The following is a 72,089-nucleotide window of genomic DNA, read 5'->3' as shown; positions in this document are numbered from 1 at the left end:
GTGAGTCTCATGCACCTGCCTTGTAGCACTTCCAGATGTCCCAAACTGTTGGTTGTTCATTGCTCTCTTCTCCAAAAGATCTTTTGCCATGACATTGCTCTTGTCCAAGAACGATCCACCAGCAGCTGAATCAAGGAACTCCCTTTCCATTTGTAGAAGGCCTTCATAAAAGTATTGAAGAAGTAGACCTTCCCTAATGCCATGGGCTGGACATGATGCTATAAGAGACCTGAATCTCTCATAGTAGTTGTAAAACGACTCATCCGGGCCTTGCTTGATACCGGTGATCTGCTTCCTTATATGAGTAACTCTTGAAGATGGGAAATACTTGGACAAGAATTCGTTCACCATGGTAGTCCAAGAAGTGATCCTACCAGCTGGCACCTCAAATAACCATTTCTGAGCACGGTCCTCCAATGAGTAAGGAAATGCTCGCATCTTCACAATCTGAATGTCTGCTCCTCTTGGGCACATAGTCTCACAGTTGAATTGGAACAAGGTGAGATGTTGATTAGGATCCTCACCAGAAAGACCATGAAACTTGGGCAAATGGTGTAGAAACCCACTCTTCAAAACGAAATCACTAGTCTTGCCCTCCTGTGGAACATGATATGCAATGTTAGAGGGCGCTGTCCCACCAACTGCTCCTTCAACTTGACCATTTTGTTCTCTAATTGATGCCATTACTTCTTCTTGATTTTCAAGTTTTGGATCGGGTAGATCGAAATTCAACTGGGCTAATGGAAATGGGCTTGTCAACAATTCTAACTCCGGATCCTCAAAGAACAAAGGATTGAGCCCACTACAACTTGTTGCACTTGGAAATGGCGAAATGGACCCAAACTCTTTCTCTTCGTGAAATGAATCTGATTCAATGGATACGTTATCAAACTGAGATGGAGGCTGAATTCTTTTCAGGCGTGCACTAATCTCTTCGGACCAACCAGTAATCTTGGACATTCATTAGCCTGAAAAGAACACATATATATTAGTATCTCTACAACATATGAAATACAAGTATAAGTAAATATAAACTTCTTCCTTCTTTTAATTACAAAAACGTAACTCTTCTTTAAATCTATGTTAAATTTCGTTTTCTTTGTTTCTTTTCTTCTATATTTCGAAAATTACATGTGTAGGAGTATAACTAAGTCTAATTGATTTTATTCACACACAATCCTAACTTTTAAGGTACGTGGAGCAGAGGAGCTAACTGTGCAATGGACTGAAACAGCCCAAGGTAAGGGTCTTGCTTTATCCGATATACCTTAAAAATTAGAATATCATTTTCTTTTGAAACTATATACATCTATTTATACAAAGTTATCTTCTAAGTTATAAAGTGAGGTGGACGTGCGGCCTAAGTACGTCGTCTAGACACAAACTCATTCCTTTGTTTCAGAAGGCTTGATAGCTAGAATCAGAGATAGTCACAAGGCAGGACTCATTTGTTGGACACCACGGGGGCCACAACCTCGAAAGGATGCTTTCCCAATCGACTCCATCACCGAGATGTATGTCAGTCTATGGGCCTCTGAGATCCAATTTTGTAAACCTTGAACCAGGGTAATGAAAATAGCATAGCCCCTTACTCAGCTCGGAACAACTTTGTGTGTTAGACTGGCCCCAAAGTGTTAATAAAAGCCGCCCTCAACCCCAAGTGACATTTGCAAGGTACAAATGGAGGGTTAAGGCTAGTATTAACAAAATGGACTTTACCTATTCCGTTCACCTTATAACTTACAATAAACCTCGCATAAATAAACATTTAGCTTCCCTAAAAAATAAAAAAAAATTAAAAAAAATTTCACTATGTGTAACAAGTTTCCTATAGGCATACTAATACAACAATATAACAAAAAACAACTTTCCACACAAACAAAATTTTTTTTTTTTTTCCGAATCCTTCGAATTACTGTTCACAGGAACCAAATTTCCGATCACTATTCACAGAAACATATAAACCAATATACACTTATACAATTCACAATATAACATAAAATTAACACTTCAAAGCATTGAGAACTAATCAATTCCCCGGCAACGGCGCCAAAATGATAGAGCGTTCGGTTAGAACGTCTGTAAAATACCCTGAAAAACATCATCGTTAGTATAGAATAAGCAGGGATCGTTCAGTCCGGGGAATCAAAAGGGCCTCAACACTTATCAGGTTATTGGGGGATTTGATTTGGATTCTAAATCTACAACTTAAAATAAATCCTAAATTACTTATATACAATTGATCAACCATTCATCACATAACCAAAACACGAATTTCACTCAAGAAACATGTATGACATGCATAGAACAACATATAGGCAGCAAGTATTTTCGATTCTTCTAAGTCCATTTCAATTCTAATTCTAATTAGAGTCCGAAGCGGTTCATCTAATCGTTAAGACTTCTTAATTATTTAGAATCAACAAAGCGTTCAATCCTAAACATATGCTAAAAATAGTTCAACATAACGAAGCGTTCTAGTTAAACAACAAAGTAGCACATAAGCACAATAAGTCGAATTAGAGACATGTAAGCAAGCATGGCGTCACTCATCTTGATTAAGCATGCAAATTCCTAGAACTATCACAACCCTAAACAAGTATCAATAATTGAAACACGAAGCGCATATTCAATCAATGAACACTTTGGTGAATTAAATCGCAACCCTAGGAGAACCATGGCCTTGGCTTCCTCAAGCATTGATTTAGATGCACAAGTTCAAGGAATAAATCAAAATAAAACCTAAAACCAATTCGAAAACCTACTGCCCCTATTCATTATACACAGCAAACATACAAATCTCATGAATTCATACAATCAAAACATAAAACCAAAGAAGTCTGAATTTATGTTCTTCATATATAAAACCGAAAATCACATCCAAGAATTCATACAATGAAATCGAAAATTGCAGAAAACCAAAAGAAAAATTACAAGACATGGATGAATCACACTTTAGAAACCTTCTAGGAATCGGCAAGAATGGATTCGATTTGGGAGAGGAGGAAGATGAGCACGGTTTTGTGGTGATGGATGAAGATTTTTGTGGCTAGAATTTTCTGGATGTATTTGGGCAGCAATTCGGCTAGCTTTTGTGGGAGAATGGAGATGGATTTTCTGAAGGGAGGCCGAGCTATATATAGAGGAAGGAGAAAAAGAGGCTGCTAGGGTTTTGGGCTGATCCATGGAGGATGCACGGCTGTGATGTTGCTGCCATGATGAGATCGAATGGCTCTCCTTTTTCCTTGGATTAATTCAGCTCTTATCCCCTTGTTTCTCTAGGGTTACACACGGCTGGACTCCTTTTTATTTGCTGAATTGATAAGGCACGACATCTCCTAGTTATTCTCTTAAAGCTTCACACGAATTGGACTTCTTCTCCTTAATGAATATGGACGGCATGAAAGCTTCCTTGTTGCACACAACCTCCTTGTTTTCCTCAAGCCGTGAGTTTTATCTTCAGCTGATTGTATATGCACGACATGGCCTCTCCTATTATCTTGTGTAACTCGGATTTGAACTCCTTCTTTATTTCTTTGAATTATCTCTTCAATCTGAAAATAAGAAAAGAAAATCAATAGTAAGAGATAATGTATTTCGAAAATCATGTTCTAATCTAGACATTAGTTGTCTTAAAAAGACATATGTAATAGATGAGATCAACTAGATTAGGAAAGTTTCTAATTTGCAAAAAGGAAACTTACTAGAATAAGTAAGTTACTAGAACATGAAAGTTCATTTAGGAAAGTTTCGTAATAAGAGTTCGAGTTCAAGTAGGATTTTCCAAAATGGTACGTTTCCTAGTCTAACAAGGATTCCTAATGCAAACATGACTCTCAAGATATCGCCAATGCGACCAAAACGTAGAAAGATGAAGACTCCTAATTCAACTAGGTTTCCTAGTCCTATAAGAATTCCTACTCAAACTAGGACTCTAGACCAATTCTTCGTTTTAAACTCGTTTAAGCACAAAAACACATCCATAACCATCCAAGACTCCTATTGTGACTCAATGACTCGATATTACAACAATAAAGGTTAAGCAAAGTACAATGGAGGTAAAAACATATTAAGAACGTAGCACAAAGTGCTCCTATCAGCAAGCGGTGGCATGCTAAGGAAAATGAGCAATTGACAATTAAACTAGGTGGTGGAAGCATAAAATATAATCAATGTTAGGCTGCATATCAAGATAAGTGAGAGGACCATAAGATTAATTTGGTGTGTGTGTTTGTCAAACGGTGGGATATTCAGACAAAAGAAATATACTAAATGGTGTGAATCTGAAAGCTAAAGCTTGATTGGGAGTTAGAAAGTTTCAAGCAGTGAGTTGGCTGTCAAGATAAGATGAGGACAACATATACCTAATGGGAAGACCGACTCAAATTGATACTCCTACACATGAAAGGCAGAAGAGTGAATCAAGCAATGGCCATGAGACAACAAGTTCCACAATGAAAGTTGTGATGTTCGCCAAAAGCCCCTCTCCCCCACAGTAGCACAGTCTAATTCTCAGCAAAATGGTAAAAGGCTTGAGTCGGCAAAATCTGATAAATGAAATAACAGAGAATTTGTCAGACAAGCAAGTATCAAATTGGAATCAAATGGACTTAGTTGAAGCTTCAGTACCTAGAAATCGAATAATTTGGAAATAATTGGGAACACACCTCCATTTATATGGGCAAAGAGCTTGAGGACTCCTTTTTTTAATCAAAGTCATGCACTGAGTTTCCATCTGCAAAGCCTAATCCTATTCGGGTTCGAGCTTATCAAATCAAGAGATCACGTCTCTTATTCTCATAGGCTTTCGGAAATTGTGGTGAAGAAGAAGAAAGCATTGGAGGAAGTACAGTGGCCTCAAAATAATTAATGTTTTTTTTTGGGCTTCATTAAGACTATGCCTGGTCCATTCTAAAAGCTGGGTCTGCTACAAACTTGGGTGCCCAAATTAATCCAGCAGGACACTCTATGATATCAGGGTCTTCACAGCAAAAATCATTATTCGATGGGTTCATGATATTTACCCCTGTCGGATAAAAATTGGTACAAAACCAAGAATACAATGAATTACGGTCGGTTTGATCCCGCAAAGGGTACGTAGGCAATCCACCAGTCAAATTCGCCCCCAAATCCAAACAGACTTTAATGAACTACGGTCGGTTTGATCCCGCAAAGGGTACGTAGGCAATCTAGCGGCCCACTAGATGCAACCACATGTCTAAATAGAATCATTGACTACCAGTCAAATTCGTCCTCGAATCCAAATAGAATCCCTAATACCACCAAAAAAATTCGCCAAACTTGAATCCCTAGTCCATCAAATTCATCCAAACAGAATTGCCCAAACACTACTCCATTCCAAAAAAAGCCTAAGCCTTCCAATATGTCATTCACGTATTGGAACTCTAGAACTACGAGTGGCTTGATTCCTCTCACAGGGTACGTAGGCAACCCATTTATTTTTGGGTGCAGCCACAAAAACAAACAAACACACACATTCTTCATTTGTTATTTTCGTCATATTCGGAATCAAAGGGTTTACTTCTTTAAATAAGGAGTTGTAATTAAAAGACATAGTTTTCTTGAATGGATCGAACACAACATAATAAAAAGTTTTATTTCCAAATAATGAAATAGAACGAAATTATGTTGGGTATATTCTCTACACATTTTTTTTGCCCAACAAAGATAAAATCCATTCTTGAAATATTATTGCTGAACCGGACCACATTAGACCAAGAAACGAGAGGCTTGCAAAGGCGAACATTTTGCCAAGAAGCTGCGGAGAATAAACCATTTCGTTTAGGAAGCCAATTAACAAAAGCTCTTGAAGTCATTGGGAATAGTGGAACCCATAAATAATTATATACCAAGACTAGCCTCCGAGGTAGAATTAGGCCAAACCCAATGATTGTCATTAACCAAGCAACTCACCTTACTGGTTGAACAGATTCCAGCCTGGATGAGGCTATAGGGGTCCCGAATGTAGGCTAAAGGACCCAAAGGATGGCAGAAATCATGCCAAATGAAAGTATTAGCACCATTGTCAATAGAATGACGAATAAGAGGCCGCACAGTGTCTCTAACCTGCAATAATTTTCTCTAATTCCAAGAACAAGATTGGGAGGGAGCAACTGTCCATAAACCATCATTTTAAAGGTGAAAAGCATTCACCCACTTAACCCAGATATTATCCTCAACTTTGAAGAGGAGCCAAATATGTATAGTCATGAACGCGATTGTTCCACTCGTACAAGCACCTTATCCCTATGCCACTTTCATTTTTTGGAACACAAATTTCCTCCTACGAAACCTTTGCAGTTTAGTGACTAGTCACTTGGCCAGCCCAAAGAAAGGCCCTTAGAGCATCTGCACAGACGAGCAGATCATCCCGTGGTGCTCGAGCAAGATGTAGGACTGTTGGGTTTGCTCGAGCAAATCCATATTCGAGCTCGCACCGGCGACAATAGTGCTCGCCCAGTCATCCCAGGTGGTTTGCTCGCCCGCTTGACGGAGCCCACGGAACGTGGGTAACGTCAGACACGTTCCTTTTTTTTTCTTGCTAAGCGCGTACAATGCAATGTGAATAAAAGAGTTTTTAAAAAGAAAAAAGAACCTATGAATGGGTGACACATAGCTTAACGGCTGGGCAATCAAACTCCAACGGTTTAATAAATCTGAGTCTTCCATTTGAATCAGAAATTCTATCAAACAGTCAAGATTCATAGGCAACGGCTACTATGTGATCAGAACGAAAATAAACCAAAAAAATAGTAAACAAATCCCAAAAATTTCCCACCTCTCCAAAAAAGTTTCCTATAAATACTACTTCAATTGTTGATCAACTCACACCAATTTGTGCACAACAAATTTCACATCTTCATCATTTTTCTCCCTCATTTTGTTTAGCATTTTTTTTCTAAAACAATGGGCTCCTATTGGCTTCCTTCCGAAGATTTACAAATGTGCATCTCTTTTGTCCATCGTAGCGTTGATGAATACGACAGTAACAAACAAAAGAAAGACAAATTGTGGGAGACAATTTTTGCCGGTTATATGCAAAATTGGGTGCTAGCACCGGCTGAGAAACCTCCGAATGAGCCGAGGACCCGAATCGCGCTCGCTTCTCACTACAACAAGTTCAAGCTACTCTTGCAAAAATAGGGCGAATGTTTGGCGGCAGCACAACAACGTGTAGTGACATTTCGTTAATGGATGAAGTAAGTTTACATTATTTTACCATTTTATTCGATTATATATATAATTAAATTATGTAATTTATATATCTAATTTGTTTAAATATATAGTATTGTTTACATTATTTTTTTAATATATCTAATTTAATTACATTATTTGTTTAATAGTATTGTACATAATATAAGTTTTTCATTAGGAATGACAAGCTCAATCATGTTATTATAATGCCAAGAAGAAAAAGTTTACACACTTTGAATGTTGGGAAGTGGTTAAGGATCATCCATCTTTTGTTGCAGTGCTACCTACTACTCCATCTCCATATGCAAGTAGTTATGATGCTACTCCTTCCGCAACCGAATCATCTCCAACCATCGATTTGGATGACGACCAAGTGAATGAGACACCTCAAAGAAACACGGTAGCTTCCTTGAGTCCGCCTAGACCAATGGGAACTAAGGCAGTAAAGGAAGCTAGGTGCCAAAAGAAACATGGTAAGATTCCTATTGAGCAATGAGTTGAGGTTTTGCATACTATTGCAAGTAACCAAGCATCATGACACACCAAAAAGCTAGCGCATAATGAAAATGAGCTTAATTATTATGCAGAGTACATAGACATTCAAAAGCGGAAGGAAACAAGGGCGGAAGAAGAGTTACGATTGAAGAAACAAGAGAATGACACAAGGATCATGACAATGGATTTGAAGGCTATGACCCCAATCCCAAAAATGTATTTACCAAGAGGAAACTAGATATCCTTAATGAAGGAGAAGCTACTCAAGATCAACCTACCGATGAAACATATTCGGATTGTTATCACCCAAATCGCGTCTTATTTCCATGATAGTTATAGTAATGTATTAAATTTAAATTTTATGTAATTAAAAATTTTGAGAAATAAAAATGTAATTTATTTATTAAGATGAAATTGAAATACACAAAAAATTAAAACACATACTTAAGTTACACACAAACTTAATAATTAAATAGAAACGGAATGCAAATACATAATAAAAACATATTTAGAGTATTTCACTATTTTCCACCTTCCAAATGTGTTTCACCAAGTCTCTATGCAGTTCTCTATGGATGTCAACGGATTCTAGATCAGCTACACGGTCGTGAAACCGTTGTATATTGGCTCCATCTCTACTGATTGGCTCAAAATGAATTCGATTCCCTTGTACATCCACCGACCCATCATAAACCCGAAAAGCCCTCGATGAGTTTTGCAAGTTTTATTCTTCCTCATCCTCCACGTACTCTTCCTCAACAATCGTCTTATGCAATATAATGCAAGCTAACATGATGGTAGTCATTACATATTTGTGGTGCATTGTACAACTATGACATATAATTGCCCATCGAGATTGCAAGATGTCAAAGGCCTTTTCCACATCTTTCTGGTATGCCTCTTGTTTCTTTGCAACGAGCTTATCTTGCGGTGTCTAGGCATTGAGAATTGTTTTGACAAATGTAGAGTACCTTGGATATATTCCGTCAGCCAGATAATAAGTTGTCGAGTACCTATGTCCGTGGACTTCGTAGACAGCAGTTGGGCCTCTTCCGACAAGGATCTGTAAGAACATATTCGATAGGTGGAGCACGTTAATGTCATTTTAGCTCCAGGACATCCAAAGAAACTATGCCATATCCATGTATCATAGGAGGCCATAACCTCTAGGATAACCATTGGGCGACCCTTTCGACCCGAGTATACCCCTTGATAGGCGGTTGGGCAGTTTTTCCACTCCCAGTGCATGTAGTCGATGTTTCCAATCATACCTGGAAAGCCTAGGCGTTCGCCTTTAGCTAGTAGTCGCGTGAGGATGTCGGTGTTGGACTACGAAGGTATCTTGAACCATAGAGGTGAACTACTTGGCTGCAAAACTCCTTCATACGATGCAGGGTAGTCGATTCCCCCATCCTTGTAATTTTAGTACATTGATCCGCGGCTGACCCATACGCAAGCATTCGTAGAGCCTCGGTTATCTTTTGTTGGGGAAGTAGCCCTAATAAACCAGTGACGTCTTCTCTTTGGTGCCAAGATTGGTCGTGGTTGCAGAGGTACGTCATGATAATGTTGAATCGGTCTCTGCTCATCATGTACCTCCGGTGAAAGTCTTGCGCGTCAAAGATTGGATGTTTGATGAAGTAATCTTCCATGAGATTGTGTCCCCTAGATAGCCTTTGACGTGGCTTATTCGATTTTTTACCGCGACATGAACCGCTTGGCCGTGTTGGTTCATCGTCGTGTGCTTCCGTCATGACCACCTGATTGACGAATGATTGCTCCATATAGTCATCCTCTTCTTTTTGACGTTGTCTCCACCTAAAAAAATTGTGGAAGCTGAAATGATTCATTGTTTCATGAACAAGGAAATGCTGCTAAGTGTTTAGATAGAAGGATCCTAAATCTACTTTGATTCTTCACAATGATGTGAGTATAGAATGAGTGATATTAGACAATTTTTAGCCAATTGGTCAAAAATCTCATCGGAAATCTGGTCCAATTATTTTGCCGACAATGACATGTGGCAGTGACACGTGTCAATTCTCTAGTAGTCGAAAATCTATCAAAAATCTTGTATAATATCGAGTCGATAACGATACGTGGCATATTATTATTGGTTGTAAGTATATCCGGTAAAAGTTTTTTAATCATTTCACAATAAGACAAAATTGAATTGCTAAAGCAAATTTTAAATTGGTGTGTGAAAAAATCGATTTTCTTGAGCAAAGTTTTTACTTCCGGACCCAACATTTGCTTGAGCAAACCCATTTTATGGGTGTGGATGCTCTTAATCTTTGATGAAGCCTTCCCTTTCAGCCCAAAGAAAGTCCCTCTCATTATTGACCGAGAGCGTCTACTATGTCACCAAGTCACCAACCACTAACTCACCAAAGAGGATATAAAGGTACACAAAACTAGAGAGAGTACTATGTCACCAACCACCAACTCACCAAAGAGGATATAAAGGTACACAAAGCTAGAGAGAGTACTACGTCACCAATCACCAACTCACGAAAGAGGATATAAAGGTACACAAAGCTAGAGAGAGTACTATGTCACCGACCACCAACTCACCAAAAAGGATATAAAGGTACCCAAAGCTTTAGAGAGAGAGAGAGAGAGGAGATGACGGAGCAACTAAGGTTGTGTGTGTAACACAAGCCTCCTGTCACGAGCTTACTCCTTCGATATGCTACTCGTGCGGACTTTGCTTGCCTTTATCCTTGAATCTTGCCGAGTAACTCTCACGGCAGGGCTCCTCTTTGCGTTGGCTTTTGTCTCCCCCACCTTTGGCATAGTTGCTCTTCTTCTCCTTGGGCTTGGTGGACTCTCTTGGAATTGAGAAATCAACTAAGCCTTCGGCCACGGCTATGGCGGTAGCAAGGTCTTGCACTCCTCGTCGCCTTAGCTCCGTCTTGGCCCATGATTGGAGACCATCCATGAAATTGAAGAGAGAATCCTTGTCGGATAGGTCGGGAATCTCAAGCACCAAGTTAGTGAAATCTCTAATGTAATCACGAATACACCCCATGTGCTTGAGCCTTCGCAAGCGAGCTCTTGCCTCATCCTCGGCATTCTCGGGATAAAATTGCTTCTTGAGCTCTTTAACAAAGTCATCAAAGGTAGAGATGGTGCACGTACCTCTTTCGACATCTCCTCGCCTTCTCCTCCACCATAACATGGCGGTGTCGGTGAGATATAGAGCCGAGGTCTTGATCTTGGCATCTTCCTCCATGATGCCTACGGCCCCAAAGTATTGATCTAGCCCCATAAGAAGTTGTCTACTTCTCGAGCGTTGCGTATCCCTCTGAAGCTCTTTGGCTTTGGCACCTCGATCCGCTTGGCCTTTACGCCGCTGCTGGTGCTAGCCCCAGCGGCTAGTGCACACTTGCATAGAGCAAGATCTGCCTGCATTGCCTCCATGCGTGGAGAATCTGCCTGCATCTCTTGCATGCATGCAAACATGCTATTATGCTCTATTTCTTGTACTTCACGCATCCGGGTGAGTTCTCCCATGAACTCCTCGCGAATCTTGTCTATCTCGCCCCGCAAGGACTCCTCTAGCTTGAGCATCATGCCCTTGATCGCAGTGTGGATTGCGGCGTCCTCCGCCTCCAAGTCTTCCACCTGGGCCCCCATGCCACTCATGCTCTCTTCCACTTGACTTAGTCGTGAGCCGATTGTAGCTAACATGTCCTTGAGCCGTTCATTCTTTGGAACCGTCAGGTTGACAAGTTCTTTATGACCATTCTCTTGCGTGTCGTCGGAAATATTACCAGCAAGATTTCCATTCTTTGCCATTGTGTCGAGCTAGCCTCTTGATCGAACATGTCTATGATATCACCTGTCACAAGCTTACTCCTTCGTTATGCTACTCATGCGACCTTAGCAACTCCCTTATGCTAAGTTAGCCTTACTCTCGCAATCGCCCTGCCAGAACAATTGAAAGGCAAAGAGAAAATCTCTTAAGAGAACTTGTATTGAACAAGGAAAGAAAGCTTACAAGTATGCTTGATGGCTTCTTGCTTGATGATCCAAATGTGAGGGGTGTCTTGCTATTTATAGGCCTCCTCATCCTACCTCTATAGTTCTAGAGAATTCTAGGACTATGTACAGTGTAGATGACTCTAGAGAATTCTATACAAGTCTACACAAGCCTAAGATGCACCATGAGTATGCTAGAAAATTCTGGAGTGGTCTTGTTCCCTTAGCCTGTCCATGGTTATAGAGAAATCCAGAGATGTCCCAAGGCTTCCCATTCTTCCGGAGACTTACAACACCTTCTAGGACCTTCTATGAGTTTCCAAAGAGTTCCGCCATATTCCGGATTCGCCTAGAATGCTGAAGTGTCTTCCATAACCTTCCTTGAGCCATGCTTGCTTTAAAAATGCTTAAGGTAAAATTTGGCTATGTTTGGTTGGATGTGACACTCCGGTTAAATAGCATCATGGCTGGTGAGTGGTGAAGCTCTTATTACAACGAGGTTATACCGTCAAAGCCACCGTTCATGACCCAAGTCAGTACTACAATCTCTACCAGCCGTTCAACTTTCATCAGTATCTTTGTCCTTTCATTGTCATGTATTTTTTGTTAACAAATTAAAGTTTAGGAACTAAGTCCGGATTCTTCCTTCACTTTGTCCAGTGGTATACGGTGTTGTTTACGATGGTTAGCCATACATGTTGGTTTGGCAAAAGTCTAAAACCTTATTAATTATTTTCAAAGACTGATTAATTTGTTTGAATGCCAAATTGTATAGGCACTACAATTCTGTGTTTTCATATATGATACCAGAATTTGACTGCTCCGTACTAACGTTTATACGTGCGTACATGTATGTGACAGACGAAGCAAAGAAAAAAGAGCATTTGCTTTCACTTGATGGAGCTAAGGAAAGGCTTCATTTGTTCAAAGCAGACTTATTAGAAGAAGGATATTTCGATCCTGTCATTGATGGGTGTGTAGGTGTTTTTCATACAGCATCCCCTGTCCTATTTTCATCTACTAATCCACAAGTTAGTCGAAATATAAGTTACATGACAGACATAATGATGATGGTTAAGAAGAACACCAGATAAATAGTAGCATAGAGGAGCATGTGTTTGTGTACCTGTACTAGTGAAAATAATCAACATAATATTCAATCTCACTTATTCTATGTGAAAATAGCAACGATCCCTTATCTCTATATCATACAGACGGATATAATTGACCCTGCAGTAAAGGGAACCGTAGAACGCGAATTTGAAAACAAACAAGAGTGCAGACACGTGTACAAATAAAATATAATTTATTGATAATCAAGCGCGGGGTTACAATCTTTGTGAACTCCTCTGATTCTATCTCCGTATGTAACTTGGCTCAAGGGTGACGTGCACTTGATCTTGAGAATTTGAGTTTGATTTGGATTTGGATTTGATGAAGAACGATCGATTTGGTGGCTTGATGATTCTTCGTGGACTTGAGTTTGGATTTGGATTTGATGAAGAACGAGCGATTTGGTAGCTTGATGATTCTTCGTGGACTTGGGGGACTTCGGGATTTCTCGAGAGTGATATTGCTCTCTTCCTCCCCAATGTCAAAAATCCCCCCTCTTTATGTTGAAAGGGGTATTTATAGTGTCAAGAATATTCTATTTTATAGAATATTTTAATGACACTAAAATAATAATATTTCTTTAGTTGTATAATTAAATCAATATGTATTTTCTGATTAATTTAAAATTAGTTATGAGACTAACTAAATTAAACATATTCAAATAATTGATTTAATTATAACTGCAAAGAAATTTATTAATTTAATCAAATGTCCGATTACCATTTCGGTTATCAATGACATTCAATTTCCAATTAAAGTCGGAATCACGTAGCTTTGATTACGATCATCCGTTGATGTGCTGACGCGAATTTTATTCGGGTCCGTACTGACTTTGTTAACTTTTGGGCCACGTGTGCAATTTTGTCGGGTTCTTGGTCGATTTAATCATTTAATGAAAATGATTTACTTCATTAAATTTCTTGTGTCTACAAATGCTCCCACTTCAAGTCGTGCTGCAGACATGTCGTCATCACGTGCCGAAAGTGCAGCTTGAAGTATGTACTTTAATTTAGAGAATTTGTGGAGCTAGCTTTTGGGACTCCGCAAATTTTGTAGTAATCTTTCCTTATCACTTCCGAGGTTTAGTTCATCACAAAGGGAAATTACTGTTTTTCCCGTCGATTTATTTGATTTGGTGTTGATTTGGCATGGTTTGACTATTTATTGATGATCATTGACAATTCATCTCTAGCATTTATTGCTCAGCAGTGTTGGCTTTTTTTCCTCTGCCTGCATTAATGGGTTGCATTGATTGCTCAGCAGTGTTGGTCTTTTTTTCTCTGCCTGCATTAATGAGCTGCATGCTTGCCTATTTATTCTCCTGCAATCTTCTAGTTCAACACAAGCTGTTCAGTTTTCATCTTCATCTTCAACTTGGAGTTCTTCCGTTCTGCCACTCCAGCAACTGAAGGCCACGTATGCAAGGTAGTTTTCTATTTCCCTTTTTTTGCCCGTAGCTTCTTGGCAAAATTCATGCCTTTCAACAATTAATATGCAGAAATTTTGAATTTTGATCCATTCAATCCAGAAAGCTAACAACAAGACTTCACGACAGGTATCGAGAATAAAAGAATCAAGCAGAAGCAGCCTTTACGATCAAAGCACGAAGAACAACACGGCTTCAAGAATTTCCAAAATCCAAATTCCTCAAATCATCATCCAATCCAATAACTAATTACACATACTTGTTTAGCACGAAGAGGAGAAGAAGAAAAGTACCGGAGTTGACCCAAACGGTGCCCGGAGAGGTGATCGGAGACGCCGGAAAGAGCCGACTGTCTCTCCCTTTGTTCTCCTGTTTCCGGCGGCGGCGAGGCCATCCAAGGCCGGAGATTGGGGTTACAAGAGTGCGGATGTAAGCTTATGTGAATTTCTGGGTTTCACGGTGAGTTTTGATAAAAAAAACTGGGCTGGTATAATCCTGTGGGGGCATGCCCGCAGGCTTACGGTGCAACCCCTTTTTTTTTTTACTTTGACCTCTCTTTTCTTCATGGTTTGACTTTGACCCTTTTTGTAGGATTTTGACGACAATTTGAGCGTTGCGGTCGATTTAGAAATTTGACTGATTTCGAGACGCGTTGATTTCCGGCAGATTTAAAGAACGTAAAAGACCTAATCGGTTGACTGCTCTCAATTCATAGACTTGACAGCACTCAATAAAAGCGTTTTAGGCTTTACGCATCACATTCAGCATGGCGGCTTTCAGAGTTTGAAGAACGTAAACGATCTAATCACTTGACTGCTCTCAATTCATAGACTTAACAGTACTCAATAAAAGCGTTTTAGGCTTTACGCATCACATTCAGCATGGCGGCTTTCAGAGTTTGAAGAACGTAAACGACCTAATTGCTTGACTGCTCTCAATTCATAGACTTGACAGCACTCAATAAAAGCGTTTTAGGCTTTACGCGTCACATTCAGCATGGCGGCTTTCAAAAGTTTCAAGGACGGGACGATTACTATCCTCGAGGATGTTGCAGATGAGCAACATGATGGCACCACCTTAACTGTATATCCCTCTCTTGCAGGGCCATTCGCTTTTAAAACTCCATTTTATGGCAGCTCCACTCCCGTCTCGCAGTGGACTCACGCAGTGAACCATCAAGTAGCCAGCTTTCGACCGTCTAAGTCAGGCAATGAGGAGTTAAGTTCAGACGTTTTGATGCTGAAGTCTGCACATTGTGACGAAGATGCTCACATGATGTCATTCAAGCTTCTTAACGACTCTATATCCAACAACTCTGTGTGATGGGGTGCGTTTTGAACTACCGGTGGTTTTACCTACACAGAGTGCTACTGGGAGTGGGTAGAAGATGTTTTAAGCCGAAACAAAGACCACATCAAGAAAACGGGCCTCTATCGAGCAGTGTTCGCGTCATTATTCAGCTATGATCGTTTTGCTCCCATTGTGCGAGCCTTTTGTGAGTATTGGTGCCCTCCTACAAACACTATGCACACATCGCAAGGTGAAATGTCTATATCCCTTTTGGACCTTGAGCATATTGGAGGCTTGCCTATCATTGGAATGTTTTATGACGAAGTTGTTCCACCCATTGTCGAGTTTTCTGCAAAGAGTAAAGAATGGGAGCTTCTCATCCCCAAAAGCTGTCGTTATTTGTTTCTTGCTTACCATAGACTGTGCAAGAGAGAGCGTGGCAATGTGAAGATAGCTACATGGATACAGTATTCGTACAAAGGCCTGATGAGATACAAGATGCCTATTACCAAGAGTGCATGGAATATAGGGACGCCCACTAATACTCATGATCCATCGGGTGCCATTCCGGGGATTCGCCAGCGAACTCCAGAAGATATTTCACCATTCGAGGATTTAGGCATAGAAGAAGCAAGTATGAAATCTGTTTACCTCTCTGCCTTTTATGTGTGCTGGCTTTGTTTATTCGTATTCCCGAAGAATGATCCAGGTTTTATTCGTCCGGGAGTTTTTAAGATCGCTCACAGGATGGCCCGAGGTCAACACTACTGTTTGGCAGTTCCCATGTTGGCGAATATATATCAGAGTTTAAATGCCATATCAGTCTCGAGTGATCCAGGAAGCTGTCCAACTGCGCTTCCTTTTCATTACTTGTATGGGTAGTTAGGCGAGTATTTCGGCACCCATTTCTTCTCTCGACATCCAGAAAGCTTCATGCCTTTAATGGTTCATATTTCAGGGGAATTGTCAGCAAGGCATTTCGAGGATGGACGGGCCCGTGCCTTGTTCACAGTTTGTGATAATGTTTGGATGGAACGATTTGCCAAAGTTCCAAGTGTGCGCAAACTGATCGTTGACACCCACGGAGCCCTTCCTTCAGATTCCGCCTATCTCTTCGGATTTGTGTCCCTACGGCAAGATAGTTGGCGAATAGTCGAACCATATAACCCTCAGTGATTCAGCCGACAATTCGGATATGTTCAGGGTGTTCCCGGAGGTTCCCAAAGAGATAGTCGATCCGTGCCGTTGGCTCGGACATACTCGGTTTGGGATAGTTTGACGAAGCTTGGCACAAAAGGTGAGGTAATTTTGCCTATGAAAAGTGACATCACCAAGTTTATGGTTACTCAAGACTACATCGAATGGTGGTCCAAAGTTGATCATCCTGCGTTGGAGAGGCCTATGAAGATAACCATTGTAAATTTTCCACAACAAGAGCCTCCAAAAGCTAAAGGAGACGACCGTGCGGCAACTCCTCTCCAAATTTTGGTTTCCGCCGAAGCTTTGCCCCTAGTTGAAAACTATCATATTCCACCTACTCCAGCTTTGGAAGGAATCAGATATTCAGCAGATTTCCGCCCCAAGTCGAAGGAGAAGGTTGCTACATCCAGGATACGTAGTAGAAGCAGTAGTAGTACTCATAGTGACGTGCACTTCAAACGTCAAAAGAGGGATGATGCTGGTCTTGGACCTATTTACTTCAATCCCAATAACAACTTTGATCTTGGCGGCAATTTTCTTGGGGATGTTCCTGGTCCTTCAAAACTCGTGCCTGCGCATGTTGAGGTATTCGCTGAAACCAATTTTTGTTGTATTTACTTTTGTGCTCATCCCCTTTAGCTATGTATCATATTCAACAGTTCACTTATTGCCAACTTGATCCAATTTTGTTCCTCCTAGCTTGAAGATATCGGTTATTTTGATGAAGTCTGCTCAGGTGATGGCGTTCAATTTCCTTTTAAGGAGTGTGCAGCTAACATTTTCCCAAAAAAAGACGTACGTCGGAAGGAGAGTGAACCACAGCCAGTTGACCAGAGAGGTATACGCGAATTCAGTTATATATTATTTTCCCGTATTTCTTCAATAATTTATGCTCATTTTCACCCTCATATACACAGGTTTGTCCATGGCGACGGGAACTACAAAGCCTTCAGAAAAAGCAATATTTTCTGAAGCTTCTGTGTGCGATATTGAGGTTGTGAATACAATTCAATGGCTCCGCAATATCCGCATGTGAGCAGCTGCGGAAGTTTGTGCAAAGATAGAAGGCATGATAGCGACGTATTCTCTGAAGATGATTATTGCTGGGAGGAATGAGCTTGAGATGTAGACGAATGAACTTAGCAAATATGAAGTCGACCCATCAATAATAAAAAACAAATTGAAGCAGTTGATGACAAACGCTACCATATATGACTCTGCAAGGCTTGCATACCCTCACAAATGCGCCATGGGCACTAGCGCCTAAAAATTGGGAGAGACAGAGTCTGAAATCACGACAGCCCAAGAAATTTGACAAAATAGTTTTGATCAGCATAAGTCTACACTTGAGTCCCTTGAGAACTTGAAGAAAGAACAACAGAAGCTAGAACAGACGATGGACTCGCTGGATGCAGACTTGTTTCTTCATGATGCAAGACTTGCTGATCTAGAACATAAGAAGTGCCAAATTCGAGAGATTCCAGAACTGACAGCAACAGAGATTGAAGAGGAAAAGAAGTTGCGAGCCAATTTTGAAGAACATCGTAGCAGCGTCAAGGGTTTGACCTGGATGTGATAGCTAACTTGAATGATCAGGACTTGCTCATTTTTTTTTCTTCAATCATCTTGTAATCAACCGATTTTGAAATTCAACTTACTATCAGTGAAATAAGAATTTGCTTTATGATTGGCAGACAAACCCTTATTTATATTTTAATGTGACTGAACTTAAGATTGCTATTCTCAAGCTGCCTACGTATCCTTCTAAAGAAAGAATCAAGTCATCACGTAGTTCAAGGTTTTTTTTTGTGTCTTGTGCAGTTTAGGCTTGTGCAGACTTGGAGCATTTTTTTGTTTTGTTTTATTTTTTGTGTGTCTTATGCAGTTTAAGCTCATGCAAACTTGGAGCATTCTTTGACGTTTTCAAACATGGTACTTCTTCAAGAACTTGCCGTTAATGGGACCGATCCTCCGACCGTCTTCCGCCACAATTTTGTAAGCTCCATTGGTATATACTTCTCTGACGACATAAAGACCATCCCACTTTGACTTGAATTTGGAGCCAGACTTGTGCGCCATAATGATAGGTCTTCGAACAGTAAGAACTAAATCATCAACTTTAAATGACCGTGGTCGAGAATCTTTGTTGAAGGCGTGCGACATCCGAGCTTGGTAGCATTCCAGGTGTTGTTGTGCATCAAGCCTCTTCTCGTCCAAAGCTTCTAACTCTTGAAGGTGCAACTTGACATTGTCCTCATTTGTGAGACCTTCCTGCAAAGCGATTCTCAACGATGGGATTTCTTTCTCTAATGGTAATACTGCTTCGACACCATAGACAAGAGAATAAGGTGTAGCATTTGTGGCCGTCCGATACGTCGTTCTATAAGCCCATAGAGCTTCACCCAATTTCTCGTGCCAATCCCTCTGCTTCTTGCTGATAGTTTTCTTCAGAATGTTACAAAGCGTTTTATTGAATGCTTTTGCCAAACCATTTGCTGGAGCATTGTACATTGAAGAGAAGTGAAGCTTGAAGTGGAATTTTTTGCTTAACTTTTCTGTTGCGGTATTCGAGAAGTACATGGCGTTGTCTGTGATGATGCACCGTGGTATACCATAGCGTTGTATAATGCTTCCCGTAATGAAGTCCACAACAATTTTTTTCTTTATTTCTTTCAGCGGTATCACCTCTGCCCATTTTGAGAAGGAATCTGTGGCTGCCAGAATGTACATATGACCGGCCAATGATTTTGGAGTGATGGGTCCGATTGCATCCATTCCCCAGACATCGAATGGGTGCGAAGCAATTGTCGGTTGCAACGGCTCAGGTGGCTGATGAATGAAGTTGGCATGAAACTGACAAGCTTGGAATTTTTGTGCATACTCCATATAATCCTTGACCATGGTGGGCCAATAATACCCTAGTCGTCTTACTTGAAAATGTAACTTTGGTCCTGATTGATGTGCTCCACATACTCTAGAATGAACCTCTTCCATGGCTTTGACCGCTTCATCTTTTCCTCAGCATCGAAGAAGTACTTCGTCAAATGACCTCCGATATAAAGTTTCTTTGTAGTAGAGGAAGCGCGGTGCTCGCTGCTTGATGCTCCACCTTTGCTCCGAATCTTCAGGAAGCTGGTTGTGCTCAAGATAGTCGATAAAAGGATGCCTCAAATCTTCAACATCAATGGTGTGAATTGACACTACATGAGAAATGGCACACTAGAGTGAAGGCTTTGTTGTCAGGACCCACCTTTGGCAAATTGGGATGTCCAAAATTTCGTCTCCAGACAATGCCAAGGTCGCCGCCAAGTTTTCCAATGCGTCTGGCATTTGATTTTCTTTTCGTGGCACATGTATGAGTGTAACTTTATCAAAGCCCTTCAAGAGTTGTGTGGCGAGTTGGAAATAAGGTACCAAATCTTCCTTCTTGACCTCGTAATTAGTGAGCAGTTGATGAATCACCAACTTCGAGTCTCTATACACTTTGACACTTTGGATTTTAATTTCTAATGTTGTTTGCAATCCCATTATCAAGGCTTGGTACTCTGCGACATTGTTGGAGCACAATTCCCCAAAAGTGAAAGAATAAGGCAATATCTGCTTTTGTGGAGAGACAAAGATAACACCAGCCCCTGCCTCGTCTTCCCTAGATGAGCCATCCAAAAACATCTTCCAAGTAGGGAGGACCTCTGCAAGGAAGATTTCCTCGTCCGGGAATTCATCTGAGATTTCCCAATCCGCTGGAATAGGGTGGTCTACCAGGAAGTCGGCCAATGCCTGTCCTTTCAGTTCTTTAGCGGGCACATATATGATGTCGTATTTGTTCAATAGTAATGCCCACTTAGCCATGCGTCCAGTTAGAACTGGTTTAGATAATATGAACTTAACTGGATCGGCTCGCGCCACCAAGTGCATTGTGTAAGCTTGCATGTAATGTCTTAACTTTTCAATGGCGAAGACGAGTGCAAGACACATCTTCTCTATCAGGGGATAATTTAGCACATGTCCGGTGAGTGTCTGACTCAAGTAGTACAAGGCTTTCTCCTTTTTGGCTTCATTTTCTTGGGCAAGAAGGGCCCCAAGTGATCTCTCTTGAGCGGCGATGTAAAGGATAAGAGGTTTCCCGGCGATAGGTGCACCCAACACCGGAGGATTCGCCAGGTATTTCTTTATGCTCTCAAAGGCATTGCGACAAGCTTCATCCCATACAAATGGAACATCTTTCTTCATTAGTCGACTGAATGGTTGGCAACCGCCCGCCAGGTTCGATATGAACTGTCTGATGAAGGCAAGTCGTCCTTGGCGGCTTTTCAACTCGCACAAATTTCTTGGCTCTGGCATTTTCTGCATGGCTTTAACTTTTTGATTGGTCTACCTCGATGCCTTGGTGCTTCACGATGAATCCAAGAAATTTTCTGGAACTGACGCCGAAGGCACACTTCAAATGATTCATTTTTAACTGGTACTCCCGTAACCTGTCGAACACTCTCCGTAGATCTTGCAGGTGATCACTCCTTTTCTTTGTTTTGACAACCAAATCATCAACATAGCATTCTACATACTTGTGTAGCATGTCACCGAAAATTTTCTACATAGCACGTTGGTACGTTTTACCGGCATTTTTTAACCCGAATGGCATGACCTTATAGCAATAAATTCCTTTGGGAGTTCGAAATGCACTAAGTTCCTCATCCTCCAAGGCCATCTTTATCTGATTGTAACCTGATGATCTGTCCATGAATGACAAAGCCTCATGCCCGGTTGTCGCATCTACCATGAGCTCTATGATTGGTAGAGGGAAATCATCTTTTGGACATGCCTCATTTAAGTCACGAAAGGCTACACAAATGCGGATGTGTCTGTTCTTCTTCTTGACGGGAACAATGTTTGTGATCCACTTGGGATATTGAACCTCTCTAATGAAACCTGCAGCAATCAAAATATTCTTTGTGTTTGTTTGGTTGGCCGAGCCTCCGGTTTGACAGCAAGTCGATAAACTGCTACCTTTGGATCCAGGCCGGGCATTTCTTTGTACGTCCAAGCAAAGACATCTTTGTACTCGAGCAACAGATCAAGATATTCTTTTTTGCTTTTTCGGAACTTAAAGACGCACTCACAAAAATAGGTCTTGAGTCTTTTTCTGTTTCCAAGTTAATCTCCTTAAGTTCGTCCATAGTGGCTTGCCCCCCCCCCCCCCCGGTCTTCAAGTTCTAGAGGAGCTTCGTCTACTTCAATTTCAAAATCTTCCTGATCGTCTTCCTCTACGGCATCTACTTCTGCCACCTTGATATGATAAGAGGTTTGGACAATGTCATCCTCATCACCATTACCGAGGTCCCTATCTCCTTTTTGGTCACACAATGCCTCTTCATGTGTGACGGGATAAGACTTCGGATTTCTTTGCTCTCCGCTCGACTATAAGTCGTTTTCCTCTTGCATATCTATCGTTCCTTAGGTTCTTAGATCCTTTCCAATGCAGGCTTTCGCAGAATGAGGTTTGACTCTCTCTTATCTTTGTCTGAACTTGACATCCTTTTAAATACGGAAGGCCGAGTGGTTGTACTACCGATGCGATTGAAGACCGAACCTCTACTTGCTGTTATGTTCACACAGTCAAAAACTGACACCCTTGTGGTTGATCCTTCAATACGTTCTAATATTGCTCTTCGGGGATCTGGACGAATGCAATCGAACGACGAAATGCGAGGGGTTGACTGAACCTCTTGACTTTTCTCTTTAACTACCTCTACACTAATATGTTGCACATTGGCTCACTCCGCCTTTCTTATTCCTGAAATTCTGATTGGCTTGCTCGAAGCGAAACTGAGACTAGCTTTAGAAGAATCAAATGTTGCCCCTTGCTCTCTTAACTTCTTTTGTGGCTCATCGAGCTCATACGCCATCTTTGCTGCATCTTGATCGTCCTTTTTGCTTGATGAACCGAATTCGTATCTGGCCTTTTCTAACAGCTTGTATGCGTTAGGATCGAACCATTCACTCGTTCTTTTCTCTGGCAGCAATCCATGTTCCGTCTTACCTTGAATTGGTTTGACAAACCCCTTCAGTGGCTACTTTGTAGGATTTCGGTTGCTCACCTTTATCAATGGCAATGTTGATTCCTCCCTCAACAACTTCACATCATCCTTTTCTAATTTTCGTGGACACTCTTGTGACTTTGTCCCCACATATGGAGACTCCCCCTCCCTTCATCTAGACATCGGAACATAGCTAAGGATCAGAAAGGCATGGCTGGCTTTTCTTTCCGCATACGATGTTGCTGCTTCAGATGAGGCTTTTTGCGACACTTCACCATGAAACTTAATGTCTCTTGATTTGGCGTCATTCTACCTAAAGTTAGTGGCTTTCCCCGTAGAGGGTACTCTGGCCAGAAAGACTTCTTTCATTGACTCCTCATCCGTGTAGAATTTAGAATCCGCAAAGTATGATTCAGCTTCTGTGAATGGTTTGGTATCTCCTGCCACGATTTTCACACCTCCGCGATAGAACTTGAAGCATTGGTGTAAAGTAGATGACACGATGCCATTTTCATGCACCCATGGTCGTCCCAACAACAAGTTGTACGAGGTCTTCGCATCGATGACATGAAACAAAGTGTCCGATGTCCATGTCTGGTCTGATCATTCCTATCGCTCTTTATCCTCCTTGGTTGAAACCTTGGATCATGAGACGAGTCCTTGATAACTTATCAACGTTGATGCCGAGTTGAGACATGGTTGACTTAGACATGATATTTATTGCTGACCCTTTGTCTATGAGCATGCGATTCAACTTCCGCTCTCGCATGTACCCTGTCACAAAAAGAGGCCGATTATGTGGCTTAGAGCCCAAGTGGAGGTTATCGTCTGTGAAGTGAATGTTATCACAATATGCATCACACGCGCCACATTCCTTCATGCTTGTGGAGTGTATTCCTATGTCGATGAGCAACTCCACAAGTCAGAGGGGTTAAGTTGGAAAGGTAAACTCTCCAATTGTTTCAACACCTCATTTTTCTTTAACACTTGACTTGCACCTATTTCTCTTGTTTCAAACTTTTCGTCTCCTTCGGAGCTAACTTCACAACTTGTGGCCATTGAAGTGACATTCGATTGTTTTGTAGGCAATTGCTCTATTGACAAGTTCTAGCAAAGAGCCTTCCACAAATATGGAACGACTTTCGTTTCAAAACGTCCTCGTTCGTTCTCCTCCCGTCGTGGAGGTGATTTCTTATGACTTGGTCGGGCAACCGGTGAGTTTGACATCATACCTTTGCGAGTTCTTCTCTGAGTGACCAATATCCATCCTTCATCATAGACATTAAAGGCAACTTGGAGGATAGATGTGGAAGCAGGACATTGTTTAACTTCTTTGGTCTTCTTATGTTCGCACGCCTGCTTTATAAAATATAACGGTGCTTTTATCGGGTGAAAAGAGAGTGGAACTGGCTTGAACAACCCGAATGTTACAGTAGTACAATTGACTTCAGCAACGTCGTCAATGTCCAGCTCAATCTTCCCTTGCTTGGCGAGGTTCATTATCAAATCCTTGAGAACAAAGCATTTCTCTATATGGTGACTAACGAGGCGATGATATTTGCAATACTTCGGCTCATTGACTCGATGCATTTCTTCTGGACGTTTCCACTCCGAAAGCTCTATTATCTTGTTTTCGAGAAGATCCTCTAACATGCCCGCCATATCAGAGTCTGGGAACGGGTATGTCTTTCGCTCCATCTCCTTCAACGTGCATTTACTCCTATCGTAGGTTCGAGGAGGTTCCACCTTATTGAACTCTTTCTTATCCCGCGTAGAGATCTTAAACGATGCAGTATTGATGACCATTGATTCTTTGGAGGGCTTCTTCACAACCTTGTCAAATCTGCTTCCGAAGACTTTGTCTTTTCGTTGGTCTACCAGAGTTTCATTCTTTTCCTTAAGACTTTCCAAGCTTAGCTCCATTTCGTGGGCTCGAATAGCCAACTCTTTGAAAGAACGAGGCTTGATTCCTTGCAAGGTGTATAGCAAATCAAAGTGCATACCTTGGATGCACATTTCAATGGCTGACACCTCTGACAGTCGGTCCTTGCAATCAAGGCTAAGTGAGCTCCATATATTGATGTAACCGATCGCGGGTTCATCCTTTCCTTGCTTCGTGTTAGTTAGCTCCATCATGCTCACCGTCTACCTTGTACTATAGAATCGATTAAGGAACTCACGCTCCATTTGGTCCCAACTGTCGACATACTCCGGCTCTAAGTCTGTATACCACTCGAAGGCATTTCCCTTCAACGAGCGAACAAACTGCTTGACAAGGTGATCGCCTTCTGTCCCGGCGTTACTGCAAGTCTCCACGAAGTGGGCGACGTGTTGCTTTGGGTTCCCTTTACCTTCAAATTGTTGGAAATTTGGTGGTTGATACCCCCGCAACATCCTTAAGTTGTCGATCCTCTTAGTGTAAGGTTTGGAGTAAGTGAGGGAGTCATGAGAAGGACCTCCATATTGAGCTCGAATTGAGCTCGAATTGAGTTGGTGATGATGTCCTGCAATTGCTGGAGTGATAAGGAACCAAGCGAGTCGCCATCGTTCTTGGACGTTTTCCCCTTTTCATTTACTTTGCTCCTGCCAGGCGACCCTTTGGTGGAGTTCTCATCATTGGATCGTCCAACTTGCTATAGAGCTCAGCGATTTGCACATCCTTTTCTTCAACTGTTCGGGTGAGTTTTTCAACCATCTCGAACATATTGGAGAGTTGCTCCTCGATTGTGGATGCCCCCGTCACCAAGACCTGCGCATTGTCAGAAGAGGATTCATGTGCCATAGAATGAAAGTTATCGCCATCTTCTTTGGGACTTCCATGGTATGACGGCGTGCTTGATTCATTATCAGAGAAAACATCTTCCAGGATAGGGACATCACCATGAACGGATAGAGGATATTGCTCATTTGGCTCCTTCTCCTTTGACACTTGCTTCTTCCCACTTTGGGAGGCATGCTTTATTGCTCTCAAGCTCTCCAAGGTGATGACTGGTTGACCAGGCTTACTAGCAAGTGCCATAAATGTCGTGGGTTGAGCTCTAGCCACGCTCCAGGTGACAAGGGCAATCGGTTCACTCTTTGATTTGGAGTATGTTTGTTTGGAGTTCTTGACCGGCTTGGCCTCTCCGCTTGACCTCGCGGTTGTGGACTTAGATTTCTTTGTTAGGATAGCTTGGTTGTTCTTGGAAGCCATCGCACAAACGGATTTGAAGATTTCTTCAAAGAAGGAGATGAGAGGCCAAAAATGTCCCACTGGGCGTGCCAATTTGTAAAACGCAAATCTGAAAACAAACAAGAGTGCAGACACGTGTACAAATAAAATGTAATTTATTGATAATCAAGCGCGGGGTTACAATCTTTGTGAACTCCTCTGATTCTATTTCCGTATGTAACTTGGCTCAAGGGTGACGTGCACTTGATCTTGAGAATTTGAGTTTGATTTGGATTTGGATTTGATGAAGAACGATCGATTTGGTGGCTTGATGATTCTTCGTGGACTTGAGTTTGGATTTGGATTTGATGAAGAACGAGCGATTGATAGCTTGATGATTCTTCGTGGACTTGAGTTTGGATTTGGATTTGATGAAGAACGAGCGATTTGGTAGCTTGATGATTCTTCGTGGACTTGGGAGACTTCGGGATTTCTCGAGAGTGATATTGCTCTCTTCCTCCCCAATGTCAAAAATCCTCCACTCTTTATGTTGAAAGGAGTATTTATAGTGTCAAGAATATTCTATTTTATAGAATATTTTAATGACACTAAAATAATAATATTTCTTTAGTTGTATAATTAAATCAATATGTATTTTCTGATTAATTTAAAATTAGTTATGAGAATAACTAAATTAAACAGATTCAAAAAATTGATTTAATTATAACCGCAAAGAAATTTATTAATTTAATCAAATGACCGATTACCATTTCGGTTGTCAATGACATTCAATTTCCAATTAAAGTCGGAATCACGTAGCTTTGATTACGATCATCCGTTGATGTGCTGACGCGAATTTTATTCGGGTCCGTACTGACTTTGTTGACTGTTGGGCCACATGTGCAATTTTATCGGGTTCTTGGTCGATTTAATCATTTAATGAAAATGATTTACTTTATTAAATTTCTTGTGTCTACAGGAACATACAACGTTCTTAAATCATGCGCAAAATTTCCGACTGTCAAGAGAGTGGTTTTAACTTCATCTATGGCTTCAACGATAATGACGGGCAAATCTCTGACCCCAGATGTGGTAGTTGATGAAACATGGTTTTCGGATCCAATTTTCTGTGAGAAGTACAAGGTACAACTGTTTTCTACCTTCTTTGATAAGTATAAGATATGAAGGCGTGGAGCTATGAACCTATACTGATCGAACTCCTTTAATATGTTTCACTTGCATATTCAGCTATGGTATATTCTTTCAAAAACTTTCTGAGCAGGCTGCTTGGAAATTTGCAAAGGAAAACGGAATTGACCTAGTTTCAATAAATCCAGGGTTTGTAATTGGTCCTTTGTTACAGCCAAATCTTAATTTATCTGTAGAGGTGATTCAGAGTCTCCTAACTGTTACACATATACTTCATCACCCATCTTTTTCTCTCTTCAGTGATTTCAATAAGAGTTACAGAGTCTGATGAAAAGTACTGTTCAAGAGTTATGAATGATTCTTGTGCTGCAAGCTAGCAGTTGATTGATTCTTATGAAGGAAAACCATTGCCGGCTTCAAATTACAGATTCGTTGATGTCAGAGATGTCACCTTTGCGCATATTCAAGCATTTGAAGTTCCTTCAGCTAGTGGAAGTTATTGCTTGGTCAGCCATATCGAGCACATTTCCGAGGCGATGAAGATCATAAGACAACTTTATCCGACTTTGAACATTATTGAAAGGTACGTTGTCATTTACAAATTACATGAAATAGTACCGATTTCACTGATTAAGATTACTGAAGCCATCCCACTAAATTTCTCGTCTCATTGTTGGCAGAAATGAGGATGACAATAACTCTCATGGTTTTGTTCCTTCTGACCCAAGTTATCAAGTGTCCAAGGAGAGAGCAAAAAGTTTAGGAATCAACTTCTTTGCTCTTGAAGTAACGCTCAAAGACACTGTTGAAAGCCTGAAAGAGAAGGGATTCCGGAGCTCATATTGGTCAGATGTGGGCAATTCAAGGTCTTGTTCCGGAGCTCCATAAATAACGGTGAAGGTGCATGTGTAAGTTAAACTGAATATGCATATAGATTGTACTTAAGCTTAAGAATACAAACAGAGCTGCTATAGGTTATATCTCAATACGAATTTGATTAGTTGACGTGCTTGGTTGATTCTCCTCTGAGCTATCCTTGATGAGACTTCTCCAATGGGCAGAGAGATGTATTCTCAGTAGTAATCATGATAGCTAGAGCAGGGACCAAACTATTCTATATATAGGCTAATTAACATAGGTTCATTCCCATAATGTTTTTCCTATATGTATTAGCAATAGGAATAACATTCCTGATTCATGTACAGATTCACACATATCTTAATGTAATTGAGGTATGGTCAATTAATTAAGTTCACCTCAATGAAGTAGGAGTCATAGTTGAGATTTCATTGCTAAGTTCGATTGCTTGTTTCTGAACAAAGAGTAACAAGTTGTTGTACATGAAGTTGATATTGATAAGTCCAAATAATCTTACAGCATGAACATCACTCAGATCTGGAGTTGTGTAGGCAAATTCTCAGTTGTTTTTGTCATAAATCAATAAGGAGCGTTGAGGGAGAAATATATTGAGTATTTGTCAATACAACGGACGAGAATTGATTAAGTGCTTCGCATTCAATACTTGTAATTGATTCGGATCAATAGGTGAAATTGCAATGTTTAATCATTGTTGCAATAATATACGTTGCATGTAGTTACCGTTGTTGTAAAACTCCCCGTATGTGCACGAAATTCTGTGAGAAATGAGTAGACAAATTCCTATGTTAATATTTCAGTTATTAATTTATTGAATGTGTTTTTCCTTAACGTTTATTGTAACTGGGTAATAATGTCTTTTACATATCAATGCAACCAATCCACTCGGCTGGATCTAGTACCCGATTCTCAAAGCAGCCATGGTGGCGCATCGACGCCATTGATTAGTTGATTAGTTCAACAATTGGTAAAAAGCGCAGGTTGGGTTTTTGTTTCTTTTCGATTGCCAAGAAGATCCCACCATGGATCTGGAAACTTGGAAACTTGGAATCTTGGATTGAAGAAAACCAAGTAAAGGTGCGAACTTTCAATCTTCAATGTTCAGTTGATTTCATTTTTGTTATTGTTTGTATTTGATATTGAAGAGAACCCACTCTGGTTTTGTGGTTACAGAAGAGATCATGTAGAATTCCAACTCTCTGATAATAGTCGTGCTTGCTCCAAACATGGCTTATGACTTGTAAGCCAGGCGTAACAAACGTGCCCATAAAGAGCATAACTTGGTTGTTCATGGGTGGTGGCACTTGGTGAAGCAGCAGCAGCAGAGCCGGCATGCATGGACTAGCTAGCCTCAATGTTTGTCTTGCTAAAATGAACAATATTTTCAAGCGATCGATATCACCAACGTAGCTTTGTCTTAGTGGAAATAGCCTACACATCATGCCTAGAAGTGTCCAAGCGGTCACTGGTCAGCTAGGCTTCTTTGTTGGTCAGTGAAGACTTTGTCAAAGCTTAAGCTCAGACCCAGAAACAGACACTCAGAATTTGCCAAAAGAAAACCCGAAGAGAGAGAAGACGGATTGTTCATGGAGTCAACGGGACTCTGAGCATTCATCTTAACGAGAGAGAGAGAGAGAGAGAGAGAGAGAGAATCGGGATGAGTGGAGCAAAGAACGTCGTCGTTGTGTGTGTAACAGGAGCTTCTGGTTATATTGCATCATGGTTGGTCAAGCTTTTGTTACAACGAGGTTATATTGTCAAAGCCACTGTTCGGGACCTGAGTGAGTTTCAATTGCTGTGGATTGTTTTGGCATGGTCATTTGTTCTATTTACCTTATGAAAAGTTTACGATTACTTCATAGTTTAATTCTTGTTATCCTCGATCTACTTGTTTTTGACAAGGCAGGCTTTAGCTTTCATTAGCTAAATGTGAACCCAAAATCAAATTTCGTCTCATGTTCAAGTGGTTCATCCTATGCATGTATATTAGATGTTTATTTTTTTGTATTGCGAAACTTTGCTCTGTCGATCCTTGATGTGATAGCGGGTTGATATCTAGTAGTTATATTTGACCAAGTTAATGTATTAACCGAAACCTTATGCATGTTCTTGATAATGTACTTTTACAAGAACTAAACTTGTCTGCTGTTATTTATGCTTCATTTTGGGCATTGAAGTATTCTCATTTCAACTCACTAGTTATGTTTATGCATGTGCCCCAGATAATCCGAAGAAAACAGAACACTTACTTTCACTGGATGGAGCAAAACAAAGGCTTCATTTGTTCAAAGCAGATTTGCTAGAGGAAGGTTCTTTTGACCCTGTGGTTGATGGATGTGATGGTGTTTTCCATACTGCATCTCCGGTAGTGTTTTCATCAATAAGCGACCCAAAGGTTTGTTTCTTTAATTACTTTTGTACTCCAAATGTGTTGTGCCTTAATTTTTTTTTTAATGAACTGCCTATTGCTTTATGAAGTTCTTAATTTCTATTATAATGTGTAATATCCTGGTTAAGAAAACTGCAAACTTTCACGGACAAGGTTCGAAAACTTGTTAGGAGCCTAGACGACTAGGCGGCCTTATAGCAATAAAATAAAATAAAAACTCAAAATCTGAGTTGCATCGCTGAAGCCCGCCTAGCCCCGGTTAGATTCCGCGCCCTGCTAGAGGTCGCCTAGGCCCGCATAGAATCTGCCTAGGCGGCTAGGCCGCCAGCTTTTAGAACAGTGTTTGTAGAAAACTCAGGAGGCTCAGTTTTCCAGTTTGCATAATGTATTCGAATTTCAAGAAAATAAGCATAAACCAACTTAACTATCTAGTTTCGTTCAATGTAGCAAGCACCTTTCTACAATCTGACTTATTTAATAAGATATAGTATGATCGTTTTCCTCATTTTGCATTCCAATCTTCTCATTGAAGCATTGTTGGGACTAGTTTCCTTATTTGATGTACGTTCTCAATAAAACTTGGTTGAATTTGTGAAAAGAGTTTGTACTAGATTTGCAAATCTCGTAACTGGCTATCTATCAACTGGCTGTTTAATTCTTATATAAAGTTCTTTCACCCATATCAGTCATAACAAGTTGATCCAGGTGGCCAGGTGGCAGAAGTATCCACACTATGATCTTTTATGTTTAGAAGACAGATAAGAATGAGATAACTTATTAAAGAAGGCTCGTATTACTTTTCTAGCTATAGAAATAGTTGAGGCTCACTTTGCCAGTTTAATAAGTAGCATTTCAAAAGATGTATAAGCCAACAATGAATTTATTTTCTTTTGTTTATCCCCTCTCGTGGTCAGTTTGACTTATCTGTTAAGATTAGTTTATGCCAACTTCTGTCGTTTCCATTACAGCAGCAATGGGCTTAATATTTTGCTTTGTCAATTTTTCTATTGGCTTGTTTCCTCATTATTATCATCAGAACGGTGATTGGGAATAGTTTTCAAAAGACCCTTCTGATATGTCAGTCAACGTGTTTGTATATTCTTAGTGAACATCTTAATAGAAAAGGTTTAAAATTTCGTTTGTTTATAATCTATTCATGTCGAGAAGGCAATGAACTTTTGTCTCCATGTCTTCAGGCAGAACTAATTGACCCTGCTGTGAAGGGAACACTAAATGTTCTTCAATCATGCAAAAAGTTTCCGACTGTCAGGCGAGTGATTTTGACATCGTCTATGGCTTCAGTGATCATGAATGGAAAACCTCTAACCCCTGATGTTGTAGTTGATGAAACATGGTATTCAGATCCACTTCTTGCTGAGAAGCACAAGGTGAGCAGGTTCCAATTTTCATCTTGTTCCAGGTTTCACCTTCTTTAAGGTTTACAAACATCGATATGAACTTTCCGTTCACATGTCCAGCTTTGGTATCTTCTTTCAAAGACTTTAGCTGAGCAGGCAGCTTGGAAATTTGCTGAAGGAAATGGAATCGACTTGGTTTCAATAAATCCAGGGTTTGTGATTGGACCACTCTTACAGCCGGAAATTAATTTGACCGTGGAGATGATTCAGAATCTCATAACTGGTACATACTTCAGAAACTATGTTTCTCTACCTTGTATGAGTAAATTACAGTTAGAGCAAATATGAGGAAATTATTGTTTTGCTAGGTAGCATGCATTTGATGATCTTGTTCCCCTTTTATCTAGGCAAGGCAGTGACTGCATCAAGTTACAGATTCATTGATGTTAGAGATGTTGCCTCTGCTCATATTCAAGCATTTGAAGTTCCTTCAGCTACAGGAAGATACTGTTTAGCCAGCCATGCCGCAAAAAATTCCGAGACTCTAGAGATTATACGACAACTGTATCCCACTTTGCACATTTTCGAAAGGTAAAGTTTACAAATGCCTAGCTGATGCAGGTTTCACTAATTTAGATTACCATCCAATTGGAACCTATCGACCCTTCATCCTACTACATGTTTCATGCTATGGGAAATTCTGTTATTAACGGTACTGTCAAGTTGGACTCTTACTCTAAGGTTAAATCGTGTTTAAATGTCATGTCGGTAGTCTAGCAACATAACATGCATGATATCTAATGGCCCTAAGTGGTCGAGTCACAGTCCTACCTATATTTAGTCGCATCACAGTTTAGCACGTATCAATCATTTATCAACCTTGATTTGTCTGGTCAGCCATTTCAGTTGCAAGACCATATGGCTGCAAAAAATTTACTATTATATATTAGATTATCTTATATGTAAGCTTTGTCAATGTGCATTTAGAGTGGTCGCACTGCCACCTTACTGTTTTTGAAGCATTTACAAAATTTACACTGTTTCAGAACTTTGAGTACTCGATGAATATGGCAAACTTCTCATGGATTTTTTCTTGTTCTATTCTCTTTTCGTCATTAATGGCAGATGTGAGGATGAAAATCGTTCTTATCTTCCTTCTGATCCGGAGTATCAAGTATCGAAGGAGAAAGCAAAAGGTCTGGGCATTAGTTTTTATCCATTTGAAGTAACTCTGAAGGACACTCTTGAAAGCTTGAAAGAGAAGGGCTTCCTCAACGTATGATGTATCCAATTGACATCAATCACATCATCTTGTTAGTCATTTACTGGCGGATGAAATGCGGTTTATGCTCAGCTAGGGAGATTTAATGACGGATGATATATATATAAGTACTGTCTCCAGGCTTCCTAATTATTCTATCAATAATGCTTATGAATAGTCAGAATAGATAATAAATTTCTAAATACAAACACGTTGACTGGGTATTTATAATAATTTTTCCTATCAGAATTCCCAAGTTCCAGTTTGCTTCTTTTCCTTCCTAGCCTTCTGTAGTGTTGTCGCAAACCCAACAGTAAACTTTGAATCAACTGAGACTAAACCCTCACTCCATCCCCGATGGAAGCTATAAATCGTTGCTTTTATTCACATACCCATTAAATTCACTGCCTTCAAAGGCACAATCATTGATCTTCCTTACCAACTCAAATTCTTTGATAACCAACCTAATGACATGCCTCAGATTTTGTGAGCAGAATCTTTATCCTTCTCAAACTTGGTCAAATTCCAGTCAGAAGCCCACATCTTGGCTCCCGAATTCAAACAAAAAGGAGATATCTAGCTATAAAAGATGGATTTTTTTTTCAGAGATGTATATATACCAGATATGAGGTAATTTTAGCTTTCCGGAGTTGTTAGACCAAATCTTTCACCAAGTATCATCTGGTTCCTCAGCTCATATTAGCCTAAACCTTATGCATGCTCGTGTTCTTGATAAGAAAGTAAGAAACTTGAACTTGTCTATTGATATGTGCTTGATATATTCTCAATTCAACTCACTAGGTGTGGTTGTGTATGCCTAGACAATCCGAAGAAAACAGAACACTTGCTTAAACTGGATGGAGCAAAAGAAAGGCTTCATTTGTTGAAGGATCTTTTGATCCTGTGGTTGATGGATGTGACGGTATTTTCCATGGTATTTTCCATACCGCATCTCCTGCAATATTTTCATCAATCAGCAACGCACAGGTTCATCTCTTAAATTACGTTCGCACTTCAAATGTGTTACCATTCTCTTAACTGCTAATTGCGTTAAATATTTAATTTTTCCTTCATATTGTTTAGTATTCTGACTAAGAAATTTTATCTAAGACTAAGTGTAAACACTCCAGTAGAAAATTCCAGGAGGCTGGGTTTGCTAGTTTACATTTTGAATTAGAATTTCAAGAAAAGATTTATAAACCAACTAAAGTACTTTCCTTTTTCCAATTTTTAGCATGTACTGTCAGTGTTCTAAAACTCGGTCAACTCGGCCGAGTATCGGCGAGTACTCGGTACTCAGCTGGTTACTGAGGCGATTTTGACCTACTTAGTGCCTCTACTCGGCGGGAAGAAAATCGGCCGAGTACTCGGTCCAACTCGGTCAAACTCAGCCAACTCGGGTCCAAATAATCAACTCGGTCAACTTGGTCAGAAAAAAAAAAAACAAACGACGTCGTTTGCCAACCCTGATTCATTCACTCCTGTCTTCGTGGGTTTGCTGATTTGGGGTATCGATTTTAATCATTTTATTGATTTGTTGTTGGCTTGTTGCTGCTTGAGACTGAGATAGGAATTGTCGAATTGGATTTTGAACCGAAACGAAAATCAATGAAAAATTCAATTCATTTCTAACTAATGCTGTATCACTTGTATGTCATCAGCCTTAGAATGAAGATCCTGTAGATCTAATGATATATGTAGACGTTAATGGAAAGATGGATTCATGGAATGTTAAATAACAATTACAGTTGAATTACAGCAATTTAAAATTAAATTGGTTGAATAAAGAAAAGCTATCTAGAAACATAAGGCTGCTTGGATAATATATATTGAAATGAGGATGCAGATTGAAAAGCTTACTTAAACTTGGATAAGTATTCAACAGAAATAACCAAAAGAATAATCTACTCTTTATCTGGGTTTGGCTTTCTCTGAAAACTAACTAAATCCAACTAAATCCCAAGTATCCCAACCGCTTTCCTCACTTTACAAAGCTTGATGGAGAAGAAGAATGAGTTGAGAGCTATAATTACTAGTAGTGAATGGAGTGAAACCAAGCATGCAAAGAGTGTAAAGGGGAAGGCAGCCATGAATATTGCTTTGAGTGCTTCTTTTTGGAATCCAACTAAATCCCAAGTATCCCAACCGCTTTCCTCACTTTACAAAGCTTGATGGAGAAGAAGAATGAGTTGAGAGCTATAATTACTAGTAGTGAATGGAGTGAAACCAAGCATGCAAAGAGTGTAAAGGGGAAGGCAGCCATGAATATTGCTTTGAGTGCTTCTTTTTGGAATGGGGCCTCTTTCTTTAAAAGTTTTTGCTCCTTTAGTCAAAGTGTTGCGAATTGTTGATGGGAATAGAAAGCCATCAATGAGCTTTGTGTATGGAGAGCTAATTAGTGCTAAAGAGGAGATTAAAAGGGTATTCAAAGATCAAGAAGCTCATTATCGCCCAATTCTTGACATTGTTGATGTGAAAGCCCATGATCGACTTGATGGTCCATTGCATATAGCGGCCTACCTCTTGAATCCTTACTACACATATGCCAATCCAAGCCTTGAAAATGATGAGGTGGTCATGGATGGACTTTTTACTTGTGTTGAGAAATTATTTCCCGACATCCAAACTCAAAATTTGGTGATAAATATAGAGTTGCATAAGTATTTGAAGAAAGAGGGTCTATTTGGAAGAAATGTGGCTAAGGAGGGATGCAAGCAAAATGATGATGCATACGATCCGGGTATGAAATACTTTCTAAATATTAATTTGTTTGTTTGCTAGTAATTTATATTGTATAATTAATTTACATGTTATTTTGTTTATGTGCTTAGTTGGATGGTGGAACCTTTATGGAAACAATGTGCAAACCTTGCAAAAAATGGCAAAAAGGATCCTTGCATTGACCACAAGTTCATCGGGATGTGAAAGAAATTGGAGTGCTTTTGAGGGGGTAAGTATTTATTTAGCTTATTGATTTTGCAATTGTATGTATAAGACTATAAGGTTACAAACTAGTTAAATAGTAGTTAGTATTTAGTAGTAATGTAGTACCAAATAAAATTAAGATTCATACCAACCTTCTTCTTCTTTTTTCTTTTTCTTTTTGTGCATTATGTAGATCCATACAAAGAAAAGGAATAGACTAGATACAACAAGATTAAATAATTTGGTCTATGTCCAATTTAATGCAAGAATTCTTAACAAGAAGAGAAGAGAGAAAGAGAAGAATGTGGATGTACTAATTGCTAGTGAAGCTACTATGGCACAAGGATGGATTGTTGATGGTGGTGATGATGATGTTGTTACGGATCTTCCTAATGAAAGGGTTGGAGAGGAATCGGGAGTGGATGGTGGCTTAGAGCCTAGGAGAGATCCTAGAATCCAAGAAATTAGGGAACTTGATGAGGATGATTTTATATCCGATGATGAAAAGGAAATAGATGACGTGAGTTTTGATTTTGAGTCGGATTCGGAGGGAGTACAAGATGGATATGGAGAAGAAGAATTTGAGGCATAGTTACATATGTTTGGGATTGTTTGCAAGAATAGAATTTGGTTTGTTTTTATTACTTATGTTATTGTAATGGACTAAGGGTTGTTTTTATTTTTTAGACATTATTATCTCTTAAATATTGTAATATTTTATGGACTATTTTTATTATTTTGAACATTATATATTAGATTATATGTTTTAAAAATAATTAAAAAAATTCAGAAATTAGAATCCGAGTACTCCCCGAGTACTCGGCCGAGTACTCCTCTACTCGCTACTCACCGGCCGGCCGACCGACTACCGAGTAGGAGTTTTTGAACCTTGTGTACTGATATGCAAATTGACTGATTTGTGGAGTTTTTCATCATTTGGCAGTAACATCTTCTCATTAAAAACATAAAGACATTGTCTGAAGTAGTTTCCCTAAAAATGAATCTGATGTTGTCAGTACAGCTTATCTGAGTTTGTGAATTTAGTTGTTAATCTAGATTGCAATTCTCTCAACTGGCTGTGTCTTATATAATGTTCGTTCACCCATATGTGTAAATTCAATCATAACTAGTTGATCCAACGGGTAGGAACATCAAATTGTGCTCTAGTGCATTTTAAAAAACAAAACAAAAAGGTGGAGATAACTTATCAATGGAAGCCGTGATTACTTTTCTGGAGAACTAGTTGAGGCTCATTTTGCTTTTTTTTTTTTAAGAAAAGATGCATAAGCCAACTAAAGAAGTTACTAATCAAAATTATCACTTCTGATTAACTTGAAACATATATTCACTGCTTTTTGAAGCATTATTAGGCAGAAAAGAGGGGTGTGACATCTCTTTCAAAAAAGAAATAGAGAGAAGAGGGATAGTACTCAATACACATCAGTTTCACATTTGATGATTTTGATCTAATATATATATATATATATATATATATTTGAGAGTATGTAACAACGGGGCAAGAACCGTAACTTCCCGGCAACTTCAAAGTAAAGAAAAGAGGGGTGAATTGTAATTGTGCACCAAATTTGGAAACTAAAAGTGGAGACAAAATCAGAAATACATTGTTTCCAATGATGTAGATCACTTAGAAAAAAACTCAGATTGGTATGGAAGCTCCGGGATGGAGAGTGAAGCAGTGAGAGCAAGAGCTGAGAAAAAATTATGACGCGTGTTCATCACTATCAAATTTTATACATGAGTAAAGTGGTAAGTACGTGATTAAAATCAAAATAAAGATAAAAGTCGTAATTTACACAAAACTTATAAACAGTAATATAAATAGTGTTTGTCAAATTAATATATAGTAAATTTTGGATCCTCATTACGTGTGAGGTTGAATCGTGTGTAAATGTCTTGTCTGTATTCTAGTGTGACAACATAACATACATGATATCTGATGCGAACACTACAGTACCCCGAGTGGTCGAGTCAGAATCCTATCTCTATTAGTCACAACCTAACTCATCATAATCTTATTTCAATCTTTATTTGTCTGCTCACACATTGAGTTGCAAGACCATATGGCTGCAAAATATATTATTATATATCAGAGACGTAGAAATATGTGATCCGTGTCAATGTGCATAGCCACCTTCCATATATGATGAATTTACAAAATTTTACATTGATTAGGAACTTAGAATACTCGATAAATGTGGCAAATTTCTAATTGTTCTTTCTTTTTTCTTTCTGTTTTCGTCATTAATGGCAGATGTCAGGATGACAATCCTCTTTTGGTTCCTTCTGACCTAAAGTTCCAAGTATCCAAGGAGAAAGCAAAAAGTCTTGGAATTGGTTTTTATCCATTTCAAGAAACTCTGAAGGACACTATTGAAATTTGAAAGCCTGAAGGAGAAGGGATTCCTGAACAATTGATCTTTCCAATTGACAGCATCTTGTTAGTCTATCACATATTGGCGTTTGAAGTGTGGTTCATGCTGAACTACAGATAATAATGGAAGATGTATTGTTCGGTGCCCGGGCTTCCTAATTGATCTGTAGATAGTGTAGGAGTTAACTAAGGAAATATTTCTCTGCGAGAATAAATGCAAATGCTTATGAGAAGCATAATTTAAGATTTGCATAAGAACAGGAAGTGTGTAGTAAAATCTTCTTGCACAGCATGTCCACTATTAGTGTTGTTAGCAAATGTACAAAACTAGTCCTATGAGAAACATAATGATCATTTCCATTAGCTGTGAAATAGAGGAAGAATGTATATTGAAACTACTGATTCTGTTAAAACTGTAATTAACATTATGATTGATATACCCCTCCCTTTTGAGAATTATCATTTTGACATTTGTTTTCGTAGTGTAGCTACTGACTTTGTTTACTTTTATATCCTTGAACAGGTCCCAGAACTAGTTTTATGAATTATTATTATTATTCAGATGTTTGCAGAAAAACCTGTTGTGTTTGTGGAAGTGGTTGATCACTTGATCTACATTTTCAATAATCCCTGTTTTCAGCATCATCAGTGTGCGTGTTTATTTTCAGTTGATTTTTCTTTGCAGGATCAGATGTGTCTGCGCCTGCCTGTGCAATCCCAGGCAGATCTAACCAACCCTGAAGCAGTGGCGGATCTTGGACGAGTGCTTAGGAGATGCTTGATTTAGAATTGTAATATAGAGAGGGTTTGAAATTTGGCCGAAAGTCAAAAAAAAATTTTTTTTGACAATGTACACAAAAGATGAGATTCAACCAATGTACACAAAATACTCTGTGATTCACACTTTTGAACTGATTGTTTTACATTATCTACAGCAAAATACCTCCAAACATATGTAACCGAGGGTGGATGGAAAGCAAACGCAGAAAGCCAGAAATCCCAATGGTAAAATCCCCAATTCGATCATGACATTTCGTGCTCGCTAGAGGAGTGGAGGTCTCGCCTAACTTCTTGGTGGAATGGTGGAGTGAGCCTAATCCTAAGTGCGATTTATCACTTTAATTTAAGAATTATGTTTTAGTTTTTAGGGTTAGAGATTTCAACGTGAAGCCTTTTTTATTGCTAATCTTGTATTTTTTGTCATCTTTATGGGACAAAATCAAGTAATAAATTGAAGTAATGGATTATGGGTCCCTATTCAGACTTCAGAGACACTAATTCTTATAAAATTGGTAACTAAACAGTCAGCCAGCCACCAGTGTTGATATTCCGATGAGAAGTTGACCAAGCTACCTCTGTATATATGTACAGAAGCTAGAAGCTAGAAGCTAGAAGCTAGCGCTGGCTACCTAACACTGATCAGAGATGGAGGGAGAAAGTAAGGTTGTGTGTGTTACAGGAGCTTCTGGTTTCATAGCTTCATGGTTGGTGAAGCTTTTGTTACAGCGAGGCTATGTTGTCAAAGCCACAGTTCGTGACCCAAGTCAGTGTCACTACTCACTACTACAGTCTCTTTTGTTTCCATAACTTTGTACTCAACACAAACAGAATAGGGTCTAATAATTTGATGTAACGTAGCTCAGTTGAACTGACTAGTTGATCTATTTGTGTACCTGCTGCAGATGATCCGAAGAAAACAGAACACTTGCTCTCACTGGATGGAGCAAAAGAAAGGCTTCATTTGTTCAAAGCAGATTTGCTAGATGAAGGATCTTTTGACACCGTGGTTGATGGATGTGATGGTGTTTTCCACACAGCATCTCCGGTAACGTTTTCAGCGATCAGCGATCCACAGGTTCATCCAGTTCCTTTGACACCTACTTCCATACATGCTTTTTACCATCATAAAATCTGTTTAATACTTGCTTATTAGAGTAACTTCTTACGTACGTACTCTCCATAAACAATCTTTTGCTGCACATCTCAGGCAGAACTGATTGATCCTGCGGTGAATGGAACGCTTAATGTTCTTAAATCGTGCGTGAAATTTCCATCAGTAAGGAGGGTAGTTTTAACATCTAGCATGGCTGCAGTTATATTCAACGGAAGACCTTTAACCTCTAATGTGGTAATTGATGAATCATGATTTTCTGATCCACTTTTCTGCAAGGAATTGAAGGTGTGTGTGTTTGTTCCACTACAAACTTACAAGCTTCACTTTCACATATTGTTAGTAGCAGTAAAATGTACTGTTGCGCCTTGACATGTATATATTTCTATATATGATCTGGTATGAAACTTTCCAGATGTGGTATCCTGTGTCGAAAACTTTAGCAGAGGAGGCAGCTTGGAAATTTGCTAAGGAATATGGGATTGACTTGGTGACCATAAATCCAGCGTATACAACCGGTCCACTCTTGCAGCCAACTCTTGATTACTCGCTAGAGATGGTTCTGAATCTCAAGAATGGTACACTTCAGAAATATTCTCCTTTTACCCTTCTTGGTTTGAGCAGAACATGATGGAAAGTTTAGACAAAAATATGTCTAATAAATAACATTTTAAGATTTAGGAATGGGCAATTTGGGTTTAGGATTTAGCATTTGAGGAGGACTACACTAGGAATTAAATACATATAGATGAAGGATTGTTCTGAATCTCAAGAATAGTACACTTCATATAAAAAAACAATTTCCCTGTATATCTTCCTTGGTTAGAGCAATGTGAAATTTAGATTGTAGGAATGACAAATTCATGGTTTAAAATTTAGTATTTGAAACTTCATATATGAAAAGACTAGGAGTGAACATATATGTTATAGACGATTCTTGTGATCCAAGCAATGGATTGTTTGTTTGTTATCCTGTACAGCTATTGATGAGATAACAAGTCCAAATTACATATCTACTGATGTTAGAGATGTTGCCTTGGCTCATGTTCAAGCATTTGAAGTTCCTTCAGCTAGTGGAAGGTATAATTTAGCTGGAAGTGTTACCCCCATGGTTGAGGCTCACCAGATTTTAAAGAAACTTCATCCTAGTTTATGCCCACCTGAAATGTAAGTACTGTACCATTTTCAATATGCCACAAATTTTTGCAATTGAAATGTCGATCGATAACCCATTTTTAAGATCAAAGTCATTTAATTTGACAAATTTCTAAAGGTAAAGATATGGTTTGTTACAATCTTTGCAGATCCGAGAATGATATCCCTACTGCTCCAGAGTATCAAGTATCTCAGGAAAAAGCAAAAAATTTAGGAGTTAGCTTTCTTCCATTGGAAGTAAGTCTTAGGGACACTATTGAATGCATGAAGCAGAAGGGTTTGTTCAAGGCTTGAATAATGCAACTTACAGCAACTTGTTCATTGTACAAGGTTGTACAATGAGATGATGAATTTTATGTTTGTTTGATTGTTTCTTAAGTCATACATTTACGGTGTATTCCAATTACACAGTACTCTTTCCAATTGCGTTTATTCATCAGAAAAGTTTTCGTACTATTCTCTAATCTCTATATGATGCATGCTAATGTAATAACAAATTAACAATAGAAAATGGAATTGCTTTCGAACTTTGGACTAAGCCTCCAACGGAAAGACAAAGCAGAAGTTTGGCCCAATATGCCCAAATATTCAATGCCGGCCGAGACCGATTTTATATGAAAAATTTAGATGGCATTGACTTGTTTGGCATGCCATATAATATAGCATTAGGCAAGGCCATGTACTAAAATATGGGGGAAATTAGAAATATCGATCTTATGAAAAATGGAGATTTCGAAAAAAATATTAGAAAATATTAATTTTTGTAAAAATTCCGATCAAAATAATTAAAATATTTTGAAATTATTAGAAAACACTTATATATAATTATGTACAAATATAACACAAAACCCATCCCGGTGGGGATGGTTGGGATGATTTGATACATCCTGGGAGTGCAAGGTTCAATTCACCCTTTCCATAGTTAAAAAAAATGAAAATATCGTGATAACATCCCTGATATTATCGATATTTTAGTCCTTGGGCAAGGCTACTTAGATATATTTATATTTCTTTTGGCTAATTGATGCTCTCAACCGAGTTCGTGAACACTTTCAATGATAGATCGCATTATTGAAGACTGTAGGAGGTAGGTTCAATATTCATTTTTTTTAACCTGACATTGTATCGTGAAACAAATAGTGTAGCTGGTAGATTAGCTTGTCCTTAAGATTTGTTTTGAAAGGACTCTTGTTATTCCGGACGTGCTCTTCGAAAATAGTTATATGTTTAGCTATCTTTCTAATTCCATTTTCAAAAATAATAAAGATGTTTTTGATAACAGACGGAGAAAGGATAGTATACCAATGACTGGGCTGTCGCACAGACAAATTTTTCTAATTTTCATATTAACCAAGCTTGATTATCCTCAATCAGTCTATGTAAAAGAATGTTAGCCCAGTCAAATATATGAGTCAAACTTGGTTTGTTTGTTGATAAGTTGTTCAATTCATGAAAATGCGAGTGAACATTCAGTAGTTATACATTATAAATGCTTCTTGTGATCCAAGCAATGGATTAATTCTTATCTTGTACAGATATTCACGAAATAACAAGTGCAAATTACATACATGCTGATGTTAGAGGTGTTGCCTTGGCTCATGTTCACCCATTTGAAGTTCCTTCAGCTACTAGAAGGTATAATATAGCTGCAAGTGTCACCCCCATGGTCTCGACTCTCAAGATTTTAAAGAGACTCCGTCCCAGTTTGTGCCCACATGAGAAAGTGTTTGAAATTAAATTTATAACTCGTGTTTAAGTCGAAAAGTCATTGAATTAGACAGATTTCTGAGGTAAAAATTTTGGTTGTTTTTTCTTCAATTCAGAGGTAAGTATTATATCCCCTACTGCCCCAGAGTATCAAGTTTCTCAGGCCCCATCAAAAAACAAAATCAAGTTTCTCAGGAAAAAGTAAAAAAAAAGGGAGTTAGTTTCCTTCCATTGGAAGTCCCAAGGACACTATTGAATGCATGAAGCAGAAGGGTTTCCTCAAGGCTTGAATAATGCAACTTTTAGCAACTTGTAGATTCCATGTTTCTGATCATTTATCTCAAGTTATGCACGGAAACGTGGTAATAATACGGTTTACGGAACAAACCAGTGAAAACCGGTTTGTAAGATAAATGAAGTTGTATCATCTGGTTTAATTTCACTCATCTGTTAATTTATGCAATGACAAGGTTTTGTACCAATAGGACTCATTGAAATGAGTTCAAGGAAAGTTCAGTTAGATGATCACACTAGTCAGCAAATGAATATAAAGCATAGAGCTTAAGCTATTGATTCATCAAAACAAGTTTTCATATAAATTCTACAGTGTGTTCCAATTACACTACGTATCCTTTAGATCTCTATAACTTCCAAAACCTCTCCTATTTTGTTATTAGGCAACAAAAATGTAAGAATAATTGTTTGCACTTACCAGTAATCCCCGCATGAACAAACCCCGTTTTGGAAATGGTGAAACCGATTCACGTCTCGGACAAGAATCTCTCTATTGGTAAACTTGGATATGAATTTGGTAACATAATGGCAATCTTCACATAACCTCAAATTCTTGGAAATCCGAATAATTTCCCCTTTTCTGGTATTGATGAGACCAAATGCAACCGCTAGCTTTTCACTATGGCCTAGTACTATTCGTTCCTTCTCTTCCTCGTCAAGATCATACAGGACAACTTTAGTTTGTGGCTTATATCCTCGTCCTTTCATCTCTATTGACAATTCACCCAGAAGTGCATGAAGTTGCTCCATTTGTGGATTAAACTCGTCGACGGAATCGAATGAGTACATCTTCTTATTAACTTCAATCCAACTGCGACCCGGTACCTTTTGAAGTTCCTGAGCTTCTAGAAGTTGTTTTACTCTTTTTACCTCATCCCACATCTTGGCCTCAGCATAAATATCAGCTAAAAGTACATAATTCCCAGCGTTTCTAGGCTCAAGCTCAAACAACCTTTTGCTCGCTCTCTCTGCTAGCTCAACATTACCATGTATCCTACATGATCCAAGAAGTGCACCCCAAACTTGTGCTCCTGGTTCAATCCGCATATCTTCAATAATTTTGGCTGCTTCATCTAAACGATTAGCACGACCAAGAAGGTCCACCATACAAGCATACTGCTCAATGCTGGGATATAATCCATGCTCTTTAACCATAGACTGGAATATTGCCTTCCCCTCTTCAACAAGACCTTCATGACTACAAGCCCCCAAAACACTGACAAATGAAATGTAACTTGGTGATACTCCATGATTGATCATGTCTTCAAAAATTTGAATTGCCCTCTTTCCATATCCATGAATCCCATAACTTGAAATCAAGGAGTTCCATGAAACAACATCCTTCCTTTTTATCTTATTGAAAACTTGTTGGGCCAGCTCAAGCTTACCACATCTTGCGTACATTGTGACAAGGCTACTCATAACTGGTAGGGTTGAATCAAGACCCCTTCTCAGGATGTACCCATGAATGAACTTCCCCTGCTCCAAGGCAGCAAGAGCTGCACAAGCCTGAAGAACACTAACCATGGTCACTGAGTTGGGTAATAAATCAGGAGCTTCAAGTATCATTTTCCGAAAAAGTTCTAAAGCTTCATAAGGCCTCGCATTTTTGGAATAACATGCTATCATAGCACTCCAGGAAACCACATTTCTATTTTGCATCTGATCAAATACTCTACATGCATTTGAAACACACCCAAACCTTGCATACATATCCAACAAAGTGGTCGTTACATGAACATGGGCCCCATATCCATGACGCAAAATATGCCCATGAATCTCCTTTCCCTTCTGGAGGAGCGAACTCAAACACTCTGAAACAACACAAGCTTTGAGCACATACGTATACGTAAACCGATCAGACAGAACGCCAATTGTATTCATTTGTCTGTACATATTTAGCACCTCAGTTCCATGGCCAGCCAACGTAAGAGCTCTAAATAGTGCATTCCACATATAAATAGTTCTCTTACGAGTTTTATCAAACACCTCACGTGCATTCTCAATGGAGTCCAACTCAGAGTACATCTCTATAAGTTTGGTGGCCAAAAAAGGGTCTTGGTCCCACCCACCATCAACTAGGTGGCGGTGCACATCTAACCCATCTGAAAGAGAATTATGGCGGATGCATAAAAGGATTAAGAGCTCACAGGCCTGTTGGGAGGGGTTGGGTTCGTGAGGAAAAAGTTGTAGAGCTAGCTTCAGGTCACCCTGTTTGCATAAAACCTGGATTAATTTGTTTTTGTTTCCGTCAAGCCTCTGCAGCTTTTCAACAACTGCAGCATCATTATCCTAAAAACCAAAATGTCACAATGGAGGAAACACAAGAAATTATTGGCCAAATAATAAACAAAAACAAACTCAAAAGGGAAAACATATAAATGACACCACAAACCCAAAAGAATTTGATTGCATTTCATTGAAACAGCACAAAATATTGAATTAGGAGGACAGCAAAAACACATACCTCAGCAAGAAGAAACAGTGTAAAAGCTTCCTCTAGTTTCAGATTCATAAGCTCTGATGAAATCAGACACTCACACATAGTTTTAGCTCTGTCAATCTGCAATACAGTATACCAAGGTTGGAACCTAAACAAACTAAGACAACCAATGACTCTTTCCCCCCCCCCCCCCCCCCCCCACTTCGCAATGGACAAGATGCATATAGTAGACTCACTAGACGGAACCAACAAATGCCTTCCTAATAATCAGCTAAACATTTACAGGGAAATAAAAGAAAATATGTAATCATTACCTTAGAGAATAATGATATTTTCTCAAAAGATTTTTTACTTCTTAGATGACTCTGAGCACGAGTAATAGCTTCAAATCCCTGGGACACTTTGTTCTGCTCAAAACTAATCTTTGCAGTTGCACACTTCAAGAAAACACAACTTTTATAAGAATATAGCATTAAACTAAAATAGTGGTACAAGACCCTAACCTAATGGATGTGTCTTCTTACCTCAGCCAGTGCAATAGAGAGAAGAATATCATGAATATATGGCTTAGCTTCTGGATGTTTAACAGCTGCTTGACCAATATCTAGCACAAGCTCTACTTCTCCAACCTGGAAGGTGGAAATACAATAAAATCAATCGTCTAAAACCACAGGTAATTCAAAAATAAAAACAAAACTGAGAAGGAATTTTTACATTAATACTTAAAAGTATTTCAAATTCAAATGAGTGAAATCATGAGATGGACAGTACTAAACTTAATAATAAAATAATATAAATAAACAGGTGAGTTTCCGTTAAATGACAGTTTATCAGTTCCCAAAAATAATTTTATTCCTCTCTGACTATTAAGTATATTATTTTTTTAGAAGTCACGATACTTCTCATGATTATATTTAGACAAAAACTGAAAACAAGGCCTGCCTCAAACCATGTAGATTGTACAAAGACAATTACCTACCTCTAGAAGGAGGCAAAGTGCAGCTGCCAACCATGCCCAAGGGATTTGAAGAGCAGAATTTGGTCGGATACTTTTGTCACTATTAGCAGCATATTCTGGTTCAATAATGAGCTTATCTCTCACATCCCTCAAGAGATCCTACAAAGCAACCCAACAAGAAGAAAACAAATCAATAAAAGCAACCAAAACAATTCAAGATACCTCTTACCAACTGTATCAAGAAAGGAAGGATTGAAGGAAAATTTGTCTACCTGCCGAGATTCAATAGCACTCTCTGTATAACCCTCCTCAACTTCAGAAATCTTCAAATCCATTACTGCTTTAATAACCTCATCTTTCTCAGCTTCATCAGGAACGCCAATAAGCTGCAATTCAAATACACACTAATAAGAAAAACTCAAATAAACATTGACATCTAGCAGTGTGGGTGCACAAGGAACACACATTTCAATTCCGTAAGTAAAACATCTGAACTGTCAACTACACCAACTCTAACAGCCCCTAGAACAATCAAAGAGCACATTCAGCAGTAACAACAAACATGGGGGGCATCGAATCTCGATACTCAAAGTAACCGAACACCGCGATTAAATATCCAAAATGCAGATGCAAAAAGATGCAATGGCAATTCATATGAAAAGAAACTATCTTTGAACTCTTGTCATATGACTCATATCACTAACAAGCCCGAAAATCATACATGTAAAACAATTACAACTAAAACAACCTACAACCCAGAAAACATGAACAAAATGGGTACCGAATCGAGCAACCAAATAAGCTGATTGAAGTAAAGAGGACGGAAGCTTGGAGTGACCTGGTAACATGTGACGGGGAGTTCAACGGTGGCCGGAGCTGAAGCACCGTGGACAGTGGTGAGGTTGTTGACGGCGTTGAGCCTGGACCGGGCGGCGAGACGAGCGCGGGTGGTGGTGGTACTAGAGGGCCTAGAAATGGAGGAGATTGGAAAACGGCGGGAAGGGGAGAGGTGGGGATTGAGGGCTCGGCAGAGAGCACACCGAGCTGGGATTCCGAGCAGGGCGTGGGCCAGAGAAGCCATGGATTAGTAAGGACTAAGGAAGAAGAAGGAGCATGGATTGAGTAGGGTTTTGGAGCCGTTGGCGTTTTCTAAAACCCTCTCTTCTTCTCTTGTTTCAGGTTTGGACTTTGGATTGGGTTTAAAGTTTAAACCCCACCTCACTCCAGAATTTAGATAAATATATGAGCAAGAGAATTTATTTTCTTTTTTATTATGTTTTAATTTCTTCCTATACCTCAACACTCTCATTTTCGAAATTCACTTACGTAGTGCATACAACTAATCTATCAACGATTTTGTACCATACCTAGAGCTTATACATGTTAGTCTTGCCATACAATTTTTGTTTGGATAGAAGCGTCACCTGAAATTTACATGTGAATGGTGGGCTGCTATTTCATGATATATTCGATATCTCTTCGAGTTTTTGAGATAGAAAAGAATTGAAGTTAATTAAGTTACTGAGTCAGGAGATCATAATATATAGCCATGAGTCCGAAGTTACCCATCAATTGTTTTTGGCTTTAACAGTTTCGAAATATGTGTCTTGTGACCCAGTTTCAGTTAAATTTTGGCTATAAAAGATAGCAATTTACTTCAATTGTTGTACAAGTCTCTTATCTAACGAGGGTTTACCACTTTACCATAGTAAGTTCGTTCCTTTCGCAATATTGACAAGGTAGTGATTGTTTCTTTTCAGGTGAAGTGGGGAATGGGCGGACCTACGTGGTGCGTGGACCCCAAAATCGTTCTTCTAAAAAAATAAGAATGACTGCTCAGTAGGTTTGGTTAAATAACACTAGCATTCATGCACACGTTATGCGCATGCAAGAAGGCCATGCTGGTGCGTGTGTTTTAAGTTTTGTTTTTACTCTCTTGACATTAAAATTTTTACCGCTCATACGTGTGCGAAATGATGTTATTCTAGTCCATGTCCCTCCTACCATTAAAGATGAAGAATCACATAAGCTAAATCTCTGCCATAAGAAGGTACGGGGTTGTCATATCATCTAATATATACCAAGGATGCAAGTTGTATATGTAAAAAGCTTCAGTAACGTTGGATTGTGTCAAATGTTAGTTCATATGTGGAGATACAAACATGCATCCTAGTGTCTATTAGGAAGTGTTTTTCAATTATTTGATAGTAACAACTTACAAAACTACCAAAATCATTATAAAACCTACAAAATTAAGCAAAAACAAAACTAAAGGAAGAGTTCAGAGAACTTGGCTCCTTCTGCTTAGTGTCTTTCTCAATTTTTCTTTTGGCTCATTGTTTCAACCTCGCAACCCTACAACAAACCCTTCATATGCAAAATCTGCTATTAAACAATACTGCTCATGACATTATTCAAAAAATTATCATTTGTTCCAACCTAGCCTGAGAAACACAATCGTTCTTCTATGTAGTCCACTCTTTCATAAACGATTAGAAAAAAAAAAAACTTTCATAGTTCAATACATTAACCAACAAACATAAAAGTTGAGAGAAAACGAAACCACGTACCCTCAGAAACTTATCTGAGAGATTATTCTTTCCTTAATTGACATATATCATCTTTGTAACGCTTCTCAACTATATTTAGTTCTGTTATAGGAAGAGAAAGATACAAAATACCTTAACGATATGTGGATAGTAACAATAAAATGGTTGATCACTCCAATGTATTCCGATCGGTGATTACCTTGGGGGGGTTTTACCCATTTTTATTGCAGACTGAGGATTTCATTTGCTCCCCCATTCATCAACCACGTACATTGCATACTGAACATTTAATTATGAAAAGAAGATGAGAAAAATTGGATAGGAAACTTACCAAAAGAAGAGGGAACATGTTTAGTTGTCTAACGTAGTAGGCTTGTAGCCTTCCATCGATCACTTCTCCTTCTGCAATAAGATTTCATTCATTAAGAGGTAAAACATCAGAAGAACAGTTTTGAATTAAACCCTCATCAAAATTCAGAAACTCCAAAGAGGTATAATAATATACTTTTTCCATAAACTTATTTTGATATACTTTTGCTTGAAGAGATCAACGTCTCCTTACTGAATACGAATACGCGGTTTCTGCAAGGTTAGAGTTGTTCTATATTATGAAAATCTTCAATTGTACATGGGTGAAGGCCGAAGGAAATTTTATCTCGTTCTTGTTCTACTCTCCCATTTATTTATTTTCAGTAGTTTACCAAAATAACCCTTGTAAAACTATTTTTCTTGAAATATAATTTATCTCTGACATGAGCATTTTGGAGGGTTCCATTTATTGTTGAAGCTCTTGACACCAAATGAGAGCCTCCAGTTATAGTAGTGGTGATAACTTACATTTAGGCCACCAAGTTCGATTCTCATCTGCAACAACTTGGTTTTTATCTTTTTTCTACTACTTTTTGTGTGGATTGCTTCTTATAAGTGTTTTTTCCTTAAAGTCTCATCAATACAAATGGGCTTAAAACTAAAATGGACTCGATGAGTGTATGATTATGGATCTTTTTATAGGCTTGCAAACATTTTTTAGTCTAGTATTTGACAAAAAAAAATTTACATGCTCAGTTTTGATACTGAATCATATTTGTATCAATCTCAGCCGTTGAATTCTAATTATTAATGACAACCAACAATGAATATATTACCAACAAGTTAGAGTAACGGTATTTTAAGTATGTGTGACGTTGTCAATATTTCTGAGGTTACGTAGAGAAAAATTTCAAGTCTACCCTAACTTTAATTCTTGGGTACGCCACCGGTGTGGATGCGATTTGCTAAGTGAGCATAATGTCACATCCCGCCAAATTTAGCCAAATTTTACCTTGAGCATTCTAGACGGATCCGGAATATGGCGGAACTCTTTGGAAGATCCTAGAAGGCGTTAGAAGTCTCAAGAAGCCTTGGGACATTTCCGGATTTTTCTAGAACCTTGGAGAGGCTAGTGGAACTAGACCACTCTAGAGTTCTCTAGAACACTCAAGGATCATCTTAGAAGCATGTAGAGTTGTATAGACTTATGTAGATTTATCTAGAATTCTCTACAATGTACTTAGTCCTAGAAATATCTAGAACTTGTAAAGTAGGATGAGGAGGCCTATAAATAGCATGGCACCCCTCTCATTTGATCCATCAAGCAATCTAGCAAGCAAGCTATCAAGTAAACTTATAAGTTCTCTTGTTCAATATAAGTTCTCTTTCGAAATATTCTCTTGCCTTTCAATTATTCTAGCAGGGCGTTTGCGAGTTTAAGGCTGACTAAGCATAAGGGAGTTGCTAAGGCCGCACGAGTTGCATAGCAAAAGAGTAAGCTCGTGACAGTTGGTATCAGAGCCGAAGTTCGATCAAGAGGCTAGCTCGACACAATGGCAAAGAATGGCAATCATGTTGGTAGTGTTTCCGACGACACGCAAGAGAAGGGTCATGAAGAACTTGTCAACCCGACGGTTCCAAAGAAGGAACGAGTGAAGGACATGTTAGCTGCAATCGACTCACGACTAGCTCAAGTGGAAGAGAGCGTGAGTGGCATGGGAGCCCAGGTGGAATACTTGGAGGCGGAGGACGCCGCAATCCACACTGCGATCAAGGGCATGATGCTCAAGCTAGAGGAGTCCTTGCGGGGCAAGATAGACAAGGTTCGCGAGGAGTTCATGGGGGAACTCGCCCGGATGCGTGAAGTTCAAGAAATGGAGCACAATAGCATGCTTGCACGCATGGAGGAGATGCAAGCAGATTCTGCACGCATGGAGGCAATGCAGGCAGATCTTGCCCTATGCAAGCGCGCACTAGCCGCGGGGGCTAGCACCAGCAGCAGCGTAGAGGCCAAGCGGATCGAGGTGCCAAAGCCAAAGAGCTTCGGAGGCATGAGCAACGCTCGAGAAGTAGAAAACTTCTTATGGGGGCTAGACCAATACATTGGGGCCGTAGGCATCATGGAGGAGGATGCCAAGATAAAGACCGCGACTCTTTATCTCACCGACACCGCCATGTTGTGGTGGAGGAGAAGGCGAGGAGATATCGAAAGAGGTATGTGCACCATCTCTACCTTTGATGACTTTATTAAAGAACACAAGAAGCAATTTTATCCCGAGAATGCCGAAGATGAGGCAAGAGCTCGCTTGCGAAGGCTCAAGCACACCGGGCCTATTAGTGATTACATTAGAGAATTCACTAACTTGGTGCTTGAGATTCCCGACCTATCCGACAAGGATGCTCTCTTCAATTTCATGGATGGTCTCCAATCATGGGCCAAGACGGAGCTTAGGCGACGTGGAGTGCAAGACCTTGCTACCGCCATAGCCGTGGCCGAAGGCTTAGTTGATTTCTCAAGTCCAAGAGAGTCCACCAAGCCAAAGGAGAAGAAGAGCAACTATACCAAAGGTGGGGGAGACAAAATCCAACGCAAGGAGGAGCCCCGCCGTGAGAGCTACTCGGCAAGGTTCAAGGATAAAGGCAAGTCAAAGGACATGCGGAGCTCGGATAAGCCAAACGACAACAAGTGCTTCCTATGCGATGGTCCGCATTGGGCTAGGCATTGCCCACAAAGGAGAGCACTAAGCGCGCTCTTAGGAAGTCATCAAGGTGAGAGTGAAGCCGAGGGTGGCAATGGAGGTGCACACTTGGGGTCTTTGCAGGTGCTTAATGCGATCCGCTCTACACCCAAAGTCCAAGCCAAAGGTTTACTCTTCACGAACATCACCATAGGTGGGAAGCCAACAACGGCAATGCTCGACACGGGGGCAACCCACAACTTCATTTCCATTGAGGAGGCACGCAGGCTAGGACTAAAGGCAAGCAATGGAGGGGGCTCCATCAAGGCGGTTAACTCACTGCCCGCCCCATACAAGGAGTAGCTCGAGGAGTCAAGACAAGCGTGGGAGCTTGGTGTGGGAGCCTAGACTTCTCGATAGTGCCGATGGATGACTACAAGGTAGTCTTGGGGTTGGAGTTCCATGATCAAGTCAAGGCATTCCCGATGCCATTCGCTAATAGCTTATGCATTATGGATGGCGAGAGGTCGTGTGTGGTGCCAACAACCCGAGGAGCAAAGCAAGACATCAAGGTCTTGTCGGCATTGCAATTCAAGAAAGGCATCAAGAGGGAAGAGGAAAGCTACTTGGCCATCCTTAGTGAGTTTGATGATGAGGAGCCAAGGCCACAAGATGACATGCCCAAGGAGGTAGCAGCAGTTCTTGAAGAGTTCAAGGATGTATCACCCACGGAGCTGCCCAAGAGATTACCCCCAAGGAGAGAGATCGACCATGAAATCGAGTTGGAACCAGGGACCAAGCCACCCGCCATGGGTGCATACCGCATGGCGCCACCGGAGTTAGCGGAGCTAAGGAGGTAATTGAAGGAGCTCTTGGACGCGGGGTTCATTAGACCTTCGAAAGCCCCGTTCGGTGCCCCGGTCTTGTTCCAAAAGAAGAAGGACAGATCTCTTCGCATGTGCATCGACTGTAGGGCGCTCAACAAGATCACGGTAAAGAACAAGTACCCTATCCCTCTCATTGCCGATCTCTTTGATCAATTGGGTCATGCACGCTACTTCTCAAAGTTAGACCTTCGTTCGGGGTACTACCAAGTGCGCATTGCGGAAGGAGATGAGCCGAAGACCGCATGCATCACAAGGTACGGTTCTTATGAATTTTTGGTCATGCCATTTGGTCTAACTAATGCACCGGCGACATTTTGTACCTTGATGTACAAATTATTCCACCCCTACCTTGATCGGTTCGTAGTCGTCTACTTGGACGACATAGTGGTGTATAGCAAAACCATGCAGGAGCATGTGGAGCACTTGCGGGAAGTGCTTAAGGTTTTGCGGGAAAACCAGCTATACATCAAGATGGAGAAATGCTCATTCGCGAAGCCGGAGGTGTCGTTCTTGGGGCACAAGATCAAGGACGGCAAGCTTATGATGGAGGATTGCAAGGTGCATTCCATCCAAGAATGGGAACCACCCACCAAGGTACATAACTTAAGATCTTTTCTTGGGCTAGTTAACTATTACCGCCGCTTTATCAAGGGATACTCGGCAAGGGCTGCACCTTTAACCGACCTTCTCAAGAAGAACAAGGCATGGGAATGGACAACAGAGTGTCAAGAAGACTTTGAAGACTTGAAGAAGGCGATATGTGAGGAGCCCATACTCAGCCTACCGGATCACTCCAAGCCATACGAAGTGCACACCGATGCTTCCGACTTTGCCATCGATGGAGTTCTCATGCAAGAGGGGCATCCAATTGCTTATGAGAGTCGGAAGCTTAATGACACGGAGCGACGCTACACCGTGCAAGAAAAAGAGATGACTACCATCATCCACTGCCTTCGAGTGTGGCGACATTACTTGCTTGGGACAAAGTTTGTGATCATGACCGACAATGTAGCAACAAGCTACTTCCAAACTCAAAAGAAGCTAAGTCCAAAGCAAGCAAGGTGGCAAGACTTCTTGGCGGAGTTTGACTACACCATGGAGTACAAGCCCGGGAAGGCGAACGTGGTAGCGGATGCACTAAGCCACAAGGTGGAGTTTGCAAGCATCTCTCAAGTCACTAGCCCATTTTTAAGCAAGATCAAGGAGGGACTAAAGGTAGACCCTCAAGCACAAAGCCTCATCACCTTAGTGAAGGAAGGAAAAACCCGGAGGTTTTGGCTAGACGACGACCTTCTCTGTACGAGAGGCCGCCGCATCTACGTACCGAAGTGGGGCAGCTTGTGAAGGGAGCTAACTAAGGAATGTCATGATTCCAAATGGGCTGGCCACCCAGGTATGAAACGCACACTTGCTTTGTTAAAGTCCATGTATTATTGGCCTAGGATGCGAGACGGGGTCGAAGAGTATGTGCGGACGTGTCTAGTTTGCCAACAAGACAAGGTAGTCCAGCAGCAGCCGGGGGGCTTGCTAGACCCCTTACCCATACCGGAGAGACCATGGGAGAGTGTCTCTATGGACTTCATCACTTGCCTGCCGAAGTCCGAGCAGTTTGGGAGCATCATAGTGGTAGTGGACAGATTCAGCAAGTATGCAACCTTCATGGCCGCATCAGCTGACTGCACTGCGGAGGAGACAGCAAGGCTATTTCTACGCAATGTAGTCAAACTTTGGGGAGTTCCAAAGAACATTGTCAGCGACAGAGACCCGCGCTTCACAGGGAGATTTTGGACGGAGATGTTCAAGATGTTGGGGTCAGACTTGAACTTTTCAACAAGCTTCCATCCACAAAGCGACGGTCAAACGGAGCGTGTCAATGCTCTCTTGGAGCTATACTTACGGCACTACGTGAGTGCCAATCAAAAGGATTGGGCCAAGCTTCTAGATGTGGCGCAGTTTTCCTACAACCTGCAGCAAAGTGAGGCCACCAACAAGAGTCCTTTTGAGATTGTTTTGGGACAGCAGCCTACTACCCCTATATCCCTTACCACTCACTCTGAAGGGAAGAGTCCAGCCGCATTCAAGTTCGCCAAGTCATGGCATGAGCAAGCGGAGTTAGCTCGAGCGGCGTTGCACAAGGCTGCCAAGAGGATGAAGAAGTGGGCGGACAAAAAGAGGAGGCATGTCGAGTTCAAGGAAGGAGACCTTGTACTTGTGAAACTCCTGCCGCAGCAGTTCAAGGCCTTCAGAATGGTGCACAAGGGTTTGATCCGCATATATGAAGGGCCGTTTGAAGTTATCAAGCGCATAGGCAAAGTTTCATACAAGCTCAACCTCTCGCCCAAGTTAAAGATACATTCGGTCTTCCACGTGAGTATGTTGAAGCCCTACAATGAGGACGAGGAAGACCCATCGAGAGGAATATCGCATCGGGCACCTACGGCGGTAATCACTAACTTTGACAAGGAAGTTGATGAAGTACTCGCAGATCGGGTCATTCGATGTCGAGGCATACCAAGTTACAAAGAGTATCTCATCAAGTGGAGAGGTTTGCCTGATACGGAAGCAAGCTGGGAGTCCGAGGATACGCTTTGGCAGTTCAAGGACAAAATCCAGCAATACAATGAAGCGCGTTGAGGGCATCGCGGGGTTTGGTGGGGGAGAATGTCACATCCCGCCAAACTTAGCCAAATTTTACCTTGAGCATTCTAGATGGATCCGGAATATGGCGGAACTCTTTGGAAGATCCTAGAAGGCGTTAGAAGTCTCAAGAAGCCTTGGGACATTTCCGGATTTTTCTAGAACCTTGGAGAGGCTAGTGGAACTAGACCACTCTAGAGTTCTCTAGAACACTCAAGGATCATCTTAGAAGCATGTAGAGTTGTATAGAATTATGTAGAATTCTCTACAATGTACTTAGTCCTAGAAATATCTAGAACTTGTAAAGTAGGATGAGGACGCCTATAAATAGCAAGGCACCCCTCTCATTTGATCCATCAAGCAATCTAGCAAGCAAACTATCAAGTAAACTTGTAAGTTCTCTTGTTCAATATAAGTTCTCTTTCGAAATATTCTCTTGCCTTTCAATTGTTCTAGCAGGGCGTTTGCGAGTTTAAGGCTGACTTAGCATAAGGGAGTTGCTAAGGCTACACGAGTTGCATAGCAAAAGAGTAAGCTCGTGACAATAAGGTAGGGTTATTTAACTGAAGAGGCATTTAGTGGATGCCCAGTAATTGTCAGGGACCATCCGAAGGCATGAACTCTCCTTTCTCTGTTCTCGTTTTATGTATATACCATTTAAGGGGAAAACTAATTTTGACATTTAATAACTAAAAAACTATTGTTTTGAAGTTCTTCATTGATATTACTATTTTGAGGACATAAAAGCATTCTACATGAGGCAAAATGATGATGGAAAGACAGTGGCCGCTATGGATATATATGTTAATTGGTTCCTCGGGTAAGTAGGACAAACCATTTCATCAGTATTGTTTCTTTTAGAATTTTACTGATGCCTATTGTTATTGGACCGGAAATTATTCCCTCCTCGGCCACTAAGGGTAAATATAGATGTGGTAGTCAGTGATTGATAGTAAAACTCAGGAAACTCAGTAAAAATCATATGTGTGTAGGTAACCTAGAACACAAAGACTGTTCCTTCTTCAATCTCCGCCATGAAACCCATAACACAAAGACAATCAAGGACGCCTTGGTGCGCTTGTTGCCAAAATCATCATTCTGGTCCGGCAACGAAGCCATGGTCCTTACAACAACTTGATTTTCCAAACCTCGTCAAATCCTCCACCACCTCCTCTAACAGCGTCACCACCACCACTCCCGACCTAAACGACAACGCATAATAAAATACATTCATGAATTCACTGTCGCAGAACAACCCTGATCCAATCCCAGCAGCCCGACAAGAACACATTGACAATCTCGAATTCGTGGCGGAGTTGCTCTACATCAAGGAGGTGATTCTGAAATTGATAGAGAAATTGAAGATGTTGTCAAAGATTGGAGGATTGAGGAGTTCGATGAGAATCTGGTGGAGGGATTATGGGCAACGAAGTTTTGGGAAGAATGCAAAGAAAGAGGTTTGGATTTTGGGAGAAAGGAAGAGAAAGAGACCTACAATAAAATAAGGGTAAATTTTGGGGGCGCGTCGCGTGTCTTTCTTACCTACTGTTACAGCCTTAGAGCCTGATTGGCTGGGCATGGCATGAGCCTTGGGCCGTGCCTCAGCGAGGCTCATGCATGTAAGGAATGCATGCAAGAAGCAAGGCAGATCAGTAGCGGAGGTATTAGCCTCGTCAGCACAGTGATTGGCTACGTATTAGCCTCACTAACAGGAGCCTTACAAGCACGGAGTCAGGTGCCAAGAAATGCAAAGGATGCAGAGTTATTAGCCTCGACAGATGCATGCATATTAGCCTCGCCAGCATGCAAGGCAGATGCGGAGACAAGTGCAAGGGCTGGGCTGGAAATTAGCCTCGCTAGCAGATGCGGGCAGATTAGCCTCGCTAGCAGACCTATAGGCTGGATATTAGCCTCGCCAGTAAGGAAGTGGGCAGATCTGACAAGGCAGGGAGATTAGCCTCGCCAGCAGACATCGGCAAGCACTGGGCAGGCAGTTGGTTGGATGTTAGCCTTGCTAGCACGGAGCAGGCAGACCTATAGGCTAGAGATTAGCCTCGCTAGCACTGATCACAGGCATGGATGCAAGACAGCAGCACGCAGGGAAGGGTACGGTGGCAGGCAGGCACATGCAGCAAGCAAGCAGGCATGCGCGTGCGCAGCGTGCATGCATGTCGACGACAGAGGCTGCGACACTTGGCGTGCAGGGGCATGCATGACTCATACACGGCAGTTACTGAGTAGTTCCCAGGTAGTGGGCAGTTACCAAGCATGTAGTGGGCAGTTATCAAGCAGCCAAGGAAGTTACCAAGTAGTGGGCAGTTATCCAAGTCAGTGGGTGGTTACTCATGTAAGGTGGTGATTCAAGCTTGAAGATAGGACAGTAGTTGCTCATGCAAGGTAGGGAAATTAGTGGGCTGTGTCAAGGGAGTTACAAGGTTTGCTTGGCAAGCATGCATGCTGCCACATCACCCTAGGGCGGTTGGGGGTGTCAACCGCCATACATAAATGCAGTGCAACATAACCTAGGCCAATGGGGTTGTCATTGGAAGAGAAAGACCGAGAGAGAATCACAATCGAGAGACTGTGAGAACACAAGCAAGGAGAGAACAATTGTAAGGGTGAGGGAAACACAATAGGGAGCTAGGCAGATAGGGCATGTCGGAATTGCGAAGGCTGTAAGCTTCATTGTATCCTCATTGTACCCTTAGGTTGAGTGATTAGTATAGGCGCACTAAGTGAGTGGCTAGGCAGATTGGGTTTGGGTAGACTAAGGCTGAAAGCACTCTTTGTACTCGTTGTAATCTTCTTGATCATTTAATGAGTTAAAGGTTGGGAGCGGACTCCCGTAAACACTTGTGTTGTGTGTGTGCGTGTTGCTTGTATGCTCATTGTCGCTTGTTAGATAGTTTCTGCTGTGCAATAGACAATTGAGTGAGAGAAGTGGGTAGGCTGGCTAGGTAGTCCGCCATCACATAGGGAAAAAGTTTTTGTATCGACTGTGGCCGTGTGACACCTACCAAAGCATGCGAAACAAGCACTGGGAATTACCCGTGGAGGGAATAAGGATGTGTATTGAATTCTTTGCAATCCCAGACTACTCGGAAAAAATATATATATTACGTTGTTATAAAACACGTGTTTTACACAGCATGAAATGCATGTGATCGATGGGTCAATCAAATTGCAAAATAGTAGGGATACATGGGAAGAGCATTCTAAAATCCCAAGAATGTGATGAATATTGTTACCATGTCTAGGTTTGACAACTCATGTTTTTCGTCCAAGCCTTGTCTAAGATTTCAAATAAGAATGAATATGAGAAGACGTAACTTCTGAAACATCCTATGTTTTTGAGTGAGTATTACCTCTATCATTCATTTAAGTATCGGGTGCATTGTTTCAATGCCAATTCATGTCCTTTTGATTGCTTGTTGAAACTGATATGAGATAGCCATGACATTATGTAAAGGGAAATTTTTAGAAATAGTGCATGAAATTTGGCCAACTCATAATATATGTACATGAAATTTCAAAACATACACTTTGGTACATCAAATTGTAAGTAATGTACACCATGTCATTGACATCGTTAGTTTGTGTGGGAGCTGTTATATTTCGAGGGGTAAAACAGTCTCTTTGTACCACTTCATCGATCTTCACAGTAAAATACTAAAACCCAATCTCAAACGTCTCTGCTCATAACCACCACCGTTCATGTCTCCCCAGCCTCTTGAAAACCTAGCCACCTCTATCAAGCACACCGGCCAAGACTCAAATCTCAAATTTTTTCCTTACCCAGGTTGGGTCCTTTTAATTTGATATTGTCATTGTTGTGTTTGTTATCTTCTCTCTTATCTAGTGGGTGTGTAAGATTTTGAATTGCTTGGCTGAGCGTGAAGAAGAAGTGGAGGTTTTGGTAATTAATTGGTGTTGTAGAAGAAGATTGCAAATGTGATTTTGGTCTTATGGCAATTGTGGTACTTGGGGTTATAGAAGTGGAAGAAGTGGGCTTTTATTTTCCTTTTTATGAAACTTGGAATCTTGAGGTGGGCGGTGGTGGGAAGGTTCTTGATCAAGAGTGTTATGTAAGATAGGATTTTGAGAAATGAAGGTGTTTTAGCTAGTGGTGGTGTTGCATCAGAAAAATTTGATGAGAAAAAGTTGATAGAAGGTTAGACATATAAGAGATTGTGGGTTTTGGGTGCAATTAATGGTGGAGCTGTACTGGTGATCGTGGACTCGTGGTCATGAAGAGAGGGATAGAAGACCCATAAGTTGGGGTTATGTGCAGGTTCATCAAAGAAATTGCCCTTCAACCAATAACTAATGATGTACATATATATACTATGTCGAACTTGTAATTTGATGTACCTAAGCTTATGTTTTAGAATCTCATACATGGAAATTATGAGTGAGTCTAATTTCATGTACCATTCTTAAAAAATTTCCTTATATAAATACAGTCGAACATAAGTTCAGGTTCAGTATAATACTAGTTCTCAAGTTAGGTCCAGCATGGTCTATATATTTCCCCATGGCTAGACTTGACATTATATTGCACGTCCTCTATTGAGCTTTTGACAAGTCTTATGTTTTTTTATTTTTTGTTACAACAAGTCTTATGTTTATTGATACATTGTTTGCCTTTATTCTCACTACTAAGGATCTTGGCTATCAAGCACATGGTATTAGAATAGTTGATAACGTAACGTGTTACATGAGAATATAATACGTGCAGAATAGGAAGAAACAACATCTTTATTCATTGATAAAATGACATTTATATAAACATTATATCGAGTATCGCGTAGAATATATATTGTATACTCTTCCTTATTTAAACTAACTTATAATAATTAGGACAAGATACACTAGAAAATTACTGAAAGTAATTCTCCTACAATATCTACCATATTATTCCTCCCACATATTATTTTCTCTATTTCTTTTTTATCTAGCATGGTCATTTTTGAAACATCAAAAACTTGGTGAAGCTGTTGAAATCAAAGTCACCCTTCTCATTATAGCTGTAGAGATATATAGGCTGTGTTTAGTAAGGCTTTTCACAGTGATTATAAATTAAGCTGCAACTATCCGTTTGGTAAATCATCTTATCATCTCTAGCTTGAAGAAGCCAGAGCTTTTAAGTTAAAAAGCAGAAGCTGCTCTTACCCTCCTTTCAAAAACAGAAGCCGCGGTGACTACTGTAGCGGATTGAAACTTTCGTAATCCCGATGGATACCTCATCTCCTTCGACTAATTACGACGAATTGCGACGGAAACTTTCAAGCCTCCCACCCAAGCCCTGCTCTCACTTTGTTCGTCAATCTCTCCATCTCTCTCTCTCTCATTTCGATCAACATCTCATCCCTCTCCCTTATGTTCATCAAGCAATATCGGTCTGGTATCGAGGATCCAAGAATCAACAACTAAGCAACACAGCAATCCCTTCGGGGTAAGTCTATTAATGATTTCAGTTTCAGATTTCTTCAATTTTGTTGTAAATATGGTTTCAAATTTATTCTGGGTGGCTCCAATTACAGAAACAGGAAGAGAAGAGAAGAGAATGGGGATCCGATTCATATTGATGGTGAACAAACGAGGGCAGACCCGTCTTGCCCAATACTACGAATATCTCACCCTCGGAGATAGCTCTTGAAGCTAAAATCATCCGCAAATGCCTTGTCCGCAACGAACAACAAGTCCTTCTTCTTATCTCTCTCCTATTAGATTGCTTTTACCTGTTTATATGATCTCAAAGTTTCCATCTTTACTTCCAAATCCAATCTGATTCTTCCTTATTTAGCTTTGCATCTGAAATTGTCAGATACCCAGTTGTTTGATTCTAGTTTTACATGTTAAAGATCTTAACTTTTGTATTGTTGGATTGGTTTTACTTATTTCATTAGCATAAAGAGTGATTGGGATCAAAAGTTTGCAGTTTTATTCATGTTTAATTGGTGGGTTTAGTAATGAATTGTGTCCAAGTCTATAACTTTGAATGTTAGACATTTTGCCCAACTAGTAATGAATTGTATCCAAGTCTATAACTTACAGCTGAGAGTGTTTGCTCAACTAGTGACACTATTGGTATCTAATTTGAAATCATAAATTGAATCAGGTCATGTTCATGTTGTAGATGGCACATAGTCAAGTTGCCCTGCTAAGGATGACATATCAGAGCCCATTTCCATATCAGAATGTGAACCCAAGATCCCTCCAGCCGCCGATGGTACCCTGTCTTAACTTTTCATTATATGATGATGATTATCTTAACTTTTCATTATATTTCGATCGACCATCAAGTATTGTGTTAGTTGTATCAGTTATAAATATATTTTTGTGTTTTGTAGTTTCTTATTAGAATGTGTTTGATAATGTTTCCTCAGTTTCGGACTCCATGCATTTGCTTGTAATTGACTTTGGTTAAGTTATAATTGAGTTGATTCTCTTAATTAAGGGTAGCAACTTTCTTAATGCATGTGATTTGATCATCTTTCTCAAGGCCTAAACCATGGCAAGGTAATAGCTAATGAAGGTATGCAACTTCTTTATTGCAATTTTGTAATGAGCTGATGAAGTTTTCTTCTGTGTCATAAATGATTAAGCTGGAATCATATTGGTTATGCAGTAAACTTGTTTCTGTGAGTTTTCATTACTTACATCATAGATAAGTCCAAGTACTTAAGTGAAACTAATTATTGTGCTACTTGTTAGTTTGCTGAAATTGAGCTACTTGTTCCGGACCAGAAAAAAAGCTAGGAAAGTCATAGACCTATGTAAGATAGGATAATTGATAAAGAAATAGAGTTGATGATAGAGATCATACTTAGAAACAGAAGAATTCCATACGGGTACAACTCTTATTTGAACGAAGTGAAAAGCGATCTTTGTTGTGTGCTTTGGTTCCTTCTGTTTTCTATTTTATTTTACTTCTTTTCTTTTTTCACTATTTGGATTAATATAGGAACTGTAATGCTAGTGAAACTTCATACTAGTCATTTAAACCAGTTGTGGGATTGTTGAGGACACCCAGAATGGTGGACAAGAACTTCTCTTTGTAGTTTGTCAAGATTTAATTATTTTGATATCCTTGCTCATCTTCATTGCTTCTATTTCTATTGTTGTTCTATTTTAGTTTTTCTTGTTGCTTCCATTTTAGTTTTTAGTTTTAGTTTTCCTTCTTGTTCTGTTTCTTTTCAATGTTGCTGTAAACTTGCTGCCATATGTTGTTCTGTACAAGTTATCCCTTTTTCATAGAATTGGAGTACAAGGCTTGATATTGTGTTCATATTAAATGAACGGTGATTTCTCTTCAATGCAGTAGGATTGGTACAATTTTGAAGCGGTTTTTTTTATCTTGTTGTATCTCTTGTCATATTGGTTATAGATTTGCTACAATGTTGTTGCAGTTTGGACATGACACACCATAGATTTAACACTTGATACTAGAACAAAAAATAAAACAACAAGAGAAAAGAATGGTATCTATTAAAATAATATTCAAATTAGACATCTCTATTGGAAATCAAGATCAGTTAAAATAACAAATGCTACATGAATCATCAATCATAAATTATCTTAAATGTCCAACTTATTCATTTGACAAATTAAAAGCATAAGCCAGTTTCAGTTTACCAAACGCATTGTCACGGCTTCTACCACAGACATTCACTTATAAAAGCTAGTTTATCAAACACTCAGTTACTTTGCTTATCAGCCACTTATTCTAAAAAATAAGCATAACTAGATTTTTTAATAAGTTCAGTTGTAACAAACACAGCCATAGTGGTTTTACTTTTATCAGGTTGGAGAGCTTATCGGTCGAAGGCAAAGAGAATAGAGGCTTGAATATTTAGAAGATCGATTGGATGAATTAAAGCTGAATAAGGAGGCATACTGGTTGTATCTCGATTTGCATCGTTATGAGTCATGTAAAGTTTGAGAGAAACAAAGCATATGACATTCTGAAACTCTTTACTCTCTCGCTTTCTTGATACACGCTAATACATAGGCCTAAGCAAAAACTCTGATTTTTTTCTCCCTGTCTGGCGGTGAGACTTTTCGTGATCGTCGGACAGGCATTTGTCAGCCCTTATAGATCTGGTGTAGTCTAGGCTACTCGATTGGTTGTTCTTTTCAGATCAAGGAGACTCTGGTTATGGTTCTTGCGGTGGGTTGTGGTGATGAGCGGATGATGGAGAGTGCAGCGGTGGTTGAGATCTTAGCTATCCCTCACAGACTTGGTCGACTGCGAGATCATTTGTCATGCGGTCGGCAAGAGTTTGAGGGTGACAAAATTGTGGCGGCATGGTTCATCTCCAGCAATTAGGACCTGATATGGATTGGGATCTTTAGATCCAGTTCAAGGATGGTTTCGTTGGGTTGTAATACGACATAGCAATGGCGGTCAAATGGTGGTCTGTAGATGATCTGGCAATCATATTGGTGCGGTTACAACGCTCTAATGGCGGTAATAACAGCGGTTTTCCGGCCGGCCTTGGCTTGTAGTTGCTGGTCTCTATGATCCCATGAATAGATGTTGGCCTTGGGCTCTTCCTTTAGGCTTGAGCCTGGTCTGGGGTGTGTTTTACTTTTACTATTTTTATTCTTATTTATTCATATAGTTTTGAAGATTGGGGTGCCAATCACTGTATGTCGGTTACCTCGATGGAGATTCTAACTGGTGGCGGTTGGAATTTGCTTAGGAATAACTTGAGCTTGGACTACATCCTAAATTTCATGTATTGTCAATTATGCAAATTTTATTTTCCTACTTTTGTTTATTTCAATTTATTAAGAAGTAGGGTTAAGCATTGTCTCAGGTTTAGCACTTTATGTGCCATGTCTGGCCTAGGTTGGTAGCAAGTATCTTGCATTGTCAATTGGTCGTTGCCTTTTAGTGGCAAGATGAAATCTAAGGTCATTGGATTTTATGTTTGGTGGTCACATAGTGAGAAAAATGTTTTAATCATAAATTTATGGCTTCGAGTGAGTGTTATAATCCATGTATATCGCCAAAATTGTAGAACAAATAGAGTTGTATTGTAGGAGAATTATCTCATATTCATACTTAGAGGGGTGTATTCAATCAGGATTCTATTATATTTTTTTGGATTTAAAAGGTTTATAGATATTCAATTGAGATTTAAAAGCTGGAATTTGAAGGATTCTAGAGTGCTTGCTATAAATACCTGAGCCTATTGAGAATCTGGTCTCTAACCATGAGATTTTGCAGAACTTCTTTTACCTGTTGTTCTAAAGAACTCACGACCCTTGACCTAGGAGATTATTTGTCTCTCATATGCACTCTCTTCTCTTCCTCTCCGGGCACTTCTCCCAACTAATCGAAGGCGGACTTCTTCTCTCACATCACCATGGTGACGACCACTGCCGCCCACCACTGCAGCTTTCCCAGAAAGAGATGACATCGAGATGATGTTGGCCGTCAAGGGGCATTTGGGAACCAAAATCTGCTTTTATCATATAGAGAGACATGTGTTCAAGTGCCGCAACGATCGATGGTATTACTTCTCCTTATTTTCTTTCTTCCTTTGATATCTAATTGATCTATTGAATTTAAGAGAGCACATCTGATTTTGCTTAGGGTTTTGATGGGTATATGAGTAGAGTGTCGCTTATATTATAAATGAGTAGAGATGAAAATAGTTGCACCTCTTAATTGAAAGTATTGATTGCTTGATTTGGTTAACTAAAATCAACTTGCAAATTGGAATACTTGGTCAATTCTGAATATCATTGGCTTATCGAATGTTTGAAAAAAAAAGTTGTAGTAGAGCTGGATAATGTGGTTAGAAGTGTACCATATATGTTGTTCATATTAAGGTGGTTGTAATTGATGATTGAATCAATGTTGATGAAAAATGTGCTCCTAATGTTGTAGGCTTGTTCAAAACAATGAATAGATATGAATGTGATTTGGCTGATTTGTATGTGATAATCCTACAACACGTTGCAAGGCAGGTTATATGTCAGCCCATAAAGAAGCTCTAATGGTTAATACCATGAAGAAGCTATACTGGTTTATATAAAGCAAACATGGATTTCCTGTGTTTGTCCTTTGAGCTTAAATAAGTTGAGATGCATCTCGTGGTGGCGAGTCATGAAGGATGGTTTTGTAGAATGAAAACTGAATCTGATCTTTGATGGTGCCTCCGAATAATCTAGGAAGTTCTTTGGCCATCTATCCCTGAAAGTTTTATATACAACAATGGTTGACTTGGTTGGCTTATGCAATAGAAGTGGTGATTAATGACCAACGATGATATTATTTGTACGTTACTTGAGATAGCTTCTGGTTGTTTGCTAGTGATATGTTAATAACTCAATATGATCAATACAGGTCACTTATAAAAGTCATGGTTGCAGGGCAGGCATGTTCTCTTTCATGCCATTTATGGTGGTATATATGTACATTGTTGTTCACGCCTCAAAACAAAGAAACCAAAGTCTACATATATGTAATAAATTGCTTGAATTCAAGGTTCAAACAACGATGTGTTTTTGAACAATTTGTACAATTAACACTAGAATAAGAAAACAATGTCTTTCACCTTGCGGCATCCCAAAATCACATTTTTTATTTCATCATTCTCATTACTTATATCAGATCTACCCCAGTGATGTCCACCAAAAATGTAATAACCAACCCCCCCCCCCCCCCCCCCCCGGGGCTACTAGGCTTATGTATCCTCACCGGAATACAATCCACTATCATAATTTTTACAAATCTTTTATTATATTTATTATTATTTCAATAGCCCATAGACTTTTAGAATCCAAACAAATTTCAATCTAATAAAGTCTATCAAACTCTGTATGGAAATAAAACAATCTATAAACTTAGAAACTCTATGGATTATTTAAACTCAACCAGAATCTTTTAAAATCCGGATTGAATACACCTCCTTTAGTGTATCTTGTCCTAATTAGTATAGCCTAGTTTATTAAGGAACGTTAGTTATTCCCTGATTCATCAGGATCTTTGTTATAATGCATATATATAAGGCTATATGGTATCAATAAAATCACAATTCATTCTCCCGAATTCATTATATTGTTTCATGTTATCAGCACGTAGCTCTAGCCCTAAAAACCCTAGGCCTAGAACCCGAAAAAAAAAAAACTAAAACCCTAGATTTTTTTTTCCGACCGGCTGCACCTTCCCCTAGTGCCGGTGGCCTCCTCCCTACCCCCTGTCTGGCCACTGCCTCTCAGTGGCCCAACCCCTTTGCCGCCGCACCAAGTTGAAGACCAAGCTTCAAGAATGTTGCCGAGCTAAGGAAAGGAAAAGAAGAGAAGAAGAAGAAAATTCAAGATTTTGCAATTCAAGATAAATTTATAAATTAAAGTTCATGCTTTCAATGAAATTTACTTTGATGGGATTTTTGTCTTGCATCAAGGATTTTCAAACTCCATTTTCTTATCAACCCGATTCTTCTGCTTCTCGGGTGATACACAAGGATATGACTCCCCTGGTATTGAGTTTTAGGAGCGGCTGGGAGTGCCGATGTTACCATTCGTAGCCGTTGGAGTAGCTACATATGAAAAAAAGGGAGGAACAATAAAAATTTCGATCGTGGCAGTCATAACCGCAAATTCGCATCGATTTGACCCTTACAATTGTTCTAAAATAGTTTTATCAAATCAAACTTGTTTTGTTAAATCGAAACTAACATCTTCAATGCTTTTCTTGTAGATGCCTGAAAATACACGAACATAGTTTGACATCTTAGATTCTCATGGAATTGAGTATATCATCTATGGGTGTCCGACGTGTAAATCACGTTCGTCAGAAAGAAATTTACTGCTGACAGCAACCCTCTAAAAGAAAAAGAGGACCAAGCGTCTGATGAGGTGAAAACTCAGGCCCTAATGTTTCTTAGGCGCCATGTGGACAAGGTACTCAACAAACAGTACCTCAAGTATATAGATCTGAGTGTTCTTTGGGAAGCTCTCAAATAATGGTTTAATAATATTTATGACGCACAGTTGCCAACTCTTTTGGCAGAATGGAGATCTGTTCGTCTACTGGATTTCGCCAAGGTTCATGATTACCATCAGCGATGTTAAATCTCCAGGAAGACTTAAATGTGTGTGGCAAGGAGAAAACTGACGATGACATGATCGAGAAGACCCTAGAGGATCGATCTGCACTGTATCAAACTGGAGGAAACATATGGCCTCGTCGCAACATGACTTGGACTAGGGATGGCGCCACCGCCGGCCCCCCCTAACCATCGAGGCTGTGGTGCCTCCCGTCACCCCAAAGTCGACAACTCGGCCAAGGTTCCAAATATGAACCTTCCATGCTACAAGTGTGGTTCAACTACACACTTTCATAAGCAATGTCGTGCTCTTAAGGCGAATGTTTGCGCTCACAAGCAGTGCAAGCTATACTAGTCCAATGAAAACAACTATGTTGAAGATGTGGAGATGCCTGATGCTAATGCTACCATCAAGCTCAAAGTTGAAGACTTTCAGACAAATGAGAAAAAGAAAGCCGGTCCTGAGGCTCTTTCCACTCCTGATTTTGAATAAGATCCATGTCGATTGATTGTCGTTATATCGCTTATTTTATTTAAACCTTTAAGTTTGATTTGTAATGGCAGTATCTCCTTAATAAGACTTTTTCAAGTCAAGTGTTTATTTTTCAAGAACAATGTTGATGTACAATTATTTTGGCAATCAATAAAAGTTTCGTTTTTGGTTATTTGTTATAAGAATGTATAGCAAGTCTTTATGTGATTCTGACGCTTACAGGCTATGGCATAATCGTCTAGGTCATCCTGGACATGATATGATGATTCTTATATTAAAAACTTCACACGGTCATCCATTTTTCAAAGCCAACAGGCATGTGGGAACCCCACAAGCCATGAATGATGCTAGCACGGCCGTGGCACCTGTGTTCGGCCATGGCTCGGCCTCTCGGCCTGCCAAGGCTTTCCCACGGTCCTCTAAGGCCGTGATGGAGCCCAAGAAGTTATGCGATGCCTTTTCCGCGATCTCTAATGCCCATAAATCATTTTGTAAAGCTTGTGCATTCATAAAGATGCAGGCAAAGCCTTTTGCAGTTGATAATACAGAGAACATTCCATTCTTATAAAGGATCCAAGGTGATATATGTGAACTAATACATCCAGAATGCGGACCATTTTGATACTTTATGGTTCTGGTAGATTCATCGACACGCTAGTCACATGTCAATCTATTGTCCACACGCAATGCTGTATTTTTGAAGCTCATTGCTCAGATAATTAAACTCAGGGCTCACCACCCAGACCATCTAATTAAATCTATTAGACTAGATAATACGGGAGAATTCACTTCAAAGACATCTGATGATTATTGCATGTATCGGGATTGATGTTGAACATCTTGTACCCCACGTTCATTCTCAGAACGGACTGGCAGAAGCGACAATTAAGCAGTTACAGCTTATAGCTCGGGCTTTAGTTATACATTGTAATTTGCTCATAACTGCTTGGGGATATGCAATCTTGCATGCAGCTATTCGTATTCTTTTCAGACCCACCCCCAAACAACCTGTTAGTGTGTACCAATTGGTAACTGAATATGAGCTTGATATTTCATATTTACGCTCGTTCGGTTGCGCGGTTTATGTGCCTATTACGCCTCAACTGTGTTAGAAAATGGCTCCACAGAGATGAATGACAATTTATGTTGGATATAACTCTCCAACGATTATCCACTACATTGACCCTCAGACAGGAGATTTCTTTACTGCTATATTTGCAGATTGTCACTTCGATGAGACACACTTCCCGCATTTAGGGGGAGATAAAAACATATATGTTTAGGATAAATGTCAAGAATTGACGTGGAATACCCCCACTATGTCTCATTAGGATCCCCGCACATCTCATCCTGAGATTGAAGTGCAACGTATTTTGCAGTTACATAAGGTGGCAGATTCGATGCCTGACGCCTTTACGGATATTGAAAAAGTGACGAGATCAAGTATACCTGCTGCAAATTGTCTTGCGAGGTTAGAAGTCCCGAACTTCGGGCAAGACATCACCGTACCGGGGCAAGGCTCGGTCGAGCCTACCCTAGGTGGAGGCACGACGACGGTCACGGCTCCTCCCAAGAAGAGGGGAGGCCAAAAGGTTCCATCACTCACAGCCAAGAAAACAAGCTAAAGTCAAGGCACAAACTGATCCACTCATCATAGATTCGGACAACCTGAGCTTCGAGATTATCTCTGATTATAGCTATGTCCATGAATCAACACTTGATTAACTGAGGGATGCTTCAGACTCATTGTTGATATCAGAGAACAACTAAATCTCATTGAGGGAGTTAAATACTCTATAAGTCATGGATATGAATTCCATGCGGATAGATGATGTGTTTGCTTATTCCGTCGCTCGGGAAATCATCGACGTCAACGACATGGAACCGCGCTCGGTTGAAGAATGTCAACGAAGAGCAGATTGGCCGAAATGGAAGGAAGCAATCCAGACGGAACTAGACTCTCTAAATAAAAGGCAAGTTTTTGGTCCGGTCGTTGAAGTACCGTCGAATGTTAAGCTTGTTGGACATAAATGGGTCTTTGTTCGCAAGCTGAATGAGAAAGGCGAAGTCCTGCGGTATAAAGCGTGACTCGTTGTTCAAGGATTCTCTCAGCGTCCTGGTGTTGACTATGAGGATACATATTCTCCGGTTATGGATATCATTACCTTCTGATATCTGATAAGTCTAGTGGTATCTGAAAAGCTAGACATGTAGCTGTTAGATGTGGTGACCGCGTATCTTTATAGGGATCTAGATACGAAGATATACATGAAGGTTCTTGATGGACTTCAAGTACCCAAGTCAAGTAAGCCACACAATGCCTATGTCATTAGGTTACAATGCTCACTTTATGGACTTGAACAGTCCTGAAGAATGTGGTATACACGTTTGAGCGAATACTTGATTGGAAAGGGATAAAAGAACGATGAACTGTGCCCTTCCGTGTTTATCAAACGCAATAGTTCTAGTTTTGTTATAGTAGTTATCTATGTCGATGACATGAACATAATCGGATCTCTTAATGAGATGGTGAGACGATAATCTACTTGAAAGCAGAATTTGATATGAAAGACATGGGAAATACTCGGTTTTTCTTAGGTTTGGAAATTGAGCATAGAGTTGGTGGATCCTTGTACACCAGTCCGCATACGTCCAAAAGATGCTCAGTCGGTTCTGTATGGACAAAGTTATGCACCCTTCTAGTACTCCCATGGTCGTAAGAAGTCTGGATACCAAGAAAGATCCATTTCGTCCGAAAGATGACGATGAATAAATAATTGGTCTTGAATATCCACATTTGAGTGTTATAGGAGCTTTACTTTACCTATCTCAATGTACTCATCCAGACATTGCATTCTCAGTGAACTTGTTGGCAAGGTTTAGTTCTGCACCAACTCTACGTCATTGGACCGGTATCAAGAACATCTTTAGGTACTTGAAAGGTTCCATTGATATGGGGTTGTATTATCAGTATTCCGATAAGAAAAGTGCTATTCCGGCAAGAATTGATGGTGATGATCGACACAACGTCGCCTTGTGCTCTCCCGGAAAGCTGGACACGGCCCTGCCGCCGCCATCTGTGTTGATGTCGGTGCTGCTTCTCAGCATTTGAATGGCAATTCCTCATTTCCTACAACTTCTAGTGATGAGTTGGTAAGATTTGCTGATGTTGGATACCTTTCGGATCCACACAAAGGATGTTCCCAAATTAGTTATGTTTTTACCATGGGGAATATGACGATTTCTTGGAGATCAACCAAGCAAACCCTTGTTACTACTTCCTCGAATCATTCTGAGATTATAGCATTGCATGAAGCAGTCAAAGAATGTATTTGGCTTCGAGCAATCATTACTCATATTCGAGAGGCTAATGGATTAAGTTCTACTACAGTTGAACCTACATGTCTTTACGAAGATAATGTTACTTGCATTGACCAGATGAAGCTAGGTTACATTAAGGGTGATAACACAAAGCATATTTGGCCAAAGTTTTTTTATAATCAGCAACAACAAGAGATGTTGAATATCAAAGTTAATCAGATTCGTTATGAGGATAATGTGGCAGATTTGTTCACTAAGTCTCTTCCAAAATCTACATTTGTGAAGCATGTGAAACGCATTGGCTTGCGTCGTCTATCAGAGCTCCAAGATTGAGTTAAAGATCAGGGGGAGTGGTTTTGTAGACATCAGGGGGAGTGTACATCACATGCATTGACCATTTGTAGTTAGTGCGTTGTGCTATTTTTCTCCTTCGACCAAAA

The 72,089-nt window shown here is 40.0% G+C and overlaps 3 protein-coding genes and 2 pseudogenes across 3 annotated transcripts; 4 read left to right on the top strand and 1 right to left on the bottom strand.

Annotated features, from left to right (window-relative positions):
* The first annotated feature begins 12,082 nt into the window (after positions 1-12,082).
* LOC126802661 (phenylacetaldehyde reductase-like) lies at positions 12,083-27,946 on the top strand (annotated as a pseudogene).
* Positions 27,947-28,848: 902 nt separating this feature from the next.
* On the top strand, positions 28,849-33,208 carry LOC126804031 (phenylacetaldehyde reductase-like). The gene is made up of 7 exons (XM_050531788.1): positions 28,849-29,011; positions 29,108-29,715; positions 30,157-30,329; positions 31,520-31,711; positions 31,802-31,964; positions 32,089-32,272; positions 32,807-33,208. The coding sequence occupies exons 2-7, from the start codon at positions 29,592-29,594 to the stop codon at positions 32,961-32,963; spliced, it is 993 nt and encodes a 330-aa protein (XP_050387745.1). The 5' UTR covers positions 28,849-29,011; positions 29,108-29,591; the 3' UTR covers positions 32,964-33,208.
* Positions 33,209-35,197: 1,989 nt separating this feature from the next.
* On the top strand, positions 35,198-36,459 carry LOC126802659 (uncharacterized). Its single transcript, XM_050530313.1, has 3 exons — positions 35,198-35,682; positions 35,774-35,892; positions 36,061-36,459. The coding sequence occupies exons 1-3, from the start codon at positions 35,235-35,237 to the stop codon at positions 36,457-36,459; spliced, it is 966 nt and encodes a 321-aa protein (XP_050386270.1). The 5' UTR covers positions 35,198-35,234.
* A 3,190-nt stretch (positions 36,460-39,649) lies between these two features.
* On the top strand, positions 39,650-41,633 carry LOC126804033 (phenylacetaldehyde reductase-like; annotated as a pseudogene).
* A 1,934-nt stretch (positions 41,634-43,567) lies between these two features.
* Positions 43,568-47,885, bottom strand: LOC126804023 (pentatricopeptide repeat-containing protein At3g46790, chloroplastic). The gene is made up of 7 exons (XM_050531777.1): positions 47,546-47,885; positions 46,980-47,093; positions 46,729-46,866; positions 46,274-46,378; positions 46,064-46,186; positions 45,774-45,869; positions 43,568-45,598 (listed from the first exon to the last, which is right to left on the bottom strand). Exons 1-7 carry the CDS (start codon positions 47,786-47,788, stop codon positions 43,721-43,723), a joined length of 2,697 nt encoding a protein of 898 aa, XP_050387734.1. The 5' UTR covers positions 47,789-47,885; the 3' UTR covers positions 43,568-43,720.
* Positions 47,886-72,089: the final 24,204 nt, after the last annotated feature.

Source organism: Argentina anserina, chromosome 7 (genome assembly GCF_933775445.1).
Source record: "Argentina anserina chromosome 7, drPotAnse1.1, whole genome shotgun sequence".
Taxonomy (NCBI): Eukaryota; Viridiplantae; Streptophyta; class Magnoliopsida; order Rosales; family Rosaceae; genus Argentina; species Argentina anserina.
This window is presented reverse-complemented; position numbering and strand designations above follow the sequence as displayed.

Coding starts and splice junctions, on each gene's coding strand:
- LOC126802659 (XM_050530313.1), top strand. CDS start 35,235: ATGGGGCCTCTTTCTTTAAAAGTTTTTGCTCCTTTAGTCAAAGTGTTG. Junction 35,683..35,773: donor TGATGATGCATACGATCCGG/GTATGAAATACT, acceptor TTATGTGCTTAG/TTGGATGGTGGAACCTTTAT. Junction 35,893..36,060: donor ATTGGAGTGCTTTTGAGGGG/GTAAGTATTTAT, acceptor TGCATTATGTAG/ATCCATACAAAGAAAAGGAA.
- LOC126804023 (XM_050531777.1), bottom strand. CDS start 47,788: ATGGCTTCTCTGGCCCACGCCCTGCTCGGAATCCCAGCTCGGTGTGCT. Junction 46,379..46,728: donor CACTTTGCCTCCTTCTAGAG/GTAGGTAATTGT, acceptor TCCACCTTCCAG/GTTGGAGAAGTAGAGCTTGT. Junction 45,870..46,063: donor AAATATCATTATTCTCTAAG/GTAATGATTACA, acceptor ACTGTATTGCAG/ATTGACAGAGCTAAAACTAT.
- LOC126804031 (XM_050531788.1), top strand. CDS start 29,592: ATGAGTGGAGCAAAGAACGTCGTCGTTGTGTGTGTAACAGGAGCTTCT. Junction 29,716..30,156: donor AGCCACTGTTCGGGACCTGA/GTGAGTTTCAAT, acceptor CATGTGCCCCAG/ATAATCCGAAGAAAACAGAA. Junction 31,712..31,801: donor TTCTTGCTGAGAAGCACAAG/GTGAGCAGGTTC, acceptor TCACATGTCCAG/CTTTGGTATCTTCTTTCAAA.